The sequence below is a fragment of the Onychomys torridus genome, chromosome 4 (genome assembly GCF_903995425.1).
Source record: "Onychomys torridus chromosome 4, mOncTor1.1, whole genome shotgun sequence".
NCBI lineage: Eukaryota > Metazoa > Chordata > Mammalia > Rodentia > Cricetidae > Onychomys > Onychomys torridus.
Window position 1 is genome coordinate 77,908,932 of NC_050446.1, and position 72,089 is coordinate 77,981,020.

The 72,089-nt window shown below is 43.6% G+C and overlaps 1 protein-coding gene across 1 annotated transcript; it reads right to left on the minus strand.

Moving 5' to 3' along the window:
* Positions 1-15,986: 15,986 nt before the first annotated feature.
* Ehf (ETS homologous factor) lies at positions 15,987-43,439 on the minus strand. Its single transcript, XM_036185438.1, has 9 exons — positions 43,384-43,439; positions 35,204-35,303; positions 30,256-30,501; positions 27,536-27,598; positions 25,175-25,243; positions 24,992-25,060; positions 18,933-18,995; positions 17,566-17,761; positions 15,987-17,466 (listed from the first exon to the last, which is right to left on the minus strand). Exons 2-9 carry the CDS (start codon positions 35,298-35,300, stop codon positions 17,367-17,369), a joined length of 903 nt encoding a protein of 300 aa, XP_036041331.1. The 5' UTR covers positions 35,301-35,303; positions 43,384-43,439; the 3' UTR covers positions 15,987-17,366.
* Positions 43,440-72,089: the final 28,650 nt, after the last annotated feature.

Sequence of the window (72,089 nt, forward strand, 5' to 3'; positions counted from 1 at the left end):
CTCAGCTATTGCTCTGACCTCTTGGTTTTTAACTCTGCAACTGGCTCTGTGTTTCTTATTTAACAAGACGGTTACATCTATAAATAATAGAATAAATAGCTAAAGATGAGCAGCATAGCCTGGGAGAGAGGTCATATATCCCCAAACACATGCAAGCACACATGCCCACACATATTTTCAGAATGCTTACTCTGCATGAGAGATTTATGTGGACAGATAACTTGGTTAATATTAAACAGTTTCAAGTTTTTCCCAGTCCTCTGCCTGCAAATGATTGCTTTGATTTGGGTCACTGAACTGTTTCTCAGGACTGATATTTGGAGAATTCTTCCATCATGAGAAGAATCCAACGACAGAGATAAGAATCAAAAGAAATGAGAGTAAAAAAAGGACAAGCAAAGTTAGTGGGACGAATTTTAGAAGAGAAAGGAAGGTTGATACAGTTTAAAAGCAACAGCCACAATTGTGAGGGAAATGCATAGAAAACCAAACTTTTTGAAGTTGCCATGGATGCTGACCCTTTGAGGTGAGGTGTGAGAAACACAACTTGAAAACTTTTTGTGGAGTTGAGGAGGTTGGATGCTTGCTGTACAAGCCTGAGGACCCAAGTTTGAATCCCAAGCACCTACAGAAAAAGCAAGGCATGGCTGCAAGTGCTGTAACCCCAGCACTGGGTGAGTGGGGATAGTAGAAAGAGAAAGATTCTGAGAGTTGGTGGGACCCCATCCTAGCTGAAATGGCAACTCCTTGTTCAGTGAGAGACCATCTCAAGGTAGTGAGACAGATGCTGTGGGATGTCTTTCCATACACTGTGAATATGTGTTGCTCTGATTGGTTGATAAATAAAGCCCTTTGGCCTAGGCAGGTCAGGTTATAGCTACACAGGAAATCCAAGGAGAGATAGGAAAGAGAAAGGTGCAGTCAGAAGAGATGCCAGCCGCCACCAAAGGAGCAGCAAGTTGCCAGCAGACTGATAATGCCACAGCCATGTGGCAACTTATAGATTAATAGAAATGAATTAAGCTATAAGAGCTAGTTAGCAAGAAGCCTTCCATAGGCAATACAATTGATAGTTAAAATTGAGCCTCTGAATGATTATTTTATAAGCAGCTGAGGAACCATGGGACTAGAGGAATGCAGGACTTTGGGGCCAGGCGAGACTGGAGAAACCTTCCAACTACATTTGGCTGCCCAACATGTTGGCTTGACTTTCTACCTAAAACTTGAGAGAACTTAAAAAGAAATTCTAAAATTGAGCTAAGAACAATTTTCTGCTTCATGTCTCATATGTACTGAGATATAGAGACACCAAGGTACAGAGATGCTGTAGCATGCGGACTTGAACTACAGTATGGTGGTTTCACAGTGTGGGCTTGAGTGCAGCATTGCAGATTCCTGCCACAGGACACAGAGGTGTCTCCAAGCCCTGCAGCACACTGCATGGTAGATTTAGCTTTTACTCATACAGGCAAAGAAAGGTTTATGGGCCAGCTGCATGCTCCCTGATGGCAGCATAGATCCCAGAGCTGGTGGGGTAAGCGTGACTCTCCTGGGTACCACTGCCTTGTAGAAAAACTGAGGTGGGAAGAATCAGAGCCAAGGCAGTGCAGCTTAACAGTTTAAAACCTCTCCTGGTCAGAGAAGGATTATAGATTCACACACAATGAGACAGATTCAAATGCAATAAAACTCTAAACTGTTTACAATGTGTGTAAAAATGTACATAGGCTTGGAAGAGAGAGAAAAAGAAATAGAGACAATTATATAAAGAAATATATAGTTTAAAAAAATAAAGTCTTTAAAGAGACAGTAAAAATAATCTAAAAAAAATAAATAAGCCAAATAAAGATGGAAATCACACAAGAGAGTCTGGATTATATTGTCATTGGAATTTTTAACTTCAGAAAGACATTTGACTGTAAAGGCTACTAAGTTTATATATATATATATATACACATACATACACACACCTATATATTTTTAAAGGTATCTTGATTTCAAAATTTGTGTCTAAGGATATGTTGCTTTGGAAAAGAGGTTCTGCTTTTGTTTCCACAGAAGATGAGAACCTGTGGATTGCTTCCAGGCTAATATGGTTTGGTCAGCCAAAATCCCCTGAAAGGTCTCCAAAGACACCATGGCCCAGATGATACAACATACAAAAACAGCTCCAAGACAACTGGCTTAAACAATGCAGCCTCACAGACTATTCCAGTCAGGACTTGACCATAATTCTTAATTTTCTCAGGATCCCCATAAGATTTCCAATGCCCCCATCCAGCAAACAATAATATGAAAAGCTATACATAAATTCCCAAAATATTGTTTGTAAATGTTTATTTTTATTTAAAGAAGGTTGATTATAAATACAATCTCTTTCTAAAGAAAAAAGGGATAGTATAGATATGATAGATAAAAGAATAGATTATTGAATCTACTTTTAAAGAACAACAACTTGTTTAAAATTTTTTACAGTGTTACGGATTTTAGTTTATTGATACAAATTTAAGGTTAATTTTGTTATACTATATGTATATTTCTACTCTTGTTTAATGTATGTTCATACAGCTCATTTAAAATTGTAATATATAATGAAAAATACAGATTAATAATTAGTCATCTAGGATAATCAAACTTATAGTCATATTAATTATATTTTTAGCTATACAAAGATATATTTCAATTAGGTAGATAATCTTCAAACACTTCAAAGACCTACAGAATATGGCATTTAAAATTTTTAAAAACTTAAGACTTTCTGGACAATGAGACACGTCTGCTCCTGGCAGCACCGATTTACTTAAGAGAGGAAGATTGGGCATCCAAGACACTCTATATGGTGTTTATCTTCTTCTTGACAAAAATAGCCATTTGGATGTCTTTCTATACACTGTGAATATGTGTTGCTCTGATTGGTTGATAAATAAAGCCATTTGGCCTATGACAAGTCAGGAGATAGCTAGGCAGGAAATTGAAGAGAGAGATAGGAAGAAGAAAGGAGAGGGAAGAGAGATGCCAGCAGCCACCAAGAGAAGCAAGATGTTAAAATAATGGTAAGCCATGGCATTGTGGCAACTTTTAGATTAATAGAAATGGATCAAGTTGTAAGAGCTAGCTTGCTAGTAAGAAGCCTGCCCTAGGCCATGCAATTGGTAATTCATATTTATCTTCTGAATGATTATTTTATAAGCAGCCACGGGACTGTGGGGCCTGGGCAGGACCTGAGAAACCTCCTGACTACAGACACCATTTACTAAAAAGGCTTTCTTTCTGTCAATGTATGCTTTTGATGCCTTTCTCAAAAGTCCATTGAGTGATATGTGAAATAGCTCCCTGTGAATTACTGGTCAAGGAAGCCCCAGAAGCACCAAACAACACAAGCTATTGCCTTTGCTCTTGGTTGCCAACCATGTCTAGATGGCGAGACCCTATTGCTGAAGACACTGTGGTGACAGGACATTGAGAAATCAAGCTGGAACTGACCTGAAATTTTCTTCCCTGCTAGCTAGACTTCATAGTGCCAGAAAGAGCTTTGTGGGCCTGGTGAAGAAAAGGCATCAATGGTCTTACCATTGATGGAGAACCCTGAATGCTATAATACTGAACTGCAGGCAAAATGTGCAATAATGGCATGAAAGTTATGATGTAACCAACCACTTTTTTATTGCATTTGTAGCTCACTCCACAGTAGACAGCTCATACCTGGTACTATAAACTTGGTCAAAGCCCATGGCTGGGGGCAGGGGTGGGTAGGTGGTCATATGTCCTAGACTCTAGGGCCAAGAGGGAACTTACGACTGTTGTTCTGCTAAACAGACATATTATCAGATTGCTTTCTAAATATTTACAATTATACTCATAGGTTAGTGCTACTGTCAGCTGTGGCCAGAGAAGCTTCTTAAGTGCTGGGCAGCAGTTAGGATTGCAATTCACAGCTATCAAAGTACTGAGAATAAATGACTAAATGGAACAGCTATGTCAATACTACCCCCACCCCTTTGATAGCAAATATGAAAGAGGGGATGAAAAGAACATAAGAGCTGGAAGGTGGCAAGGGATTCTATGAAATACTGGCTTTAAGATGGGGCATGGCCATTGCACTCATGAGCTCACTGCAGGTATGGTTACATGCACAAGATCAAACCAACAACATCAGTCAGCATTCCAGCAGGTAGCACTAATTGAATCCAGTGATGTACCAAAAACAAAACAAACAACAGCAAAAAGAAGATAGCATGAAGGTGGGGAAGGGATGTATTGGGGGCAGGCATACCCAAGGGGAATAGGAAGGAGGAGTTAGGAGATGATGAGATCAAGATACATCATACACATGTATGAAAATATCAAAGAGTAAACAAGACATTTTTAAATGGATTTATTTCTGGGTTCTGTATTCTGTTCCACCAGTGTTAGTGTTGACGCATATGGCAATGCTATGCTACTGCTGTTACTATAGGTTCACAGACAGTGCTGAAATCAAGGTGATGGGGTGCTCCCTCCTCTACTCTTCATGTTGAGTATCAGTTTGGCTATTTGGGGCCCTTCATGGTTCTATATGGATCTTAAAATTGTTTTCCTTTGCAAACTATTACCAAAAATGTTGAAAAGGGGGGAAATCTGTCAAACTCATTCTTATCCTACTACTGAAACAGAAAACAAAATACAAAAACAAACAAACAAACATCAGTTTCCCTCACAAACATATTTAGGAAACTTAACAAAATACAAACAGCTAGTCATGGTAGCTTATGCCTTTAATCCCAATGCTTGAGAGGCAAAGATGGGTGGAGCTTGGTGAGTTCAAGGCCAGCCTGGTACACATGGCAAGTTCAAGGAAAGCCTCAAAAATCCAAAATAAACAAATAAATAAAAAAACACAAAGCAACCCTAACCCAGCAACATATCAAAATGTTTATACACCATGATCAAGTGAAATTTATTCCTGATATTCAAGGATGGTTCAACATATGTAAGTCAAGAAACTTAACATATTACATCAAAATAATACAGAACAAAAGTTATATGCTCATCATAAGAGAGGAAAAAAAAGTGCTCTGGTTTCTCTCCATATCATGTAACTATTTCACCTCCTTCCAATAGAAACAGAAAATACTCTCCATAAGATTCAGCATTTGTTCATAATAAAACCTACAATAACTTGGATATAGAAGGACCACATTTTGCCACAATCAAGTCTACATATAGCATCCAGTCATCATCACTCTAAATCTAGAAAAGCTGAAAGCATTTCCTCTAAGATCTGATACAGGAAAAAACATGCTCATTTGGCCACATATTCAATGCAGAATTAGAAGTCTTAAACAGAGCAGTTAGACAAGAAAATGGATAAAAGGACTCCAAACACAACAGGAAGATGTAAAATTATCCCTGTGTGCAGATGGCATGATTTCATATACAGGAAATATAAAGACTACACAAAAATGCTAAGAACTAATAAAGTCAATAGAACTATAGTATACAAAATCAATGTGCAAAAATCAGTGACAGCACTTTATTCTTAAGTAGAATGCAAAGTATTAGGTTTCCTAATGGAGTTTTCAAACAAAATTGGGTTTTGGTGATTCGTGTACCCCTTTTTTCCCTATTTCTCTGGCCTCTCTCTTATACCATTTCTCTCTCTGTAGCCTCCTTTCTACTTTATGTCGCGTGTTCCTGCTGCCCTCTTCCTCTTCCTCAACACCTCTTTTCACCATCTTATGGCTTCCTTCTAGTTTTATGACCTAGCTCCACACTCACACCCACTTATATACATGCATAAAAGCATTTTCTATACCAATAATGAATTTAGTGGAAAAGAAATCAAGAAAGCAATTCCATCCACAAACACTTCAAAAAATCTAGAAAGAAATTTAATGAATGGGATGGAAGATAGCTACAACTTAAAATATGAAACACTGATTTAAAACTAAGTAAGACACACCAAAAACTGGCATACATGTTCATGAACTGAAAGAACTAATATTATTAAAATATAAATGAGCTCCAAAATTATCTATAGATTCAATGTAATCCCCACAAAAATATCAATGGCATCCTTCACAGAAACAGAAAACTCTAAAATTTAAAAAAAATACCCTGAGATAAAACCTTGTTTAAAATGTTATTTTTCTTTCTTTATGTTGATCATTTTCTGAGAGTTTTGTCATCTCGAGTCCTGTTCTTAATGCTCTCAAACTTCTCTAGTTGTTTCAATAAGGAATATTGCATCATAATTGGGAGTGCGAATCTTAGTATTGCTTAAAATCTGAGGAGTCTTGATTTCATAGAAACCCACAATTTTATTTTATTTATTTTTATGAAAGGTAAGAATGGAAAATACAGCTAAAAAGTTTGATCTTCAGGTGGTGGGAATCTTTTGAAGACCTCATCACCCAGAGATGGCATGACCACAGCTATACGTTATAAAGCTTTTATTGGCAGAATTGCCAGGCATGGAATAGATATGGGGGTGGGGGGATGCTAGCAATTATTTCCTTATTTCTTCTTTTTGTTTGAGATAGTACCCCACCCTCAGGTCCCTAGACATAGAACCTAAAAAAAAATCAGAAAAAAGTGTTCACCCTACAACTGTGTGTTTAAAGGCAGCTCCTCCTAACAGAAGTGACAACAGCTTTAAAGACAGCCAGACCTTGGTGACCCTTTACGCTCCTTGTAGGAATTTGGGAAGCTGGAAGACCACAACTTTCCTGAACTTCTTATTATTTTTTTTCCTAGAATCTTCAAAATGAGCACACTCACACCATAGCCTTACACATCATTAGTATCATAGCTGAGCCCAAACTCAAACACAAACAATCTGGCCCCAGAGCCTAGTGTTTAAATATTGCAGTACATTTTGGACTCTGTGAATCAAGATGTTGATGGAAGTCTCCAGATCAAACACATTGCCCACACAAAGCAGCCTGTGATCTCTTCTGTGTCATCCGACCATACAACTGGCCATGGCTCCTCTCAGATAAGAATCAGTGCACTGGACTCAGGACTGGCCAGAACTGGGCTGGAACTGGCCTCCCAGGAGGCTGCAGGAGAGAGGGATTTGTTCCACAGACAGTCAAAATTCTGACAAAAGCTGTCAGTCACCTTCATTAATATGATCCCAGGTTTCTCTTACTTTGGATTCTGTTTCCACTTGGCCTAGGCTTGCACAGTACCCAGCACCTTAAACCACCCTACCAGAGAATCGAATGAGCTCCATTCCTTGGCCAGGACAATCCCTCTCCCCAGATCCCTGCTCTCCCTCCAACCCCAGCTTCCTTGGTCCTTTTGCATACCTTAGCTGCCAACAAATGCTTCCAGTGATAGCCTGTGATAGACATGCCACTTTCTCACTGTCCCATGCCTCTTTTACATTGAGAAAACTATACTCCCAAAGATCAGACCACATGCTTTCAGCTTCTGGCTTCTGAAGTATGCTCCTATCACATGCTTTAGAGACTATGTTACCATAAGACCCTGACATCGTCTACTTTTATGATAATGTTAGCTAGTACTATTCATTTTGCAATCAACAGAGACCATCTAAAATAAAAATTAATAAACTATATTAATTCATAAATTTCTGCTCGGTGGCTGAAAAATCTAGTATCTTGGATAACCTTAAATGCCGGTCCAACCTGACCCGTTGCTGATGTCACCAGGCATGAAGTCCTGTAATAGCACTTGGGGGACCCATCAGTCTCAGGGAAAGGCAATGTCCTTCGTGAGTTTTGAATTTCAAATTATTATTTGTGCTTTTAAAAAATGTTTACTTTATGTGCATGAAGGTTTTTCTTGCATGTACATCTGCACACAATGTGTATGCCTGGTGCCTGTTGAAGTCAGAAGAAGGTGTCAGGTCCCCTGGGACTGGAAGTAGAGCTAGTTGTGAACTGCCATGTGGGTGCTGGGAACTGAACCCAGGTCCTCTGCAAGAACAAGTGCTCTTTGCCACTGAGCCCTCTCTCCAACCCCTATTCGGATGTTTGACAAAACTCTGCATTCAACTTTCCGATCTAAAAGGGCAGCCTCCCCTGGAAGTAGTTACACACACTCAGGGACCCAGTGTTGGCGGTATTTGCTTTCACTCCCCTCCCTCCTCTACAAGCCACACCACCACGAGAGATGACTCTGTGGTCACTTCAGCTCCACAATTCATTCTAGGATGTAGCATGAACCTTAAATGGTTTTATTGATAAAATCAAACCTGAGGCCAGTTATTGGGGTGAATGCTGGAAGATCAGAGAAGCAGATAAGCCACAGCTACCTCACCTTGACAGGTCCTCAGCTGATGCTGTTTCCTCAGGCTGGAAGCCTCTGAGTCCTCATCCAGAATGGGTCTCAGCTGAACTGTGCTGCTCCAAGCCTGAAAGCTTAACCAGCCAAATGCTTCTAGTTTCTGGTCTTCATGCCTAATAAATCTTTCTCCTTCTGCCATCACTCCCTGGGATTAAAGGTGTGAGTCACCATGCTTGGCTGTATCCTTGAACAGATGGATTTCTGCTTCTGGAATGCTAGAATTAAAGGCGTGTGCTACCACTGCCTATCCTCGTGTTTAATATTGTGGCTGTTCTGTCTCTGACCCCAGATAAGTTTATTAGGGTGCACAATATTTCAGGGAACACAATACCACCATACTAGGACAATGAACAGAAGCCATTGCAAAGTTGTTTGGCTGAATTATACACATTTAAATTAATATTGGACTGAATTCAAACGTATTTTCACAAATTCTAGCAATTTTCTACTTGAGGCAACTTCAGAGATGCTCAGATCCAACCTGTCGATTGGCAGATGGAGAATTTCAGGAACTTCCTCATGTTAGCAGCAGAGGTGTGACTAAAACCCAGGACCAGTGTTCTGACTCTCTACTTATCACTGATCACAGTATGGCTGCCCTCCCCCACCACACACACACACAGTACTCACTCCAATTCAGAACTCGCTGCTCATTCGTGAAGAACCAGAGGTTGAATGACGTAAAGTCATTTGCCCAGTTACCAAGATCACAACTGAAAATGAAAACCAGAGCTGGGATTCTTCCAACTCTAAGGCCTGTGTGTACTGTGCTGTGAACCTCTTTCCCCAGCCTGCTCATTGGACATTATTCTCCTTCTTAAAGAAAATATGGCCATCAATAGAGGCAAGGTGGTAGAGTAGCACTGGCTGTCAGGTGACCTCTGACGCTGACCTACTATATGAGGTTGGAGCAGACACTTGACCTTGTCTTTAGTGTGTGGCGCACTGTGGTAGCCCCTAGCAGTAACTGGCTCAGGGTTATCAGCAATACCTAGTTGGAAGTTGCTGAATAAATGTGATGCTTTTCCCCCCCTTATACCATGAAGCTGTGTTGTTCAGTTCTCCCTGCTTTCCCTGCACAAGAAACCTCAGTGGAGAGTCCTGAGCCCTGTAAATGCCCGCTCAGGTGAGCGGTGTCCTCAGATGCAGCTTGAGAGATGACCTCTGTTTTCACAGCTCTGGCAGGGATCACTGCCTCTATCTAGTGTGAATGCCCTGTTTGTTTTCCTTCTTCTCTTTCTGTTTGCTGTTGGAAAAGTCCATTAGTGTTGAATGACATGACTAAACAGTAGAGTGGAGAACAGTTGATGTGCTAATAACTCTTAAGTAAATACCATGTGTTATTGTCACCTCCGAGCCTTCCAGAGAGGTGGCACCATCCCTGGTCCTGGACCTACTCCTCTTTGGCTTTGTCTTTCATCAACCTGGAAAGACAGGTTTGGAGAGAGAAACAATCTTGAAAGGATCTGTGAGCAAGAGGAAGGAAGAGGACAGTGAAGAAACAGGGTCACCAAAAGAGTCGTCGCAGAAAGCAGGCGAGAGAAGGGCAGGGACATGTGTGCCTGCTCACGTACACACAGAGTGAAGCAGGGAAGAAACAGGAGCTGGTGATTAAGGGGAGCATTTCCCAGGGTTCATCCCTGAGACCTCTTCCTCAGAAGTACCGGAACTCGGCAGACATCATGCCCTAGTGGCTCTAATGTGTACCCTCTGCCTCCACGTCTGCTCTGTTCACTATTTAGGATGTGTGACCCTCCTGACTCACAGTGAGGTAGAGGAGAAGATGAGTTGGCTGTGACATAGGGAGGTTTTATGATGTCAGCATTAAAGTGGAGCATCCTTATGATGCTCTCTGTTGGAGATGGAAGAAATGTGACATGATCAAGAAGATTCACATTTGACTGGAGGGATTTATGGCTAGTTAAAAAAAAAGGGGGGGCAGATGGGCTCTTCTCCTAGCTAACAGCAAGGACCAGACAGTTCTATCAAAATAAGGTCCTTCGCTTACATGTTCAACAGACACTGATGGTGTCTGGTGCATATCTTAGGTGCATATCCTAGGTACATATCCTAGCTCTGGGAAGGTGCTGGTGTCAGGTCTCTTCTTGCTAATGACTTATGACCTAGCAATTAAAGTAAACATTTTAAATATAAAATAACAAACTGAAAACAGACTAAGCAGGTTTTATTTATATATTTAGAAATACACACACATATATGTGTATTCTATGGTTTCTATTTCTATTACAGATTCACAATGTACATCAACATAATGACTCTGAGAAGTTCTGCAGTATACAGCTCTGGAAAACATTATTTAACTTAGAAATTCTAACATATTTAATAAAAGGGTCCTTTGTGCACGTGTGTGTGTGTGTGTGTGTGTGTGTGTGTGTGTGTGTGTGTATAACATTAGCATCTTGAGAAACTAGAGAAACAGGGTAAGAGCTTGGATTTTGATAGTAAACAATGCCAGACTCATTACTTGCTCATGACATTAAGAAAGTCGGTTAAGCATTCTCGCCATTTAATTAAGTTTCTTGCCAAAACTTATTAATATATCACCAGATTGCATATATGTATGTATATATATACTTGAGGGAGAGCAAGGTGAGTGCATGGGAGAGGTTGGAGGGAGGGGCAGGGGGGGAGGGAAGGGGGAAAATAATTATAATTTTAAAAAATAAAAATTATTATAAAAAGAAAATAGAGTGGCAAATATTATATTTTCTGAAAATATGAAACGTGAACAAACTAATAGAAGGTGATGGGGGTAGGCAGGCAGCTGCAGCAAATGTATCCGAAAAGGTGACTCTGTGCCATGTGACCTCAAAGGAGCCAGTTACGTCAAGGCTGAAAGAAAAGAGCATTGCAATGGAAGGAATAGTGGACAGTGAAGCCTTCAGGCAAAACGGCATTGGCTGTGACTTTCAGCAGAGCATTGCCACTGCCTTGATATGACCAGAGAGAACCGGCTGTGACCAGCACAAATGAGATTTACTTCTGAGAAGGGACAGAGCTACATAGGCTACAAGACAGTGTCCTCCAAAGGAAGGAAGACAATGGCTTTGGCGCCATTTTTAGTGCATAGTGTGCGTACGTGGCAGCCATTCATATTTGGGGAACTTTTATTCCTGTTCCTGGAACAACCATCTCCCCTCATTGTCAGCATTTAGAACCAGAAAGCCACAGATTCAAGCTATCCATATTAATAACTGTAGGGTACTTGTGGGTTTTGGAAATAATTGAATCCTTCTACTCCATACTCCCACTGGCAACATCAAACTTGTTTGTTCTTGAAGACACTGTCCTCATTCCAGCAAAAGCAAGGACATTTAACCCGTCTTTATTTTGTTGTTCTCTACATTTCAAAGTCACCTCTGGTTCTTAAGGTTATGGGATCTTGTTTCTTGGTGGTTACCTTGGCTCACTGCTCCCTCCATCTCAGATCTAGTGTGGTAAATAGACTCTTCTCTAATGATGGCTGTTGTCTACATCCTGTCTGTCCAATGCAGGAGCCACTAGCCATCTGTGGCCATTCAGCACATGAAAGGTGGACAATGTAAGAAACTAAATGCTCAATTTATCAAATTTTAGCTAGTGTAAATAGTTTTAGATAGATAATTCCAGAGAGTTAAATGTTTTGGGTTTTGGTTTTTGGTTTCTGATTACTGAAAAAGTGCTGAAATGCATCCACACAAATAAACAATACACAGGGAAGTTAGTGAAAAATTTCTTCTGAAAAGAATGGAACATTCTTAAAGTTGGCCGAATTGGCATGCAGAAATATATCAGCATAGTTATTTGGCCAGATCATAAAAAGGCCACCTCATCCACATCTTAGAAGTCATCTCTAAAAATCATTATATCATTAAGTGTTAAAAAGCAAATGATGAGGTCTTCTTGGATGGAAATGGTCCATCCCAAATACGCTTGAGAAATGGCCATGCTTGCTGTTTCTCTTGTAGATCCAATGTACATCATCAACAGCACAAAGCCTCCAAGAAGTCCTACCGTATACAGCTCTGGAAAACACGATTTAACTTACAAATCCCAACATGCTAAAGAAAGGGTCTGTGCATTCATGTGCACATGAATGTGGGTGGGTGGGTGCGCGTGCACACACACTCACCAAAACTTAGCATCTCTGGAAACTAGAGAAACAGGGTGAAGGCTTGAACTTTGATAGCAAACAATGCCAGACTTGTAGTAGTTCATGAATTTGAGAAAGTCAGTTAACCTTCCTCACTATTTTGTTCAGTATAACAAATTAATGTATCGCCAGCCTACATGAGGATTAAATACAGTGAGTAAGGGCCTATCACAGTTCTTCACACCTTGTGAATTGTCCCCCAAGCAATTAGCTATTATTTTCATTACACCTGTGTGGGGTTAGGTGACTGAGTGACAGATGGTGGGTCCATGGAGAAAGGTACCATAATCAGAGCTCAGTTATTGAAAACGTTTATGAGGATTGTATTTGAAACCAGAATGAGAGAGGATCCCACTACTGTGAATGTACACCTGGCACCAAATGCCTTTCTACAGAAGTTCACTCTAGGCACAACCACCATTTGAGCCAGGAGTTGAAGTATGCTATCCTTTGAATGCCCAACCCCCATGCAAAGCAAAGAGCAGACCCTGCCTGTAGGTCCTGCCCATGCTTCTCTTGCATCATGACTAACCATGGTAAGTCTGTTTCTGCAAACGGACTTCTTCCCTGTTCATTAGGTACGACAGTAACACAGCTACCTCTGGGCCTTTGCATTTGCTGGCTGTTTGGCACAGCATACTCTTCCAGTTATCTGGGGCTCCTCCTCTTAGAACTGTCAACCCTTGCTGAGGTTCTTTCTTTCTCAGCTCTCTCTAAACCAGCAACACAACCTCACCTGCTCTCATCCCCTCCAACCTTTCTCCTTGCTCCACACATGGGATAAGCTATGTTTGATTTTCTTTGTCTGTTTCCATATGTCAGTGTGTAAGCTACAGTAGAGCTGAGCAACTCTGTCTCTGTCATCCTCCACAACATCTGGCACAGGAGAGATAAATGCCAACATCTGGGAACTGCAAAGATGGCTCAGCAGTTAAGAATGCTTGATATGTCTGTAGAGTGCCTGGGTTTGGTTCCCAGCACTCAAATCGAGCAATTACAGTCCCATGAGACCTGACACCTTTTCACACACATAGTGTACAGACAAGCAGGTACACACACATATGCACAAAATAAATAAATCCTAAAAAATAAAAAAAAAAAATTTAAAAAAAAGAGCACTGACATAACCAGAAGCCATGTTCTGTTCCTGCATTTAGTTTGCAGGACAGCTTATCCCAAAGAAGGAAACACATCTCCAGCATGGCCTCTGTGGTTTTTATTAGTGTTTTCTGGGACCCATCAAACAAACAAATAAAAACATATTTCTGAAAAATAGAATTCTTTCATTGAACAGAAACGGTTTGGATTTAACAGTTTAAGGGGGGAAAGGTTCTGATTTAAAAACAAAACAAAACAAAAACAAAAACAAAAACCAGTGGCAGTAGGGTTGCTGTCCACCAATTACCAACCCAGAAGCCAGATGGCAAGAATAAAATTTATAGCTACAGAATGATTAACCCCAATTCAGCTAAACTCGGAAGCCCATATGTTTCAAAAGTTTGTGAGACACTGTTCCAAGAAATTGGGTTTTCTTAATGGTCTCCTTATTCTAGACTCTGGGTCTTGGGCCTCACAGCTGAGGGTCACTCACCTGTGATGCAAAGATCACCATGATGGCGCTTCATTCTCATAGTCCATGTTCCTCCATAGGTCCAGCTCATGTGCCTTTTACAACCTATGTTCTCACATACACTCCTCACATATATGGTGCTCCACTACTCACAGGACACCTGCTAGGTGCTTTATTTAAACTACAGGAGAAAAATGTAATTGCTTTTCCCTCTTACTGCTCTCCCTTCTTACATTGTATACACTAAAAAAAAAAAGGACACACTTGCAAAAAACTAACAACTAACATGCATGGGTAACCTTTTCAAAATATCCCTCAGCATTTTTCAAAAAAGAAAAAAATAAAAACCAACCCCTAAATACTAAAACTGAAAACAGTTTTATGCTTAAATATCAATTAACATCATATAAACACATTTATAATCTTCATTGATTAAATAGGTCAGGGGTTCATTACTGGCATCTTGTAACCAGGTTAAGTCTCATAGTTCTGGGCAAGGCAATAGAATTCTCCTCCAACAGACACTGATGTGTGGAACCAAGCAGCCCGTTTGAACTTCTTTTCAGCACAGGTAGAAGGCAAAGGAGAGTTGTCACAGTAAGATGTTCATCATAGAGGATATGTCCTTGAAGCTTCAGTTATTGTGCTCTGTTCTGGAGAGGTGATTCACATCCCAGTTATGAATATGACTGATGTCTGTCCAGTCAGAGGAGTCTCCCAGAAGAGAGTCATCATGCATTCAGTGAATAGTTAACCTGTTGCACCCCAGCTGTGACAATAACAAAAGGGATTGGACTTGGTCCCTGCCCTCAGAGAGCTTACAATCTAAAAGACAGGAACTTCAAGGAAGGCTCTGTGTATGAAACTCATGACCTGGGTCTGCCCTGCTCAGGCAGCACACTGAAGAAACTGTGAACCTATCCCTGGGATCCAGGGCCTTGCTTAATTTCATCAAGTCATATAGGAGCCTCAGATGATCTCAAACTTTTGAAGTATTAACATTCCATTACTTGACTTAGGTTCCCATGGAAACCACTAATATGTCACTTTGGAATATTCGAGGTGACTATATTTGGTGAGCCTTTAGCCAATTAATCACAGATGAACTTATCAAGTGATGATTCCCTAAAGAAAGAGGGCTTCTCTATAGGGCTTTCTCGTTCCTTTCGAACTGTGGTGGGACGCACTCTGCTACGCCCCAAGCTGGCATAGCTTCATTACCTAGAGTTCTCCAAGTCATGAAAACAGCTAATTCAAGCCAAGAAAATAGATATGCAGAACACTTAATACTGCAGCCTATTGAAATAGGCACCAGGTGCCAAGAAACTGTCCCTCTCAGAGAACAGCACAATCTATTTATCTGCAGAACCGTTCCCACCAGTCCTCTCTAACTCCCCTACTCTCAGACAGGATAGCTCTGTGATGAAGAAGCTGTAAACAGAGCCAAAGCCAGTTACAGGAATCAGAGAAACTCACAGGCTTGAGGAAAGGGAACCCCTGAGAAAGACCTCGCCACCCTAGACCAAAGTCAGGGAAAGCCATGCAAAGAACAGCAGAGAGAAGACTGTCAAATGCCCCTAATACCATCACATCACACACACACACACACACACACACACACACACACACACACACACACACATGCACACACACACACAGGTTCTTAAGCACACATACACACATACCCATGCAGAGAGGCACACAGCACCCCCACCCCCACACACATAAGCACACAGGCATGCATGTGCACACACACTCACACACAGACACACAAAGGAACATGGCACACACACACACACACACACATAAGCACAAGGCACACACACACACACACTCACACAGAGGAACATGGCACCACCCCCCCACACACACACACACATAAGCACACAGGCACACACACACACACAGACATACACACACTCACACACAGAGGAACATGGCACCACCCCACACACACGCATAAGCACACAGGCACACACACACATACACACACTCACACACACACACAAAGAGGAACACCCACGGATCTTTCCTCAGTAGATCCTCTAGCAATAGAAGCTTCTCTCTGCATTCCCAGTGCAAACATTCCTCCTGCATGTCCCACTGTGTCACTGCGTTTATCTTATTTTGGCTGTCATGTGGCAGCCTGAAGAGAATGTCTTCCATCTACTACATCCTGTTGTCCCTAATATTAAAAAAAAAAAAACTAAAAATACATTGACTTCAAGGTCTTACTTTTTCTTTACTCTAGGGACTTAAAAGATTCTACAAATCTCTTTGTTCTGAGACTGAATGACTACCTTTATATTGACTGGTTCAATTGATGTTCTTACTCAAAGATATTTTCGTCCTCCTAGAGACATTTGACAACTTCTAGGAGCACTTCGGATTGTTACAGGTACAAAGTACTGGTGGAGGTCATAGATATTGCTACACATTCTACAATACACAGTACAACCCTCGCCACAAAGAATGAACCAACCTCAAATGTCAACTGTACCCAGGGAGAACCTTTAAACTACAGATACAAGAGCATGCTCATCAGCCATCCCCATACCACCACCTCCTTTTCCCACCTTTTTTTCAATAGTTGGGCTGAATTCTACATAGCTAGAAGTGGCCACATGAAGCAAATGACGTTTTTAACCATCCAAGTGTAAGGGGGTACAGGAGAATCATCCATGAATGAGGGTAAGTCCTTCCCCACTATCATTCTCATTTATTAAACATTCCCAGTCATGTAATCACGTGGTGATTACAGGCCACTCTGTATTATGGAAATTGTCATCTCTATTCCCTGTCTCCTAAGTCAAGTCAAATTTCCCAGCATCCTTTGGGTTGATGCCATCAATCTGAGACCCTGAACTTTGTCCTACCAATGAATCCCATTTCTCTTGAGGAGGTCACATGGATGCTTATGTGCAGAGAACACATTGCCTTTTCTCTAAATAATTTTGTCTATGAAAATATTTAATGCCCTCTCATTATCTCTTTTCCCTTCCTCTTGACAAGAAGCGCAAGGCTACAGGCCCTGTTGTTCTCAGGGTAGGAAAAGCAAAACAAAACATCACAACAGAGGCAATAGCGCAGCACAACCACATACAGCTTGATAGTTCACAGAAAACTGTGTACGTTTGCTCCCCACATAGGACATACTTCAAAGTAACAAAATAATTTTTTCATCAACTGTAGTGTTCATTCTTCCCATCAGAAGTAGATTTTTTTTTGTCCCTTCATAGTACATAAATATCACTGAAAAGCAGTCTTTGAAATATTTACGTCCAGTTCTTCATTGAGCATAACCCATTTGCTGTGTGTCTTTGGTTTGTGTCCCAAGGGTCGGCAGCCTCAGTTCTCACCTTCTCTCCACCCGCGAGCATTCTTCCCAAATTTATAGACCAGTCGTCGTCCGTCCACACGCTCCAGGATTTCCCGTTTGTAGTAATATCTGTAAGAAGGAGATGAGTAAGGGCCGCTCAGTCTCAACACTACCGCAGAGAGTGCCTGCTCTGTGGCCTTGCCATTGGAAGAACATGAAGTTTCTCACCTCATGGCCCGGCTAAGCTTCTCATAGGTCATACTACTATTGTTTTTCTTTTTCCCCCACAGCTGAGCCACAGCCTCTGACTTCAGGAACCTGAAGATGCCTTCTGAACGGTCTTCCCATTTGATCAGGCCTGGGTTCTTGTCTGGGCTCAGGAGAATGTCTCGAATGAACTCCCATAAGTGAGTCCCTCTTGGGTCTGATGAAAAGCAAGACACGATGACTTATTAATAGCTCAAATCAGAGAGCAGGAGGGAGAGAGAATGTGGGGTTACAGCTTCTCCTTTGAGATACAGAATCACGAAATAGTCATTTTAGAATGAACAACTAGTATAGTCAAGGCATGGGAAATTTCAGTGGTTTAACCAATGTGGCATAACCAACCACTGGCAAAGCCAGGACTAAAGAATTGGTGTTAACCATGTAATCCAGGCTGAGTCTCTCCTAATTATTGTTCACAAATAGACTGGGCTTCATTTCCCACATCGATCCTCAGCCATTTATCTAATACCTCCCTTGGTTACTCCAATCCTACAGCTGTGCTTCAGCCATGACGTCAGCAGAGCAGTAGAGTCTTAACACCAAGAGCATGTTGGGTAGAGGGAATTATCAAACAGGGATCAAGAGAACCAACTTAAAAGCTAGGCAGCTCCTAGAATTTGATTTTACTTCCAGCAGATGCATGTCAGAGCCCTTTCCCCATGGGACTTGGGGGACAGTATGAGTTTACCTTTATGGGATAAGCTGGTGGAACAGAGTAAAGACACCCCAAGTCTCTGTCATTTCTTGATTGTACAATCTTGACAGTTCTCTGTGCCCCCTCTAGCCTATGTCTCTGATAGTCATATATGTTCATAAGGTTTTTTGTTTTGTTTTGTTTTGTTTTTTTGAGACACGGTTCTGGAACTTACTTTGTAGACCAGGCTGGCCTCGAACTGAACTCAGATACCACCCGTCTCCTCCTCCCAAGTGCTGGGATTAAAGGCATGTGCCACTACCGCCTGGCTGTTCATAAGGTTTTATCCCTGGGGAAATCCAACTCCCAGAGAGCAGAGTTGAGTCTTCAGAATAAGCAGTCATTGCTTGGGACAAGACCTCCCCCAAAGAAAGAGTGGTGCATCTCAGACGCTCTTCTCCATCTCGTTCCTTGCCCTACCCTGTTTTCTCCTAGACAAAGGGAAGTCTCTAAGCTTCTGCCCACAAGTTCTTATCCACTTAGTGTCCTAGTTTTAGAGAAATTAAGATGAGGAAGAGATCCCCAGGAGGTCCCACTTTCAGAAACAGTCACATAAGGAGTCCCTTTGCCAGAAAACAAGCCACCTACAGAAGCAAAGGAATGGAGACAGAGGGAATAGTGCCAGGCAACTTACTGTGCTTTTTGGTGTGGGACTTTACAGGGTGGTCTTGTTCCTTTTTCATATCAGGTGACTCGGCTAAGGAGAAAAGTGAGAGCACCTCAGTTCACACACCTCATGTAAGTATCGTTCTCATCACACACTTCGTCAATGTTCACTGACCACCCACTGCATGTCAGTACTGTCTGGCTATGTGGCAGTCATAAAACAGACAATGCATGCCATGGAGAAAAACAATGCAGGGTAGAAATGGCAGTCCAAGTAGAGAAGTGGGACTTGCTGGCAACTTAATACAACAGAGTCACGGAAGAATTATGTGACACAGGAACCCATGGGATGTGGGGGAGGTGGCCACTCAGAGAATCCAGGGACAAACTTTCCATAAGTGAAGACAGCAAGCGCAAAGGGCCTCAGGTCACTGTGCATTCAGTGCTTACACAGTACAGAAAGAAGCCAGTGTGGATGTGGACAAGGGGCAGAGAGATGGGCAGAGATCATTAATGCCTTACAGAAATTTTTGAAAGGACTCTGTTCTGCTTCATTCTGAGAGAGATGGTAAACCATGGAAAGATTTAGGTCATCCAAAGGATGTTTTTATAACATAATACAAAAATGTAAATACTCATAACAAAGGAGGATAACGTTTAAGCTAGAGGAGTGCCATTTTTTGGCATGCAAAGTTACATTTTAATCACCTTGACAAAGGGGCCATTGAGTGGCCTGAGCCCAGCACAGAGGGCCACAGTGGACTATGGAAACACAGATTAGTTTAACAAATGACTCTTTATGGTAACCCTTTCACTGTCTCCATAGAGAAGACAGGGGCAGATCTATGAAGTGACAATTCTCCTAAAATACACACACACACACACACACACACACACACACACACACACACACACCTAAAACACTGATGTTCTCAGGTATATATGACAGGTTGAAAAGTTTAATCCCAGCAAAACAACAAGCTGAATGATGAAGGCTAGGGATGAAGAGGGGATGAGAGGAACAGCGGGAAACTAGATGACATGCCACAAGAGCAGTTCCCCTGCAGGAACAAGGTCAATTGTCTACCAGGCAGTAGGATGAACACATAATGCCTGCTGATTTATTACATGATTTACAAAGAACTAGAACAAAGAAGTCCCAAGGCTCCAGCACTGAGATGATGAACATTGAAGAGGAGGGGATGCTAGCTAGCTACCAAGTTTGATTTGATTATCACATATTATATGCAAGTACCAAACTGTCACAGCATGGCTCATAAATGTATTATTATTATAGATTAATTTTTTAAAAGATGAAGAGGGACCAAAGAGATGGTTCAGCAGTTGAAAGCACTTGTTGCTCTTGCAGAGGATTTGAAATGATTCCCAGCACCTACATGGTTCACAACTATCTGTAACTCTAGTGCCAGGGGATCTGGTGTCCTCTTCTGATTGCCACAGTCACCAGGCACGCCCATGGGACACATATATATGTGCAGGCAAAACACTCATGTGCATAAATTAAAATAAATACATCATTTTAAAAAAAAAACTGTTAAAGGAAAGGAAAACTAACAACTTAGTGGCCTTCCCCCAGGTGTGTGTGTCTGTCTGCCTCTATCTGTGCCTGTGTCTGTGGCTAGGTCTGTGTGTGTCTGTGTTTGTATATTTCCAAGGGTGCCTCAGGTATTGTGTGGGCCATTGGTGATCTCATCCCAAGGCCCATAATCAATAGCTAGCCAGTTTTGACACAAAATAGTCCCTAAACACAAGTCAATCCTTTAAAGAAATTAAGCAAGATGTGTCTCTTCCTGTGACGTTATAGTAGAACTTCCTAACATAAGGATCTCTGTTAAGGCCTTTGAGAGCATTCTGGATTCATCAACACTGTGTGCACAGGGAGGGGGTCCAGGCAAGCATCTGACAGAGCAGGCCACTATTCAAACAAGAGTTTATGAGCCACAAAAGTTAAAGTGACTAAACAGGCTGGGGACATGGCTCAGGGTAAGAGCACTTGTACAAGGAAGGCCCTAGGCTTGATCCCCAGCACCACCAAAAGTAAAATGGTAAGATAAAATAAAATAGTTAAGAAAAATAACTCCTATTTATTGAGTTCTTGGCATGTACCAGACACAATACTAAACATTTTCTATGGCTTATCTTATGTCATTCATAAAATAATGATATGAAGTAGGTACTATTATATAATTCATACTAAAACCCTGTAAGGCTGGGTCTGCTTCTATGGAGGATCCAAGAAAGAGCCTGATAGTAGAGCCAGGCTGTAAATATCAATAGTTGGATTCCAGAAGCTTTGCCCATAACACTTTCCTAAGGGGGAAGCTCTTGGGTCACATAACACACTTCTCAAATGTCCTTCCAAGAGCCAATCCACTTCCACAGTGTCTTCACACACACACACACACACACACACACACACACACACACACACACACACACACAATTCCTATGTACTGGTTCTATACTTCCCAGTGTGTGGGTCCACCTATGTAGCCATCCATCCATCCATGCATCCATCCACCCATCCATCCATCCATCCATTCATCCATCCATCCATCCATCCATCCATACATACATACATACATACATACATACATCTATCCCTGAGCTTCTTATGCCTCCACATTCCTAGCAGTTTTTCCAAAAGTCACTGAGATGAGAAGAGGGATTAAATAAAAGAGAAACTCCTCATTCTGAGTAAGAATTGCTCTCCTGGCATTGGTGCCAGCAGGGCCTGGCCTTATGTGGCTTTCTCTGAAATCCAAAAGGACCAATACACAGAACTGGAAAGGACACCTCTCTCAGCCCCCTGCAGTTCACAGGCCAAGGTTGCAACACCCCACCAGGACATGATGACATTGAGACAGGTCTGGCACCCACCCCGGTTTCCCAGTGATACATCACCCTGACAGGGCCACGTTGTTCTGGAGACAAAGAATGGCATTTACCCAGTAGGCCACAAGCAAAGCTCATTTTCCAATGAGATCCAGGAGGGAACAGGGCCATGATTTCAGAGCCAGGGATGGCTTCAGAAAACACAAGAGTTTCTTGGCACACTGGCCTTACTCAGTACATGGGGGCTCCAATCTGACACAGAATCCATCACTTTGGGGTTATGGTGTCTTTGAGAATTGGATGAACACCTAAATATTCTCCACTAGAAAAAGCAAGTGTGTCACACTAATGAAATTTCGTCAGTCATTTTGGGAATCCCTGGCTCACTTAGGGGGTTCATAGACTCTAGATTAAAAGACTGAATTAATTCTCTTTGAGATGTCAGCCTTTTCATCAAGCTAGACCATAAACACACACATGCGCACACACACACACACACACACACACACACACACACACACACACACGAGTCCAGATGTTCCCATCCTCACATGGGAGAATAATAAGTAATCCATGACAAAAAGATGGATGTTTCTTCCAGAAATTCTTCTCCTGCCAACATGCAGAGGAAGCTGCAAAAACCCTACCAGCCTTAACTCTAAAGCCTTTTGATCTATGAGCTCATTTAATACAACTGCCTCTCTCCTGCCTCCTTGTACTCCCCACTGCCACAAAACAAAAGCCAGACCTTTGAAGTGGGCCATATGGTCAAGTGATTCGTTTTTATAAAATAATGGCTAGCTCTACAGAGGTTGTCCAGCCTGGCTTTCTCTTGTTTCTCTCTCAGACACTTGGGGTCAAGGTATCTATGGGGTCCAGGCAGAAGCAGTCCCAAGCCCTGAGTTTCCAGTCTAAGTGGGAGACTATGCTTTTCAGCCTAGCTGCTTCGCAAAAAAAGCAGAGATTAGATGTATTTGCATATGAGTCAGCTGTGAGCCATTTCTTTACGGGATATACAAATCTTAGTGTTCTAATAGACTGTGCCACCCTAGCTTGAGGCTCAACAAGTCAGTAGATAAACACATCAAGCCTGAGTTGGCAGGACTGGCTTCGGGACTATCAAGCAGATCAGAACACTGGTGGCAGCCATTTTATGGAATGGGCAGACGAAAAAAAATCAAAACAAAGCCGGCTTCCCCACCTGCACTATCGAGGAGACCATCAGTTGACACAGAGCCTCTCCTTAGCTCAGCCTGAACTTGCATAAAAACATAGATAGATGTTTAACTGCACCCTATTTTAAAGGAGCTTGAAATAGCAAGACCAGGACAGATGGCAAAGGTCTTTGGGGGCATTCTGGCCCCATTCAGTAGAGACTAAACTATTCTGGAAGGAACTGACTCATACACGGTTGCAATTACTGCCCTACCAGACCTAAAATCCAAAGAATTCACCAACTATAGACACTAAGTTGTTGTTTTGTTTTATTTTTTTTGTTTTTAAGATAGAAGGATTGAATTACTCACCTCATTTTCTAGCTATTCCAACATCAGGATGACAATGGAGAACAGGAGACTGGAGATAGGGGTACAGGTAAGGGGGACAGATTCCTACAGCTCATTTTAAGGAAGGGTCATCTAAAACCACCACAAATAGGTGGATGCAGGAGACAGCAGCTTCCTGTTGTTAGAACATGCAGGTATAAGCTGCTGCCTTGACCCCCTGCTGTTCTGAGATGCTAGAAGATCTAAGGCACAAAAAGTGCAAGGCAGACCGACAGGGATGTGAGTTAACAGGGCTGTGACTTCCTGGGAGTTTGTGAGAAGCAGTTGGTTCAATTTTATCCTTAGTTGAAATCTTTTGCCGCATTAAAAACCCAACAGGAAAGTCACAGCAGGTGATGCCACAGGAAGATGGAGTGGAAACTAGTAGGTGACTTGGGTGCTTTATTCAGCACTGAAGCTGGGAGTCTTCTCTAGGTGGCAAGAATTGCCACGGAAAATTACTCAGATGGACATCATGATCTTCCATAGTGGCAGATACACTACCTCTTTTCTGACATTGGCTTTGCTTCCTGATCACGTCACAAATCACTTCAAGGGACACACACTAAAGGCTTGGGGGGCAGGGCTGCCTTCAGATCTCAACTACAATTCCAAAAGTGCTTAAACTGTCTCCCAGCCCCCTCACTCAAGGGGCTTGACAGAAACAAAACTTCAAACTAAAAGCTCTCAATAGTTCAGTTCACACAACCATACATTCAACCAAAGCAAAAGAAGAGGGGGTGTTATTGTTCAAGCCCATGCTGTCATTCACACAGACCTTGTTCATTTCCAATTTTGTCACTGACCCCAAGGTCAGTTCCTGAAGAACACTTCTCAAGTAAATGATGTCTCAGCTTCACAGACCCAAAGAGGCCCAGAAATAACCAGGTCAAGGAACAACAAAAAAATCTTTTGTCTAGCTAATTCCTATAGGACACATATAAATGTATCTGTTGTTTGAAAGCCCCTTCCCAGACCTAGCCTCCAATGTGCTAACATTGCTATAACCTTTGACAAAGCATTGCGGATAGTTCCAAGTTGTATTGAACCATGACCAATGCAACTGATGAGAACATCACTGACACAGGACAGACGCTCTGATTGCAGAGTGCTGATGAGCCATCAAGGTTAGGCTTCAAAACAGGCTGGGCTCAGGGGAGGGGGGCTTTGGGGAGTGGGGATGTGAGTGCAGGGCTGCTGTCCAAACTTCCAAATCACTCTAACTGCAGACCATGCCCTCCGGTCCACAGGTGTTTAGAGTTCATTGTTCTCTAAGGCCAAACATCTTTCAAAATGTATGTTTGGGATGCAACTGAAAATGAAATCTCATCTTCTCTCCAATAAATACAAATACTTTTACCAAGTTTATCTCCAAAGCAAGTTTGTATTAAAAAAAAAAAAAAAAAGAGGAAAATGCAAGGAACTTTCATTGTCTCAAGAGAGTGACTAGTTACACAGACTGGCTGGCACAAAAGAATACTTCTAGATGGGTGTGAGCTGACAATCTTTGGTGTATACAGACTGGCTGGGAAGCACAGCTACTCATTCAGATGGCAATTCAGTTCATTCCCTAGCTTTTTAATGAGAAAGACTCCAGCCAGGTAGAAATGTAGGGTGGTGGTAAGTTTTATTGATAATTAGTAAACACAGCCAAGAGGCAAACCCAGTCCATGTCTGGACAACTTACCAACTGGAAGGTGACTGGAGGTTGTCATGGAGATCTGAGCCCGGCAGAAAGTTTTACTGTCCAACAGATCTGCAGGGAACAAAAAAAAAAGGAGAGAAAGGACATTGAGAGACCCTCCTGACAACACAACACTGGAGCAGAGCAAGCATGCAAAAGGGCCTTCAGAGTCAGGGAGTTAGTTACCTACTGTGCTACCATAGCTGGGGTCATAGAGATAGTTTTCTTCTTTCCATGTGTTCATAATGGAAGGATCTGCAAGGAATGGAGAAGGTCAGCAATTGTTATCTCTGGGTTGAAGAATTCCCAATCTAAGTGTCTGCTCATCCAAGAGGCGAGAGGGAAGGAAGAGGCGGCCAGGAGGAGTAAGGCTCTACTTCAGCTCGGTGCTACAGTCTAATCATGTCAGCCCATCTTTCTCCTAGCATCATATGCATTGCTTTGCAATGCTTCTAACCTTGTTATATATACTCATTACATTTTCAAGCTACACAATCTTACCCTAGACCAACACTCCCTTCTTCTAAAAATGCTCCAGCCTTGCTTGACCTCACTCCTACCACATAATTGCCAAGATAATTTTACTCTGGAGTGGAGGGAAAGCTTTGTTGGGGATGAATAAATGTATAATAAGGGGTTAAAGAGCATTCTTCTTTCTGGTGGTGGTAGGGAACTGATGGTGTTTCTTTCAGGGAAAAAAAAAATGGCCAGCTTCCTCACAATTTCTTCACTGTTGAAATTCAAAGGGTAGTTAACCCTTAAAATGAGTGACAGCCACTGTTGTCTAATTTTTCTCCAAGTAGCTTAAGAGGTGATATAAGATTCTCAAAACTCAGGAGAAGGGGGAAAATGTTATCAAATCACCCAAAAAGTTTTTTTATGAGTGGGCCTTTTGCATCTATGGGAGAAGCAGAAATGGCTCCCTTCCCCCCGTTTCTTATCGTGTATGCTATGTCTCAAGAGTTAGTTAGAGTGAGACACACTCTTCAGACTGCGGATTAGAAGGAAACTCCCTTCCACCTGCCCCCAAGTAAGCCCAATTCCCACATGATCACCAGATCCAGGCCAGCTTCCAACACAAGAATTCTCTCTGCAGGCTGGCCAAGAGCTTGATGCTCTCACTTTGTTCTTGGCATTGAGCTCTTGGTCCCCAAATCTGGGCTACATTGGCTTCACTCATACCCAGGTTCTACATGTGAAGGCCAGGATGGCAAGCCACTGGCTGAGCTCTGTTTTGTTTTTATAGCATAAATGGTATAAAGCCTGACTCACTGGTTAAATCCTTCTGTTTACAACATGAGGATTTAGCTGGTATTTGAACTCACAGCTACGTGTTTGGACACCCTAAGCCCAGTCTCTTGGGGTTACACCCTTTGTCCTTGTTGGGTCACCTTGTACATCTGTTGTTGTCTCTAAAAACAATCTCCAAAGAGGTTTGGGGGTGGCCCCTCTGTGAGCCTCCTCTCCCCTCTTCCTAGGGTGGACCTTCTCCACCCTTGAGCTCAGCTTTTCTGAACCAGCAACACAAGAATGTCCGGATGGTCAAGGAGGATTATCATCTTCTTTGGAGCCTCTCCAATATCACCCTGGCCCTTGCAGTGGGGCTATAGGTAAGGCTAAGGCCATTCTGTAAGCCAAATCCTGATCTGCCTATAGAGCTGGGGCAGGTCTATGAAACATGGACCATCCAAGCTACAGGACAGGTCTAGGAAAGCTTAATTAACATGTTTGGCAGCTGGTTTTTTTTTTTTTTCTTTATTAATGGTAGACCAGGGCCCTTATAAAATATTAAATAACTGCATGGGCTAATTTTGGTGCCAAGTGACTCAAAAACCACCCCCAGGTCAAATTCTGTCCTTGGTGACTAGCACGCAACCCTCTGGGAGATCTCTGGCCTATAATCTACCTGATGTGGACATGGAGTGACTCAGGACCAGTGGCACCTGTATAGTTTTTTGTGCCCATGAAGTTTGGGGGACAGAGAAAAGAGAACAAAAATGAATGTAGACATTATGAAACCACAGACTTTGTTCAGATCTCAGGATAGGATCTTTCAAGTAAAAATATCCTCATGAGGATTGTGCTCTACAGCCACCTTCAACATCCCTGTGGATGCTCAGTAGGGTCCAGAGACTATGCTCCCTGCAGCATCAAGATGGTGGCTCCCTCCTTGTGAAGCTTACTCTGGTGGAAGGTGGAGAACAAATACTTCTTCCTTTCCCCTTGCTTTTCTGAACCCAGCCTCACTCTTCCTGAGAAGAAAGCCCACCTTATGGTCTGTATTTACCCAGTAGCTGGCCTTGGATCTGGATGGTGCTGTGACTGGTGAAGGATGGCTTACCACCCATCTGCACATTAGACATAATTGGTGGTCATTGGTCCCAAGAGCAAGGAAGAGGCTTATGGCAGGGTAGGCCTTGGAGGCAGGGGAGTGACCTCCATGGATTCCCTGCCAGCTTTTCTCTCATGGTCTTCTGTTCTCCCTCCTCTTTTTCTCCCCAGGGCTTGGCCTGGCCAATTTGGCTCCTTCTGCCTCTCCCCACGCACCTGTTTGTTCAGTCTTGACAATGACATTGTGTGTGGACTGGAAAAGGTCACTGCTGCACTGGCCTGTGAAGGACAGATGGAAAAGTCAGGGAGCCCAGACCGAGTCAAAACCTGACACTTCAATAAGAACATAAGGCTCCCTTGAAGAGCATCTGCTATCCTGATGTCTTCCCTAGTTGGCCGGTGGGAGTCTCCCTAGCCAGCCTCGGCATACCCAAGCCTGGGACTATCTCTGGCCCCAGAGAACTGGTAGTCCAAGGCATCTGTACAAGTGGGATTAATTGGTGTTAGAAGTAAGGAATGACATAAACCAGAAGGTTACCTTCTCCAATACTAGTTGCTGCAAAACATTTGCTACTCTAGTCTCCGTCTCCTCCTGTGTAAATTCAGGGGACTAAACTGCCTAGAGTTACTCACATGGTTTCTATGATACTCTCTCACACTAAGATATCATATGAAATAAAAGTGAAAATGCCCAGAAAGACATTTTAACTTCACTAGCACTTAAGACTTTGATCTTAAACTCTATCAACCCCACCTTTACTAGATTCATCTATGAGTCACATCTGGATAAAATACCATGAGCTTTCTTTCCTTTACCTATGCCTTCAGCATTCACAGATGTAGTGCATGCCATATAGCCTCCTCTTAACTTTAATGTATAAAAGCACACATATGAATGAGTATACAGCGATTTTCCTCCCTGCAGAGATTATCAGTAGTTCCTAATTCTGACCTTCAGTTTTCCCATCTTTAAAATGGGTACATATTTTACCATAAGTTTATTTGATATATCAATTCACAGTATAAACATATTCATAACAAATGTAAACTAATAGAATATGTATAGAAATTGAAACAACAAGCCCACAGTGGAAACTCCTACCATTTGGCACTTTGAGGCAAGAACAGTAAGACCAAACAATTCATGGAAGGTCAAAGGTTACCACACCTCCCAAGCCTCCCTGCCTTAGGCATCAGTCAGAGCAAAGCTTTACAGGAGTGGGCATAATAAGAGGTGGTACTTTTAATTCTTCAACTATAAGTCTGCTCTTTGTAAAGATTTCTGAGGGTTATTAAATAATAGAGCCTTGTTTTGTTTGATTCTAGTAAGAAAAAAAAAATGAGTAACCACCGCCATGAGGTGAGTGGAAAGAAGGGAATGCCAGGATGCCAGATGAGGACATCCAAAATGATACCATGGCTGCCAGCATCATTGCCACACCCCCTGCTGATGGCAGCTATCCACATGGCTCTGGAGCTCACATTTACTGAGCCCTACTTACTTGGCAAACACAGGCTTTGCTGTGATATAAATGCACTTTTTAATGGGTCAGTTCTCTCTCTCTCTCTCTCTCTCTCTCTCTCTCTCTCTCTCTCTCACACACACACACACACACACACACACACACACACACACTCTCTCTCTCTCTCTCTCTCTCTCATTTGTAAACTCTCACCATGGACCTGAGGGGAGAAACTTGAGGTTTTAGAACTATTCCAGAAATCACTGTAGAAATAGCCCATATGTTTTCAGGCCATTCATTCTGTTTTCAGAAGTATTTTAATTATAGATCTATTTTTAAATATTTATTTTTTTATTATTTTTAATTGTTTATGTCCTCATGTGTGTGCCTCTGTGTGTAGGTATGTGCACATGAGTACAGGTGTAGCATGGATTGGCATAGGTGTTGGATCCCCTGAAACAGGGGTTACAGGGAATTGTAAGCACCTGATGTGGGTGCTAGGAACCAACACAGGCCCTCTGCAAGAGCAGTGCATGCTGAGCCACCTTCCCAGCCCTAGTTACATACTTTTAAGAAAATGAAAAGGGGTAGGGTTAGCCTTCTCCATGCCAGATACATGGGTCGAGTTTTGCTTGCCTTCTTAAATACACTGGACTCCCATTTTAAGAACTTGGGTCTGGTTGGGTGTACTGGTGCATTCCTGTAATCCTAGAACATGGATGGCTAAGTAAAGAGGATTTTGAATTCAAGGTCAACCTGAGTGACATAGAGAGTTCATGGCCAGCTATACAACCACATAGTTTAACCTAATCTCAAGATAACCAGACCAAAATTTTTTAAATTAAAATTTAAAAAATACTGGGTCAATAAGTTTTTTTTTTAAAAAAAATATTGATGATCTTTAACAAGCAAATTAATGACTAATAATTCAGTTACTAGACTGTTTAAAAAATGTAAAGGAGGGCTGGAGAGATGGCTCTGCACCTAAGGGCACTCACTACTCTTGCAGAGGAGCCAGGTTCAGTCACCAGCATCCACGTGGTGGCTCATAACCATCCATAACTCCAGTTACACAGGATTCAGCACCCTCTTCTGACCTCTCCATGGGCACCAGGCATGCATGTGGTACAGATACATACACACACAGGCAAAACACTCCAATAAATAATCAAAATAAAAAACATAGGATATTTTTTTTTATGTGAAGGAAAAAATCCTGTCTTACTATGACAAGTATTCTGTGGATATTTGGCCAGTTCTGTCTCCCTGGAAATTAAGGCAGCCACAAGATTTCATCAATGTTTCTAATGGATTAGACACATCATACCCTAGAATTTGCACTATCCTTTCCACTCTCTGCTACCTTCCTGTCCTGGGAAACGGTAGTCACAGTGTCACATCTGACAGGGAACCTGGCCAGCTGTGGAGCCCTCAGACAGCTGTGGAGCCCCTGTACTTCCCAGCACCACTCACCATTCCACTTCAGATGCTGCAAGTTGCTGTAGAGCAGCTGCCCAGCAGAGCCTGCTGCCCTCGTGAACTCCTGCAGAGTCATGCTGCACAGGTGTTCTCCACTGATGTCAAACTCCTGGAAAGGGATGCAGCTGGCATCCAGCTGGTTGGTGTCCAGGAGGTGCTGCAGCCATTCCCACACTTGATATTTGGTCCAGTACTGAGGGTGGATTTCATGCCACTGGCCTCCAAAAAAACCACTGGAAACTGCAAAAATAGGACATGGCCCTGTGAGCGGCCCCTGCTTATTCCTGGGCAGTCTCAGACACAAGAGGCATGGCTGTAGATAATATAATGGGGACCATAACCACAGTCCCCATCCTGTGAGCATCACCATGGAGCTGAGTACAGAATGTGCTATGGATAGCAGGCTCCTGGCTCACAGGGGGGCAGAGGGGGATTGGGGGGGTTACGCAGTAGTGGCAGGGCATCATCATGTTCTTCCTAACGTGAATGTCCATCTCTGAAAACTAGATAATATGTGATACCTGAAGTGCTCTGAGTTCACTCCCACCCCACTCACAAAGAAGTACCAAAGTGAGGCTGGCTGTAGTTTCATCTATTTTCCAGCTGACAGTACATATGCAAATATGTCCACCTTGCCAGAACACCTCATGAAAACCAAAATCCCTTTCATAATGTCATATTTGCATATAACCTACACATTTTCTCTTTATTTTTAATTATTTCTAGATTAACTACAATCCCCACAACAATGTAAATGCTATGTAAATAGTTAGTGCTAGGTTGTTTGGAAAATGATGACAAGAAAAAGTTTTGTATTTGCTCAGTACAGATGGATTCTGTATGTGTGTGTGTGTGTGTGTGTGTGTGTGTGTGTGTGTGTGTGTGTACATGTTTATGTATATGCAAGTGCATGCACATGTGTGTTGAGTGGGTGCATGAAGACTAGGAGCCAATGTCTGGGGTTTAGTATTGCTCTCCATTCATTTTTGGAAACAAGGACTCTTCACTGAACCAGGAGCTCACCGATTTGGCTAGACTGGTTAGCCAGAGAGATCCAGGGATCCACCTGTCTTTGCCTTTCCACTGTAACTCCAGTGGAGTTACAGATGCAATCCACCACACCTGCCTACCTCTCACAAATGTACTGGGGTGGAGGGGGGCAGGTCTGAACTCAGATCCTTATGCTTGCCTAGCAAACGCTTTAGCCATGGGCCCATCTCTCTAGCCTAAGAGGCATTTTTTTTTTTAAATTAGGAGTTGGTTGAGTCTGTAGGTGTGGAACACTGGGATGCAGAGGGCTAACCATAATTCTTTTCTTTTACACACACAGAAAGATAGAGACCAAGATTCAGAGACAAAAGCTGAGACTCATCAAACACAGACCAATTTCAACCAAAAATGAGGCCTTAAATTAAGTTTCCCTTTCTCTGCCGGCTTTACTCTTCCCTGAAGTGACACATCTCCTCGCCCCTGACTGGTGATAACTGCTCCAACACCCCTTCTCCACTCAGCTCCCATCAAAAGCTTCCTACTGCACACTGAAGTAAAATAGAAAGCTGCTGCTGCGCCAGGCCCTGAAGCACTCTGCCAACTGCTTTTGAAGCGGCTAGGGTCCTCTGCGTTTTTTCTGTGTGGTCCCAGGCCCCTTTCTCCCTCACCCTTTGCTGCTGTTTGGCTCTCCTCCTTCTGAATTCAGAGTCACAGTTTCCCCAACTTCTTTGAGAACTGAACTTCCAGGAATCATGCTCAGGATTTCTCTCAATGGCACCTCTTACATTCTGCTTATCTTTATAGGCCTCTAAGTTCTGGCTTATTGTTCTTTGCAAACTGTATGTTCAAGGTCAAGGACCTTCTTCTGTCTTATTCATCTTCATGTATCCATAAAAACTCCTTTGGAGCCATAGTAGGAGCTCATTACCTAGTCAATATGATTTGATTCCAGCTGAATTCTCGACTAATGCAGGAAGATAGTTGTACTATGAGGTAATTTGGATGAAGATGTAAAGTACATTCTAGTGGGTAAGTTGCTAAACATGTTACATGTTAATGGTTTACGTACATGACTGCCTTGTGCTTGCTTAAGAGAACTTCACAGAATTAGCCCAAGAGCATGTGCACTCCAGGAGGGAGTACCAGCCTCTAGGGCTATGTTTCAAGGCTGAGGTACCTCAAGGTCTTCTGAAAACACAGGTAAAGATGAGGAGCCTTCTTCCAAGAAAGGTAAGCAGCAAAGCCAAGAGGCAGACACCTTGTACCCCAGCAAGCCCAAGCTGGGCAAATGTAACTGAACTTGACACAAACTCAAGATCTGGACCATCGCTGCATGGCTTTTCCTGGGAAGATGTAAACTAGTGTCTGCTCACCCAAGATAGGACCCCAACAACAGACCCAAGAATCAATACCAAAGGCTAGCTCGGTGAGCTGTTGAGTTTAATTTGGTGTTACTTATAGGAGCATAGGTGAGAGGTTCTTTCAGGTGGCTCTAAACAGCTGTCCCTCCAAAGGAGTCTTCTCCAGCCTACCCGCCAATTGTTAACTGCTTCTGTATCTTTAGAGAGGGACAGAGCCTTGCATAGTGCATTAGTTTTCCTGTCACAAAGTAATGTTAGAGGATCCCATCGTATGTGGGTCTCCTGTGAGAGGTCACAGCTATTCCAATTTCTAGAAGCCACAGTCAAGCCATGATCAGGGATAGCATTTAATGAGGAAAATTTATTTGCAAGAAAAATACCCCAACTGTCCCTTCAAAATCATGCTGGCTGCGTACTTAAAAGTTCAGTGCAACTGCAGTCCCCAGGGATTGCTGCCCAAATGCAGATCCCAGCCCAGGAGGTATGGGCTAAGGCTTGAATTTCTGCATTCCTTGCAAGCTTTGCCATGCTGCTGCTGCTGGGCTGTGGAGTGACAGGGATTCGGGACTCTATTCTCATAACGTCCTGGGGCTAGCCCTCTATCCTATCAGCTGGCGGGGAGGAAGGGGTGAAGGTCACCTCACTTTTTCTCCCCCTTCCATATCCAGCCTTTGCTTCCAGACCTCAAAAGCAATAAGAGCAAGAAGGCAAGATCAATCAGGACATCAGGGTGCCTGCCATTGCTACCTGCTGCTCACAGGGTGAGCATCTTTGCTCCCACCTTACAGCAGAACAAATGCATCCCAGCCCCTCCTACAGGGGACAGCACCAGGGGAAGCAGAGTAGTCCAAAACTTGAGGACTACAGAAATTCTCCCCTAATACAAAGCTTATGATGGAGGTTTCTGCATCCTTATTACTATTTTTATTATCATTGTAATAATATTACATGCATGACATTGTTGAAGGATGAGAACTAGGTTTTCGTTGTTGATGATGATCTCTAGTTCTAAAATAACAAGTGAGCTGTGGGTTTGCCAACAAAAGAACAACTCTCATGAGCTCGGTGGCGGGCCTGAGACCCTCTCCTCTGGGCACTCAATGGAAACCTAGTTACAGGCAGCTTCTGATACCCTGTTTAAAGCTGGGAGACGAGAGCCGGAAACTTGCCTGAAGTTGACTGGGAGAGGAATTCTCAGGTGGAGAATCATCAGAGTCAGGAAAACTGAAAACCCAGTGGGTTCTGCTCTCTGCCATGCAGCTGACCTCCCCCTCCCTTTGGTCTTGATAAAGATCAGAGTCTTCTTGACACCCCCACAGCTAAAGAAATAAAAGTGACATCTGAATTCTACTCCCTGATAAGTCCACTGCACCAGTTTTCTCCAAATCAAACAGGAGAGATGGCGCCTGGGGCATGCCAAGACTTTCTGCTCTCTTCGGAAGATTATCTTTCTCTAGGCCCCCACAGCAAGTTCGAGGCCTGCCACGGAATATGTAACTGTCCAGAAAGGGCAGCTGTTTTAGGAGACAAATGACCTAAACCAGGAAGGCCACCTGTTCAAGCTTCCTGCCATGCTTGGCTGGGATTCCAAATGAAAAGAAGAGTGCCACGTGGACCTGCCACTCAGCAGAGAATGTCACCCGACCATACCCTCACTCCTGCTTCTCAGACACACAGGATACATCTGTGTGTCAAGGTAAACAAGAGCAGCAGCATGGGGGAGGGGTGGTAATTAGCAACAGGTGGGGGTGCACTGAGTCCCTAAGCCAGCACTGTTGGACACTTAGCAGCCTGGCTGTGCTGAATGCCGACTTCACAGTGAAGCCCAGAGCCCCTGTATCAGCTTTCACTGGGAGCCACAGACTGGATCACCAAACATTACATACAAGGCTTGTCATGAGGTCCCCCACTTTTGAGTCTGTATGTTCCAGAGTAAAGCACTGGAAGACAGCACCCGGTTCCCCGACAAATCTCTCTTCCTTAAACTGAGAAGTGATGGTAAATAAGTTAGAAAGTTTAAAATATTATAATCCTTTTTTCTTTAACGTGTGTGTGTGTGTGTGTGTGTGTGTGTGTTAAATGAATGTGTGTACTCCTGTACACACTCACCTCCATGATCCTATCTTGATATCCCAATGAAACACTATTGAAAACTTCAACAAGACATCTCCTTTCCCGTGGGACATCTCATCTACCACTTCTATTTCCAACCCGAATCTTTGCATTTTGGTGGTAGTCTATCTCAAATGGGCTTTGGCAGAGAGCCCTGGAGGCCTACAGAGTAAACAGCGTTAAAAGTTTCCTCATATAAGAAAGTGTGGATCAGTGGTATAGTCTGTGATTAGCAAAACACTGAGTTCAATTTCCAGCAGAGAAGGAGGGAAGAAAGGAGAAAGGGAGGGAGAGGGAGGGAGAGGGAGGGAGGGAGGGAAGAGAGAGAGAGAGAGAGAGAGAGAGAGAGAGAGAGAGAGAGAATGTGTCCCTAGCCTCCATGTCATCACTGAATACAACCAGGCAGCAAGTTGGAAAAGCAGTCAGACCAGGAGAGGAGGGGGCATGGGCAGTGCCACCAACAGCCACAGGGCCCTTACCATTGCATGCGGGGTAGCTGTCTGTCCAGGCTGGCTGCTGGTGGAGGAGGTTGTTGGCTGGGTTGAGATTCATTACACCACTTCCTTCCAGAATCATGATCTGCAAGGAATCAAATAATCACTCAATCAGAGCCTCTTATACAAATAGCACTGGAGAGTACCGATCATGGAGTTCATTTAAGAAGAAAAGGAAAGACAACAAGTAAGAAGGGGAGGGAGGAGCATGTCCTTCCACCCATTGCCACAGCCCTTTCAGTAAAAGCAAAACTCATGGCGATTAAAACTTTCCAGGTTCAATTTTCATATGCATGAGGCAAGTTTTTATAGCCACCCATTCATAAATGAATAATCTCTGATCAGAAACGAGGCCGGGAAGAAAATGGAATACCTGCTAGCAGGGTAAGCCTGGCCAGCATCCAAGTGCTTCACAAAAGTGAAAATACCAGAGAGATTTTATTTGAAGTGGAATTTTGATCAGTGAAATCTCAGCCCCAGCCCCTGTGTGAGACAACATCATGAGTCCCCACGTAAGTGCCCCCCACACTTGAGGACACAGGAAGGCTTCCTCCATGCACAGTCCTCCTTGAGATGAATGGTTGTCTGAGGCCCTCCATCAGATCTTAGTGGAGTTTTTTTTTTAAGCCTTTCAGCTTTGGGCTAAGATAGGAATCCTTTGATTTCTGTGACAGACACGTAATCTTTCTGGTACAGAAAACTAAGATTTTATGTTTTGCTAAAAAGTTCTGGGTAGCTTTTCTTCTGATAGTGACCTGGAAAATTCAACAGGTTTTGAAGCCATCCTCAAAGTGACTTCCTCAGTTCTCGATTGTGGGTCCCGGGAGAAGTTTTCATTCATAGCCCATCTGGAACGTTGGAGCGATACAAAACCGCTACATCTCAGAGGCACTGATGATGTGCCTACCCCCAAACCGGACACCCTACACACTACGGATTGGAGCCTTGGAGCGTGTGGAATCATGAAAGGGAAGGCAGGCTTTTTTCCGTAAAAAGACTTTCTGTAAAAGTCTCTCGTTCACATTTGATCTTAGCCAAAAGGCCGAGAAGTGATGCCCCTGTTCTTTATAAAATGTGGAGGTGTGGATAGCCACAAATCATGGCTTTTTTTTTTTTTTTTTTTTTTTTTTTTTTTGTCCTATTTGGAGAAAATTTTGCATCCTCAGGTGTCACCCATGTCAACATATTGGAATGGTCCCCTCAGAGTAAACACACACACACACACACACACACACACACACACACACACACACCCTTAACTGAGTTTCAGCTCCTCTGGTTGGTTCTATGTAGAACCTCAGAGAAAAGATAAATAGCCTTGAGAAAGCATATAACACATCCATGCATTCATGTATTCAGCAAATATTTATTGCCCCGATGAAGAGCTAGGAACCATCTCTAGGAGCAGGGCCTGGGGTTAAGCTGGGCTACACATGACTTGTAATTGTTGACTTCATCATCACTGTTGCTTGGTGAGCATGCAGGCTCACACCTAGCATGAGAGGAAAGTGAAGAAAGACAGGCAGAGTCGAAATGACAGACAATTCAGTTAGTGAAGGGAGGCTTGGGAGGGCACCCAGGAGAGCTTGAGCCTCCATCCCGGTACCTATATGAGAGCTTCGAAGCCAGAAGAACTGGGGTTCCTGCAAGCTCTCCCACTTGCTAGCTATAGCGAATGCTAGCTCACAGGGATGACTCGACATCTCTTCACCCTCAGTCGTACCCACCACCCCCCCCCCACCACCCCACCCCCACCCCCGTGTGAAAATACAGATGATCACATCTAGCCCGGACATAGGTTACGGGGCAAACACATTTCTATACTTGCAGAACTTAGCACAAAGTTTAACAATTAAATGAAACCACTGAGGGAAAGCGACTACTTCTGTGGATAAATTGGACTCAAAACAACCCCAGGCCGCCATTTCTCAATCTGAAAAGGTAAAACTGATTCTTAAGCCCCCTTCAAGAAAGGTTTCTTTTTGTTCTCACCAGGTCAAACCTTCCTTTCACACAGTCATGGAGACATTTTCCCATCGGGCTTTTCCGAACAATCCACCTCAGCTAAGTCATCCATCGGGGGACTTGGCGGCCGGGGAGGGACAGGGCCCAGCCCTGGCTCATGTTTGCTCAAGGCTGGGTTTCTTCCTTGGCAGCATTTGCTCACCCACAAGCAGTGGAAAGGTTACTGTTTAACCCCAAGAGGGCTGAAGCTCAGAGCCCAGCCCTGCTGCGGGGAGCAGCCCTGCAGACTCAAAGAACAGGCAGAGAGAGGTAGGCCTCCCACCACCTTCCCAAGGACTTGCCTGCAGGGCCGTTTCAAAGTGGAGATGTTGGTGGGGACAAGACCTGCTGTATCCAGCAGGAGCCTCCCTTTTAGCCAGCTTAGGGCTTTGTTCTCCACTTCCTGATAGAAGGGAGGTGGAATGGGGCAGGTGGTATGGGGCAGGTGGAATGGGGCAGGTGGTATGGGGTTGGTCCCACTCTTCTGAGTTGAGAAGGGAACTGAAACTCTAGTTCCTCTGCTCACTGTAGATGATGCTAAGTTCTGTATCTGTCTGGCTCAAAACTTCCTGAGTCTCACTTTCTCCAACTGCAAAATGGGTGTATCATTAAACAAGAAGAATCACCTGACGCTATCTATGTCAAGGTCTTAGAAGGTCATAATAAGAGCTGGGGCTTAAAGAGGTGGCTCCGTCGAGGAGAATACTTGTTGCTTTTGCCAAGGACTTGGGTTCAGTTCCCAGCACCCACATGGTAGATGGTAACCACCCCCAACTCCAGTTCCAGGGAATCTGATGTCCTCACTTCTTCAGGCACCAGGTACACACAAGGTGCACATACCTACATGCAGAAGACTCATACACATAAAACAAACAAACAAAAATCGAAAACAACAACATTTAATAATAAAAAGGATAAGGACATTTAAAAACGAATTTGGAAAGTGTCTCAGGCCAGTTCTCATTGGGCTCCTTTCCTTGGGGCAGACATCATTTCTCAACACAACCTCCTGGAAACTTCCATAACTATTCCCAACTCACAGAGAAGCCTTTAGGACGTCAAGGTCTCAGCTGCTTTATCACCTCCCACTCTGTACCCTCTCCCAAGCCCTCCTCCCTGCCAGCACCCCCTTTTCAGGGGAAAGCAGGCAGTGTGGTGAGGGGCCCTTTTTATAGGGCCTATTAAATGGTTACCACTCATAAAAGAGTTTATGTGGCTTAACCCCTAGTGAGTCAGAGTTCATGGGAGCTCCCAACGATTGTAAGTAGAGACGGTCCTGGACCCTGACAGCAGCCACAGGGAGATGAAGGAGGCACCTTGGGTGGACTGGCTGGCCAAGGCCTTTGGACAAGCCTACTCCCTTCCAGGCCCAGCTTTTCAAATATAAAATGTAGACATTTGTCCTCCAACAGACTCTCAGGACGGTTGAAGAGATCAAATGAGATAATGGATAATAAATGTGCCTTGAGAACTATAAAAAAGCCCTATTATGACCAACGTACCCACACCCCCATATACTAATATAGACTTTCCATGTTGTATGCTGTTTGCTTTATGGGGTATAAAGAGCTACCCTTTTAATTAAAAGGAGGAGCAAGAAATATTTAGGACTTGTTTTCAGCTCCCTACTTATCCTTCAGCATGGTTTTCCTTAAAAACAAGTAGTAAGTCCAGCCTGGCTAGAGTCTATGGGACCCCAGTTTGGTCCCATGCCCCATTTCCTAGCTCTGTGACTTTGAATCTGTTCCTCATTCCAAGCCTGGGATGACAGGGATGAGAAGTGAGTTACTCTGATTTTACTAAGCATAAAAAGGAGCTATTCTAAAGGATAATGCAGTGGTTTCAGAAGTGTCCAGTCCAGTGTGTGGTGTGCATACACCCCCATTTAAAACTAACCTTTTCTTTCTTTTCTTTAAACAGCAGAAGTCAAGGTATTGCTATAAGACATTTCACCTCTGCTGGGACTGGGTCTATACATCAGAGGCTGAGAGAGGTGTTCTATGCTATGTGTAAGAAGCAAGCTGGAGAAAGGACTCGCTTTTCTCCATCCTCAGCTTAAGGGATACTGATGATACTATCGGGGGTGGGGTGGAGGTACAAAGGACCAGATCTTCATCATGCCAGACAATGGCTAATCACAGCATTTTTTTTAGCATCTCCACAACCAAAATTGGGGGCTAGGTAATTCTTTCTTGAAATTTCTAATTAAGGCCTAATACTTATGCATGTTTTGGAGGATGCAGTATGGCAATTCATACGTGTATATAATATATAATTAGTATTTCCTCCTTTCCAACATGTCATTTGCTTGCATTTAGAATACTTCTCTCCCAGTTGTTTTGAAATATATGTTGAATGATTGTAGACTGTGATTACACTATCGCTCTGAAAATACTAGAACTAATTCTTCTTCCTCTAATTGCATTTTTGCTACCTATTAACTTTTTTCTGTACCCCCCTTTCTCCCCACCTTTCCAGCCTCTAATGTCCACTGTTCTCTCTTCTTCTATGAGATAATCATTGAACCTGCCACCAAGGAATAGGAGTAAGCATGCGGTGTTTGTCTTTCTATATTTGGTTTATCATTCACCATGATGCCTGCTAGTTCCATCCCCATTGTCACAAATAACAAGATTTCACTCATTTCATGGCTGAAGATTAGTCTATTGCATATATGTACCTCATTTTCTTTGCCCACTCATCTGTCAATGGACCATATCCTGGCCACTATCAATCCTGCTCTAAGAAACATGAGAATGCAGCTAAAGCTGGGAAATTCTTTGGTGTGGAAGTTGTCACACACAGGTAGCGAATCCAGCAGCACCCCCCGCTTCTACCCACTAGATCTCACATGCCAACAGCGATAGATAGATAGATAGGTAGATAGATAGATAGATAGATAGATAGATAGATAGATAGAGTTATAGCCATCTATCCCTATTTGTCCCCTGGAGCAAAGTCACTCCTGGTAGAGAACTATGGTTCAAACTAAAGCCTGTGGAGGCGACAGCTAGGGTTCTGCTCTCACTGGTATAGCAAACTTGGGCTGGACCTTGGCTTTTTCTTTTCTTTTCTTTTTTTTTTTTTTTTTTTTGTCCTTTGGTTTTTCAAGACAAGGTTTCTCTGTGTAATTTTGGTGCCTGTCCTGGATCTCACTCTGTAGACCAGGCTGGCCTCGAACTCACAGAGATCCACCTAGCTCTGCCTCCTGAGTGCTGGGATTAAAGGCGTGTACCACCGCACCGGGCCTGACCTTGGCCTTTCTAAATTGCTCTCTCCTCTCCTGAGAAGCAGATCATATCTGTCCTGGCTGCATGAGCTCGCTGAAGATTAAACACAAAAGGGACTGGTGAGCCTACCAAACTATGCCTGGCACACAAAGCCATTGATAATCAGTGGTTAAGGAGAAGTACCAGGTACCCTAGGCACATCCTGGTCCTAGATTGCATTTAACTGGAGATAAAATATGAATTATGACTTGGTCTATTGAAAACTATACTATAACAAGGCAAATTTTATTTTATACCCAAAGAGTGAAATAAAATATAAATTATACAGGGAATTTTTTTAAATGTTCAGTCTCTTATCCCTTCTTCATGGGTAGGAATAATCAGAGAGAAAAGTATTTGGTTCTGTGTCCTTATTGCTAATCTAGATTTTTTTTCCCTTTATCCAAAATTACACCCCTGTGTGCAGAAGTTCATAAGCATGAAAGTTTAGGGGACAAAAGTCAGTACTTTATCTAAAGAAGAGGGGCCAGGTATGGTACCCAACAGAGCAAAACCCAGATAACCACCTCATGCTAGTTGAGCAATCAGCAACAAATTTCCTACAAGTAACGAGCTGTCATGGGCCACTAAAGATTGGCCAACCCAGAACTAAATTCTACAGAGGGAAAGAGCTATGGTGGATTGGGTCATCATAGTCCTATCCTTATAGGAGAGATTGACCCCTGTGTCCATTGCCGTCTTAAGGGGTGGTTAACCCTCTAAAATACTCACAGAGGCTGTTTCTGAGCTCCCATAATACCCTGAAAGCACTCTTCTTCTAGGCCTTCATTAAAGGCTCCCTTCTCTTCCAGAGGAGGACAGCTCAGCCACCATACACAGACTGAACCACTTGGGAGAAATACATAGAGGAAAAAAATGGAACACTTGACCTGACTCTAAAATTTAAATTTTAGATTTTTGGGGCAGTCAGTGGGGGATTTTCACATGGGAAAAGGCAAGGCTTAGCCACAGAGACTGACTCACCCTAGAGCTGAGCTTGGAGAACATGTTCAATAGTATCAGAAAATTCCAACTTGGCTCAATTTGCCTGGTCTCCAGGATAGTTCTTAAATGCAAAGGATCATGGCACATACCACAAGGATTGAGATTTTGGTGGCCATGTTGATCATGGGGCAGTACTCTCTTATTTACAACCTCACTTTCCCCCTATGACAAAAGTAAATAAGAATGCTTAGAAAGGACTCAAGTATTATACATATGGCCACTGTCCAACCCTCATTAGCTCTTAAGACAGGATTGACCCATAAATCTCTCTTTAAGGTGGAAATTAGCAGGTTTGGGGGATATTCTTGGGGTATGGACAGACTCCTCAGAAGCAAAGAGTGTCTGAGTCTGAGAGCCATCGGCTATGGTGTCTGGTGGACATGTACCTGAAGGCCTGACTTTGCCAGATTATCACCAGGGCAAATTTATACAAGTCTATAACTTCTCCAGGCCTCGATTTCCTCATTTGTGACATAAGGATATTCTAAAAAGGATTTTTGAGTGAAAAAAAAATGTAGTGACAATTAATACATAGTTTTATACACTTAATAAATACTTTATAAACATCAGTTGACTTTTTCAATGATAATATTAATATCAGTCATCATCCTCATCATTTTTGGACCTCCAAGGAGAAAACTAAGAGCCAAATTCATTTCAAGCAAAGCCTCAGATCTCTATCACCTGCACAATTCTCCAATTCCAGCTGCTGGAACAGCCAAGCCTTAAGCTTGTTCTCCAGGTTCCTGTGCTGTCTTGCACCTGGAGCTGCCCAGTGGACACACTATTGCTCCACAGCTGAGTAGTCAACAGCTAGACTGTTCACAGAATTCCTGTTATTCCCCTATGGGCACTATTCTTGTCTGGGGGACTGAAAACCATCACTCCACCCCACCAGTTCCCTCCTCTTACCAACCACATTGTGCCTGAGGCTGCCAAGCCCAGTGGAAGGGCATCCATTCCCAAGCTCTGTGTGACCACAGGCTTTGCATTGCCCACAGCCCATGGCTACTGTGCTGGGGCAGTAATCGATGAGGAGAGCAGCATGGCTGTAACAGAGCATGGCCATAGGCTTCTCTGCCCTGTAGGATCCCTTAATACAGGAACAGTCAATGGCTCCAAGGATGGGCTTTGAAACTTGGGGTACAGGGACAGAAAAAGAAAGGAAGGAAACAGCTTTGGGATTCTGACAGGGTAATGAAGCCCTGTTTCATACAGGAAGTTCTGCCCAGCCTCCAGACTCCTGACAAGACCAAACACTGCTCCACTGGCCTCTCTCCTAGAACACGCAGAGAACTTCCTAGAAAAGACAAACAAGGCCATCGTGGACTTGCTCAACTAGAAGCAGGTCTTTCTTTTGCTCAGTGGTAGGACTCCCAGCAAGGACCAAATGCTGGAAAATTCATCATTTTTATTATATTATAGTGACCAAAAATTTGAGCATATTTTAAATGTGCCAGATACATGCTAAAAGCCTTGTAAACATTATCTCAATGGATGATAATGCTTACCACAACTCCATGAGGCATTATATCATCTAACAGGTGGCCTACTGAGGCTCAGAGCAGTTCGGCAACTTGTTCAAGATCATGGGACTCAGCAAGATTGGAAGTAACTAAAAATTCAAAGTCAGTCTAACAATAACACTCAGAAGAGTCTAGAGCTCCCCTCAACTTATTTGCACCCACAGTCCCATTCCATATGTGGCCACAGCATTTCCCACACCACTGAACTGCTTCACAATATATATGCACAATAAATAGCTACATATATACACATGCATACATACCTAGATGCTATAACTGCACCCCCCCCTGATAATGCCATGGAATTATTTTCAACTTAGTATTTAAGAAATAAGTTGGCCCATAATTATTGGTGCTTTACCTTAATTAGATCCCAGGCCCAAGGGTACAGTTTATCCCTATCACAGATGGGAAGTGTACTGAGAACAGTCAGCACTATGGAGCAGATTTTCTTCAGGGTCTGTGTTTGTATTCCCTGTCCTCAGCCCAGGAACTGCAAGTAAACGTCACAATGTGTCTCCTTCCCAGCTCCCTTCTTCATTCAACCACACACTCTTCACATTGTCACAGAACTGGTTGCCATGGGACACATTTATTTCTCAAGCCAGGCAAGGAATTAAGCCTTTTAAATAATTACTTGTTCTGTGACAGCAACAGCCAGACCATTCTCCAACTTTACTCAAAATTGCCAGCAGGTGAATTCACAGCATTTGTGCTAAAGATGTTGCAACAACAGCTTCCTGACTTCCTGTTTCAATTTGACTGTTCTTTCAAAGGACTACTCCCAAGCAAGAGAAAAGAAAATTCGTGTTCCTGTGAAATGTAGTTGAATAGAATACAGGCTATAATTTGTACTCTTATAAATGAATCAAAATGAGACTCAAGCTTGGAGAATGTAGCTGACCCTCTTTGAGTTACAACATAGCCAACTTCATCTCTTCCTAGTATGTTTTGAGACAGGCATTTCTTGTTTCCAGGGGCAACATCTGAAGTATATCTCTGGGATACTGAGTGTTTTCATGACCAATAATGCAATATGGGGAGGGTAAGGTTAGCTCTATGGTAGATACACCTTATTGGCTGTAGGCCACTGGGAAATAGACATATCATGCTGATCTCTATCAGCCTTGGTGCCAGACTCAGACAAGATGGCACCTAGTGACAGTGGCAGGCACCAAAACTGATCAAAACAAGATTACCTAGAACAACCCACAGGGCCTCTGTCGATTTCATTCAGATATGATAAACTATATTGAATCTCAAAAGATCACAGAGCCTCAATAGAAGTCATTGCTCTCTCCTTCTACCAAAAATGTGCATATGCTTCTGCTTCAACACTTCTGTCCTATGAGCCACAGTCTCTCTAAGGATCAGCTGTTGACATCAAAAGATCTATTGACGTATTTAAAGTTACCATGGATAACATTATAGTTAGTATAGAACATATAGTAAATCTCTGTGCCCATGTAAGATTAGAATTTTAAGAACACTTTATGATAGACACAGGTTAGCAAAGCTAAGTATGGTACAGTCTCTGAAAAAGGTTTTGCGAGATTTCAGCCCTGTTCTCTTCATACCTGGCGTGGGTACTGCCTTGGAGAATTCAAGGCCCAATCTTTCTGTGGAGAACCTACTGGTATATTGTTTGTCAAAACGACACAGGCTAGCCTCTGATGCTCAGGACCTCCAAACTGCCACATTCAACAGGGTCTAGTTACTTATAAGTAAAGACTAAACAGATACCCTGACCTCAGGACCCAGCACTTCCAGGTGGCCCTTATGGTTTTTATTTGTTGTTGTGTTGCTTCAAAAGAATCTTATGACTGGCTGGATGACCCTTGACCTGACCTAGCCCCACCTCCACTTTTAAAAGATTATTTAACCACCAAGGTGTTAAGCCTTACGCCCTTCAAAACTGATGAATCAGCCTTCTGAGGAGAGAAACCATCTCTGAGAAATGCTTATTCAACTATTACAAATGTGTACTGGTCCCATCCAATTAACATCTATACTAGATGCACTGCATCCTGCTAGGTGCTGGGGGAAAAAATAGTGAAAAAACACAGATACTGCCCTGCACTAATACATTATCAGCCAAGACACACTTCCAAAACAGTAACAGATCTTTCCAAAGTCCTCTCAGCTCATTCATCTCCTTGGTAATGGAATGGGAGCAAGAGCAGAGAATGCCAGGCAACCCTCTCTGGTAGGGAGAAGTAGCCACAGAAAGAATTTCAACAAATTTAAAAAGCAAGTCAGAGCCTCTTCTCTCCAGCAATCCCAGCCCCTTGCCCTCAGAGAAAACCCTCGCTAAGACATGGACTTGGCACAGGATAATGCCTCTGAGTTTCACAAAGCAGCCTCAGCCAAAACCAATCTCCACTTGGGGCAGGATAAAGCAGCTGGTTGTCTGCATGACTGAAACTCTCTTCCCAAGACAATGGTGTGCTTATATGTCAGAGGGTTAGGAGTGGGTTGTTAACACAGAACCCACCGGCCACAGAGCTGTTAATTCAGTTGCTGGCAGGGGCTTCTGTTATCTTCTGAATGCCTCCAGAGGGGATAAGCCCTACCTCCTCATTTGAGTTGGCAGCAAGATTATTTTTTTGCACCTGTTGCTCTACTCCGATAACATTGCAGTTAAGCATTGATTTGTTAGAAAATAAACAGAAAAAAAGCAAAGAAAGGCTTCTGCCCAGACAGCCTGGGCTGGTTCGCCTCAGCACTGTGCCAATTTGTTTTTCTGATAAAAACAAGAGAAGACCCTGTACTTTCAGTTTTGAGGCTATCCTCCCGCTCCCTTGGAAGAAAAGGAGGTATCAAACAGGCCAGTGGGAGCTTGCAGGGCCCAAGAGCCAGAAGACTTTGTACTTTTCCATTGGCTGGTTTGCAAGGGCACTGAGGGGTGTCCAAGGTCTGCAGAATGATATGGCCAGCCTCCAGACAGCCTGGGTTCTGATCAGAAATGAGATGAACAAGGGTGAAGAAGGGCCTATTGGGTGACTTTTGCAAGGCGGGGCATTTGGGGAGGAGGTAGAGACTTATCATGCACATCCTCAGTCTCACTCAGTTCAGCCTCTCCCACAGATGCCCAACATCTAGTCTGGACGAAAAGCCCTGGGTCCTAGACCATGACTTTCCCATCTCAGAAATGAGTCTAGCCATACCTATATAAAAACCAGGTTGGAAAAACTCACTCATCCTCTGCCAAAGGCTTTAAGATCCCAGAAGGAAAAGGACCTGAGAACTTTGAGGTGTGATTTCTCCTCTAATCCAAACAACATGGTGCTCTCATTTCTCATTAGTTTGTCAATAACACATGATGAGCCTAAGCCCCAAAAGGGCCACAAAGTACTAAAGATCACTCAAACAAAGATGACGAACATCAATTAGCCAGTGGCTTCTTGGCTTCATCACCCAGCTTTCAGTACAGTCAGAGGAAGTGTCTTCATATTTCTTTTCAAACATAGTCACAGGCAATATATGTCACTCCCCCAAAAAAACACCTTTCCCCCAGCCTTCTCTGGACCATAGTCCCATTACCACCAGGGGCTCAAAGGGTCAGAGAGCAGTGGGGAGAGACTGTGGAACAGGCAGGGCTTGTGCCTTCTCTTCTGAGTGTTAAGGACAGGGTGATCCAGTAGGGGTGGGACATGGTTGGCTGAGCACTCCCAGGCATTCTTGTCATGAGTGGGGCAGGGAGTGGAGTTCCTCACATCAAATCAGGCAGCAGAAAAAGAAGAGGTTTAACAACACCCTTAGTTGACTGAAAAATAAATAAGACCAACTGCCCAGGAATGTGGGAAGGGTGGAGGGAGGTAAGGGGTGGGGACTGGAGGCAGGGAGGGGTTGGGATGGCCTAGGACAATGGATTTGACCAATTCAAGAGTCAAGTTTCCTCCAAGGAAAACACCAAAATGTCAAGCCAACAGCCACCTATCTGAAATCTCACAAATTGTAGAATCACAAAACAACAAAAACTAAGATGGGAAGGCAGTTCATATTTATCAAGTGTTTACTATGTAGTCTGAATGACAAATCATACACAGATTATCTCCTGGAATCCTCCTGAGAACTCTAAACATAGCTAATAATATCTCCATTTTACAAAAGAAAAGGCACAGTGAAATTAAAAAAAACTTACCCACTGATCTGGTAAACAGACAGGGGGTATTATAAGTGTATTGGAAAGAGTTGGGGAAAGCAATATAGTCTTCATAGCTTTGAAAATGGGTCCTTCTGTCACTAAGGAACAGAGAGACATCTCCTAGCATCTCAGGATGGGTCCTTGAATTTACCCCCTAAATGTGAGAAGGAGATGTGCTGACCATCCTGTGCTCTAGAAGAAAGGGTATCCTTGAGCAAACAAGTCTAGATCTTACAAGGGTGCTGACTCATGGCCCCCAAAACACATTCATGAAAACTTAAGTCTGGGTGGAGGAGACGCTGATACAGCACAGTGAGGGCCCTTTGGTTCAATCCTCAACACCAAACCCAACCAAAACCCTGCAGTCTGGCCTCTTGTTGAAAGGCCCAGATTGACTCAGGGGTTGAAGTGGCTGCCTGAAGCCACCTCAGCCTTAATAAAAAGAGCACTAATAATAGCAGGAAACATTGATGGAAATTACAGAGAACTTATAGCCTCTTAGGAGGTCACCAGAAGTCTGAGGGAGATATACTAGTGCCAGGAACACCATAGCACCAAAAGAGACCGGGTGTGCCATTTGGGAGCCTAATTTCTACCAAAAGAGATCCAGCAAAGCCTCCCCCTCCCCCCTGCCCCATCTTCTACCACCACAGAGCCAAACCTAGGTCTCCAAACTAAGCCCAGAAACCCCAGAGAACCTTGGGAGACCCTATCATTGTCTTTGCGGTTTCAGAAACACATAACATCTAGATTTCCTTGCAAATTTAAAGATGACTTCTGAAGAAAATGTGGCTTTCTCTTTGTTCAGATAACCATTCAATTAGAGGTAAGACACTCAAGGTCCTTTGTAGATTCCTTCTACAAGAACCTGGCCCCTCAGCACTCTGGGTCTCATTTCCCTCCAGAACACGTCTCTCCTGCTCCTAGTTCAATGGTCTATGCAACAAGCTCTTTAGAAATTCAAGAATGAAAACCCATCATGAAGGCAAGCACCTCAATCCCACAAAGAATTTCCTGAGAATTAAATCCCACCACACCAATAATGACTTGGCCCGCGCCATGGTTGTTTTGGAGGAAACTTTCAGTGTACAAAGAAAACAAGAACTCACCTCCATCTTCCCCTTTTCTGACCCAAGCCTCAGCTTTATACCAGGGTTAGTTTATGAATAAGATGAACATGTGCAGAAGTCCTCCAAAACAACTTCCCAGATGGGCAGGCCTCCAAAATTGTCACATATTTCAAAAATTTCACCATGATGAAAGGCAGTATAAGCTTCAGAATGTAGGACTCAATGTAAATGGAGAAAGCAGAGCCCTTGTTCAAACCTTGTTAAGAATGTTAAGCTAGGTGTGATGGCACATGTTTGTAATAGTAGCACTTGAGATACAGACACAAGAGGATAAGGAGTTTGGACTAGCCTGGACTACATAGTGAACTCCAGGCCAGCCCTAGCTACATAGTAGAGAGAAGGAGGGGAGGGGGGAAGGAAAAGAAAGAGAGAAAGGAGAGAGAGAGAGAGAGAGAGAGAGAGAGAGAGAGAGAGAGAGAGAGAATATGCAGGTCAATAGCATAGCAACAGGGCATTAAACCAGTCTTCCTAAGCGCAGATCCTATGTAACACGGATCCTACCTATATAACCACGTAAGTCTCCTCTGATGCTGGCCCTCTCCAAGACATCAGACCCACCTTTGCCTTTACCCCATCAAGACTCTGTCACCACTGAGGGTGGAGTGATCTTTCCTGCCCCTGAATGCCCCCAAGATCTTGCCTTCTCAGATGGATTAGAGAAGAAAACAAAATATAACACTGAACATAGCTTCCCCCCCCCCACCCCGGTCCTACAGTGTACACTCAGCAAACAGCACTTACTGACAGCATTATTGTTACTGTCTTCACTATGCCCAAGGATGTCCACAACTCCAAGTCCATAAGCAGAAAAACATTCTCCTGTCATGGTGAAGAATGTGGACCAGCTGACCTACTCAGCAGTCATTTCCTGTGCACGAGAATGCTGTACCCTAGTTCCTCACATCCTTTCTTTCCCCATGGACCCTTTGTGCAGTCTGCTGAAGCTTGTGAGCCTCTTCTCAATTATGCTGAACATGTGATATTAAAATGTGTGCTTCATTACACACTGAAGTAGAACATCTGCCACACATCTAATCACCTCTAAGATATCAGATGTCAATACTTTGATACATTTGTAACAAGTACAATGTGATATAAAATACTAATGATTTGGGGGGAATAATTACAGTGGTAGCTAATACTAATAAGGAGTTTTGCCTACATTCATATTGAGAGATATATTAAATTACTGAAAATAATAATGTCCTAGGTCCCCTGAATTCTCTCCTCTAGACACTAGGTTAGAACTCTGAATGTTTTACTAACAGCAAGGACTATTCAACTTTGTCTTTAGAAATGACTTGCACCTGTCCACAATATCTCAACAATTTAGCAGGAGGCAGATCCACAAGATCTTAGCAAAATAAATAAGTACACACACACACACACACACACACACACACACACACACACACAAAGCCTCTAGATGCTAAGGTCAATACTTTCTACAGCAGTGATCAGGAGATGCTGAGGAAACTCTTAAGAACTGTAGGAGTGGGCACCCTTTCAACAGCGGTATTAACTGGTGAACAACCTGTAGAGACGTTTCTTCCAGGGCCTCCTGTGTGCCAGGCATCAAGGCATAGGGTATAAATGTGCTATGAGCCCACCCCTATGTGTGCTGTGTCCTGAGGCCAGCTAAATATCAGGCTGAATTTAGAAGTTTCCCATTAACGTGGACCATCCCATTTCCTGATACACTCCATCTCCAGTAAAAATTAAGTATCCTGTTTCTTCCCCAGAGTCAAAGTTTAGAATCCAAGCTGGTTATTATAGGAAAAGAAATAATAATTTAAAAAAAAAAAAACAGAATTTAATACTCATCTGCTCCAACAGAGTGGAGATGGAGAGAAAATGCCCAGACTGAATACTTCTCCTTGACTTCCAGCCTGCAAATTACTACTACACATTACTCACAAGCATTGTCTGGGTGCTTTCACATTCTTAATTTAAATTGCTTCATTTAGTCCCTTATTAGCCCTGCATGGTAGATGCTATTACCCCATTTTCCAGATGAAGAAACTTAGATGCTAACGTTTACAGAATTCCGCCGAAAAGCATTCAACTATCCAGCGGTGGTGTCCAATTTAAATCCAGGTGTTCTGATTCTACATCCAGTTTTCACCTTGCCACACCCCTGCAAACCCCGCCACCCCAGCCATGACAGCTCAGTGCTGCCCCCTTCAGACACAGCACTCAAAAGCTGCTCCTTTTTCATGATCTTCCACACAGCCTCTGGCCAGCGGAGGGAAGCAGCATGGCAACTAGCTGCTCTTTCATTTCTTAAAAAGAACAAAGTTAGGCCTAGACTAAATTTCAGGCCAAATCTACAGCCCACACAAAGCCCAAACAAATCTGTTCAGCAGTCTCATGGAAGACAGAGCTGATAAGAGCCCTCCCCTCGCCTTTTCCTCAAGACTGTACCACTAGCCCTACTGTGGGAAGCTTGCTAAAGAGCTCCTAAGAGTTTCTGGGACAAACTCTGTACGACGGCCATGTTCACCAGACTCTGTCATCATAACAAGAACCTCCTCATTATTCAGAGAGAGGCTCGTCAGAGTTAAGCTGGTATCAGGTGGGGGAAGGATTAACAGGGACTAAAGTTTCTCAGATCCATACCTGGCCTACGGTCCTAACCCCAAAGGCTGTTTATCGTTGAGTCTGTGATACATGGAGAACAAGAAGCAGAAGCAGCAGAAAGGCCACCTTAACATCACTGCGGTTACATCAAAGAAAGTGCGCATCTAGACAAGGTTATTTAAGATAAGTTTTCATAGTGAAAGAATAGGGTTAATCGGGTGTTCCGTTCCCTTAACAGGCACACAATTATCTGTTTGGCTCTTTGCCCCTTTTTACTTTAGGCTTGTGTCATCAGAAATCATGTTTTGGGTGCACCTATATACATCATAATTTAAATAAGTGCTCAAAAACCCTTAACAAGGATTATAATGCTGAGAAATACTTGAGAGATGGGAGAAGGGATACAAGTGAGGTCAGTGGCCAGGCGATAAGGAGCCCAGCCCCACACAGCAAGCCAAAGACACACACTGTGGTTAGGTGCTAGTGAAATCATTTTCAAAGGAGCCTTTTATGGGATGTCTCTTTTAAAACCAAGTCAATTAATACTCTAGGAGCCTCTTTAAGTGGGACACCGTGCTTGACCCTGTCGTAAGCTCTGTCTGCTGCAGCTACAGAGCTGAGCCATCTGGAGACGGCACAGGCTCCAGGTTGGCCCAACCAGCCCTGCGGCCCACATGATTGCCTCTCATACAGGGTCCACATCTTTCTCATCTGCCTGCTCACCCACAGCTGCAAGGCAGCTCAGGCAGAGTGGACACCAGTGTGTGAAGAGTCTCCCCTTCAGCTGGTCTGGAGGTAGCTATGGTGCTTCTCAAGTACTATTCATGCGTCCCCTACTCCCTATTATTCCAAGCTGCCCAGTTCTGCCATCTCACCAGCTCTGAACCAAAGGATTAAGATGGGATACCATGTGCGATTTGCTCCTGAGACCCCACCCCCTACCCCAATGAAGGCTGCCAGTTTCACCCCTCAACAGTCTATTCTTAGTCAACGTTCTGAAGACCATAAAGAAGACACTTAAGGGCCCCCCCAGTGGTCGTCCTGTCCCGGGGGCATCTGTCACCCCTCTTTCTGTTCTCATAGACTATGAGAACTATGCCTGCTGATCCTCGGCATAGTTGTTCCAGGTACCCTTGGCCATCATAGCCGGCAGAATCCGTGAGTTCAAATACATCTTAAAGATAATCAGAATGTATAAAAGAGGAAATTAAACCCCAGAGAGGTGCAGTGTACTGCTCTGGGCCACTCAGCCTTGCCAGGTCTCCTGATCGACCACTGTGCTGAGAGCATTCACTGTCATACCAACTGCCTTCCCTGTACTGTGTTCTGATCACTCACTCTGAAGACAGCGCCAGCCAGCCTTCAGGGACAACCCTTAAGAAATAATCTGTGTTCCCATCTGAAAGGCAGTAAAGTTTTCATCAACTAACTCCAAAGGACTGATAGAAATGTCTACTCGGGAGCATCTTGTCTTCCTCACCATGATGCCATTTGGCTAGAAAATATGTGCCATCCTAAGAAACACGGTCATAAGCAGCCATTCTCCCTATGGTATGGCTGATTGCCTACATATCTTCATACCTTTAAAATTCTTCATCCTTCAAAATTCTGACCGGTATGGAAAAAAATTCACAAATTTTAATAAGAGCAAAAATGTCTGCTCCTTAGAAGAAATCTTATCACTAAAAATCATTTTAAACAGATATGAAAATGTCAAGTAAAGTGAATTACCCCCTCCCTCATCAGCTGTTGGGAATCGAAAAGTTGGCAGCCTCCTGCCTCACTGATCTGAGGAAGACCCCACTACAGATTTAGCTCACCCATGCTGAAAGTCACTGCTCTATGCTCGGTTAAACAGTAACTAAGGCAGGGTCAGGGTGTGTGGTCTTGAAACATCAAGCCAATGCTCCCAACCGGGACCCCACCCACAACAGAAAAGTCTGTTGCTTTGCCTCCATGGAAGAGGAGAGCCAGCTGAACAGGAGAAATGGTTTGAAACACCAGCAAAGTGGTGGTACCGAAATTTTGGTTTTGAGTTTATATTTGGTTCCTTCCAACCGTAGCGCTGTGTGTTGGCAGGCTCTGTTTCCGTGTTTTGGCACCCTCCCCGCCCCCCCCACTTCCCCCCCGAAGTCTTCAGAGGTCATATCTGTTTGAAAAGCCCTAGGGATGCCTCCATCCAAAGGGAGAGGAGACTGAGTGAGTTCTCATGTAAGCCTGCACAGCTGTGTGTGACGGTGCACTACAAAATAAGATTCTCCTACTTAGGTTAAAAATGCAAGACAGTCCAATGAACATAGCCCCAGTTTTCAAATCCCCAGAGAGTGGAGACAATAAGAAGGAAATAAAACCTAGTAAGATCTCAGAAAGCGCAATCCCACTTCCTTAGAGGGGAATATAGCCTGAAAGCGCTCACCTTCTGACCTGGTAATACCAGCTAGCTAACAGATTGCCACTGAGAACACAGCTGAACTCTCGGTCTCCATTTTTGTCTCAGGCCTACAAAGAAGTCAAAACAGTATTGAAAGATGATTGGGATAAAGCCAGCCAATGAATGGAAGACCCTTACGGTACCCACAAATATGGAATTATGAGTGTGACTGGAGCTTGTCACAGGTCTAGAAAGGCCCAAGGCACTCGCATGAGATATCGCGGTATAATGATATAATAAGAAAAACATAAGGAAGCTTGTGTGGATATAGGTAATAAAATTTTTTAGCACACACACCAAAAAAAAAAATGTTATCAACTCTGAGACCTTTTGCATAAATGAGGCCTGGGTCCAACACACTTCCGCACCTACAACTACTGTAAAAAGTACTAAATAAGGATGTCTTGAGTGGTAATATAACTTCTAATAGTAGCTTCCTCAAGATTGTTCTCTTTCAGAATGTCTGCTGAACAGTCTGGAAACATGGAAGACGGTGTTTGTGATATTTGGTAGTGTTTAAATGTGGTTACAAACTTCCAAATAACTCTCATCTCTTCCCTCACAGTTTTTAAATACCACAGGCCATGGCTCCATATTCTAATCACATTCTTAGCCATGAAATTCTTCTCATAACACATCTGTATCTCTTCTGTTAGAACTTGACTCTTCTCTGGACCTCAGGGGAAATAGCACACCATCACTTCTGATCCCTAACTTCCCCTATACATTGAATGATACTGTCATGATACATCTTCACACCAAGGCCCACAGAACCAACTACGGCTTCCACCAGAAATCCCAGACTCCAAACTCCCCCATCCTCCCTGAAGTCAACATGGAGAAACGGCAGAGACATCTGAGGACTCAAACTGAAAGAATCTTACACTTCATCTCAAAAATGCATCACCCCACAGTTACACTCAGAGTACCCCAAAGTAGACATTAAAAAAAAAAAAGTGACTTTGCCACCTTAGTGTTCTTGGGAACCAGCAAGATTCATTGCCCCTCCTCCCTCTGCTCAGTCCACATTGGGACCAACACTTGTACATGGTGCACAAACAAAATCAAAAGAGTCCCTATATCGAAGGTATTTGTTGGTGAGTCATGTCTGCCTGTCTGGTCACAGTATCCCATTGTGGAAAAACAAAGGGTTGGTCTGTCCCCTTGAGATATGGTAAAGTCATTCACCTAATTTGAATCTTCTTTTTGTACAGAATAGTTTTTGAGGGTACAGTCTGCCTACCTTGGCCACCTGACCCCTGTTCCCTTTGTGGATATAGGTTATTTTGCCTATAAAGACCGGTTTCCCAAACTGGAATATACTGAAGGTGAACTGACTTTTCCTTAGTGCTTGTTAAGTCAGAAAAAAAATATCAGCAAAGACACCTCTAGACCGTGAGACCATGCGCTCTAATCCCTACCTCATCACTGACTGAGCAACATCGGAGTCACCTGTCTCCATCTGCTTTTTGTTTCAGAAAAATCTAACCCAGGGAAATGGCTTTGCCATATCTCATGGACAGAGAAACCAGGGGACTCTTACTCTTGCTGATTAGAAGTCCAAACAATGTAGGAACTTCACAGATAACACTCACAGTAGCCCAGGTGCTCTCACTCAAATAAACTGAAACAAGACTCAGTAGGTGAACCCAGGTAACACAAGCTTTACTTCCTGCCAGCTGCCTCCCGGAGCCTCTGGTTTATTTTCAGCTGTCTGAGTCAAGACAGGCTTCTCTTTCCATGAAGGTGTTTGAATTCCAAGTTAAAAAAAAAAAATTTAAAAAAAAAAAAAAAGATTTAAAAGTAAGGACTTACCTCATTTACCTAAAGATTCTGGGTGTGCACTCCTATAGCTCTGTCGGTGGAGGAGAAGGCAGACAGCTACCACACTAGCTCCTACCAGGATAGGGAGCCACGGCCTTATCACGTCTGAGCTCTCATCAGAGTGAAGATAAATGCATATGACAATAATTTAAAATCATTTTGTTGGATGTTAAGCAATAAGCCACCAACCGGGAATTCCCTAAGTCACTTCCCCCTCCTCTGATTGGCTGCCCGGCCCTTTAAAAAAATAAAATAAAGGATTACAAACATTGGCTCATTTGCATTTGGCCAACTCACACGTTAGTGTTCAAACAAAACAGGTCTAACCAGGTTATGCCTGTGTCTCAAGAACAGAGACAACCTGTTAATGGATGAGGAATTGATTTGGTGGTGACTGTGCTTTGCAGCTTAGAGGCAGTTTCAGATGAAAAGCACCTCATTTCCCAAAGACGTCCCAGGAAGGGGAGTTGGGTATAAAAACCCAAGTCCCGGTAGGACAGATGAAGGAAGAGGGCTGTGGAGGTGCTCTTGAACATCTGTCTCATTTTTTTCTAACCTGTATTTAGTCCTCTCTGCTTTGGCATCAAGACCTTTGCCCCGGCTGTGCAGGTACCAATTGTGGAAGGAGCTTCTAGCCCCTTCTGTCTCTGGGCACCATGACTGGCTCTTTGTAGTGACACTTGACAATTTAGGAGGACTTTGAACAGGCTTTTCCCCAGCCCCAGGTAAGCACCTTGGAGGAAGGTCAAAAGGGGATGGTCCTGGAAGGGCCCACTCTGAGATATCTAAGGGCAACAACGATCCCGGTTAATAAGATCATCCTCATGTCCCTTCCACACGTTCCAGATGCTTTTTCACTATTTATCAACCCTCCCTGTAGGATCCAAAAAAGAGAAAATCAAAATACCAACAGAGTCTGAGCAAGACATGGACTGCTGAAGAGCTCTCCGGATTTCACAAATCCCCATCCCCCTGAGCCAAGGGTGAGCAGGGAGTTTCCTATTCTTGCTTCACTGGGTCCCAAATGTTTCTCCACCTGCACAGGTGAGCAAGTGCCCTGGCCAGGAAAAATACAATTCCCTAACCATTAACTTTCCCCTTGGGTCTTGCTGGACACCAGCCTTCCATGAGCAAAGCATGCAGGCAGGTTTCCTGAACTCTGGAAGCCTCCTCCCTCTTTGTTGGGAGACAGGAGGGAGTTTGGCAAAGATATAAAGATTGTGTGATCACAACCCAGAAGTTCCTTCTGTGGAAAAGAACTATAGAAGCAAAGGCTTGTGGAAGGAACAGACACCAAACGGTTGTTGTACAGCTAACGAGGATGGGGAGCCAGCCAGCTGCAGTATTCTCTTATACATTTGCTTGGTTTAAGCAACATGAATGCAGAGACTTGTCAATTGCAAAAAACAGTGGAGAGGCAGGGATGGATTCAGAGGGTTCTTGGAAGAAGGTGAGTTTTTGAAGGAGGTATTGGTATTGGGGTACATTTTGCGGTAGGTCTGTAAAGCCCATCTGCTTCAACCTCCAGCAAAGAAACCCACCTCCCCTCCAGTTCAACCAAGCCTACCTGCCAAAGGCCCTATTAATATGCAAATGTATGCCCTGGGCCTGATAAAAACAGTAATTGTCATCATTGCCCATTATCACATTAGCCCCAATTAGTTTATCAGCTCTAGATCTGAGAGAGAGGCCCCAGGGAACAACCGGCTGGAGTTTTGTTGGAGAGATGAATCAGGAGCAGCCCAAGCTTCTCTAACTCCACCCACCACAGGGTGTTTGCAGGGGGAAGAAGCTGTGGGGAGGGGAGGGCTGTAGGAAAAGCAACCTTAGCCTACTCCACACTTTGTCAGACTTTGACCTGAAACAACAACGGGAGTAGTAGGGTTGTAGGAGGTGTACAGTCCTGAGGTACGAACATAGTTATAGGCCCTCTAACTTCAAGATGAGGCTGTCCATCTCTATCTCTCTACTGTCTTTCGCTTTTATTCTAACCAGCTAGATGGACACTCCTGAGAAGAGTCAATCTGGGCCATTGGTGGAGGCGGGAGGGGACAAAATATGTCACCTTATAGCCACAGCCACTGTGGAGGTTTATATATATGAAGTACCTAACAGAGCGTCTGATAATTAGCAGGTCCTATTTAAGTATTGATTGTTTTCTTTACTTGGGGCTGAGCTGACCCTCCTAGAAGAAAAACAACAGACTAAATAGTACCCCTCTCAGGAGAGGGGGAGAGAGAGAGGGAGAGAGGGGGTGGAGAGAGAGAGAGAGAGAGAGAGAGAGAGAGAGAGAGAGAGAGAGAGAGAAGAAGAAGAAGAAGGAGGAGGAGGAGGAGGAGGAGGAGGAGGAGGAGGAGGATTGATTCTTAGGCATGCATTTATGGAGAAATTCCTCCAAATGAGATCATTTGCTTGATAGTCAACTTCAATAAGATAGTGTTGATAGGTAGGTAGATAGATAAATGGTAGATGTTAGATAGATGACAGATAGATAGATAGATAGATAGATAGATAGATAGATAGATAGAGTAAACCCCATAATAAGTTTTAAATGGTAACTATGGAAACATCAGAGAAGATATTTTACACAGATACAGAGTATGCCCCTGAAAGGGAAGCAGAAAGAGTGTCATTAACATCAGACTTCTACCATTCATTCTGTTTCTAAGACTCTCCACGAGACAGATAAGAAAGAAATAGAGTAATGAGGTGAGGTAAAAATCAAAATGATACCAGGAACTGGAATAAAGTCTAGAAACACAAATCCTCTGAATAGAAATCTGCCTTGTCTTCTGCATAGTCAAGGTTCTGTCCTGGCCTCAGGCTTGTGCAGACATGGAAACTCTGAGTCAAGTCCTAAGGGGAGATGTCTCAGTTAGTAATGGGCCTGCTGTACAAGCTTGAGAACCTTAGTGTGGATCCCCAACACCCAGGTAAGAAGCCAGGCATGGCAGAATGCAGCTGCAACCCTAGCACTAGGGATGTGGTGACGAGAAGTTCCCTGGAGCTTGCTGGCCAACTGGTCTTACTGAATCAGTGTAAGTCCCTGTCTCCAAACAAGGTTCTGAAGAGTGACTGAAGAGAATATCAACCTCTGTCCTCTATGTGCCCATGTGTACAGGCACTCAAGTGTATATACACATCCATAACCCCCCCCACACACACACACACACACATAAATGACAATGGTGTGGGCAGAGCAGACAGAGCTATTGGCAGTGGTGTGGTGTGGAGTTCCTGAGTGAGTTGGTTTGTTTACTAAATGATCCATTTCACAAAATCAAGGAAGCTAAAGGACCTAACTGCTAAACCAAGGGTAAGACAAAGAGTCTCTCTGAGATTATCAAGCCCTAAGGGGTCCAAGTCCCAGACAAAGTCCTGATGTCATTACAGGCCAATGACAGTAATGTCCTTGCTTTGCACAAAGGCAGATGCTCACTTGCTATACACACCAGTTCCTAACTAGAAGCCTGTATTTATCTTGTTTGTGTATATTTCTGTCTCTCATTCTCTCCTGATGATATAGATCTACCTCAGGGCAGAATGGGACAAATATGTAATAAGAAACACAACAAAAATATTAATACAAGCTGAACAGGAACAAGAAACTCTCTCTCTCTCTCTCTCTCTCTCTCTCTCTCTCTCTCTCTCTCTCTCTCTCGTCCTGTAAAACTCACAGGGGAGAGAAAGTCAATCATTTATTATCCTAGCTATAATTAAATAAGAAACTAGGGTTCATACACACCTTGCCTTTTACCATCTTTCTTAAATTTTGAATGTTAATGATTAGATTCCAGAGTATCTTCCTGTACTCTGAGATTGCTCATGGGCCCTGAAGGTGGCATTTCAGTTTCTTTGGGAGGTCACAGGTTGACAGTTGTCCTCATGTTTGCATGGGGCACTCTGTAGCTATTGTCATCACAGCTGGGCACCCACAGGCTGAGCAAACCCTCTGAACTGCCAAGGAGAGAAACAGCCTCACTGTGGAGTAGAGGAAGAACCCAGTGATTCTGAACAGAGTTCAGTGTGGTGAGAGAGAGAGAGAAAGAGAGAGAGAGAGAGAGAGAGAGAGAGAGAGAGAGAGAGAGAGAGAGAAACTTTCTCCATCATTTGAATATGTCCCCAGCCGTACTTAAGCACCAAAGAAAAACACACACACCCCTAAAATATTACTCAGGGCTGCCCTTTTGCCTAGCATCGTGTGCCCCGCCTCTTCTCTAGCACAGTCCTCGTAAGGAGTTTCACACACTGTCTCAACCTAGTGAAAACTTCACTGCTTGGACAGGAAGGCTGACTCTTGAAGCAAACTACTTTGAGCCTCTCAGGTTCAATTCTCAGTCTCAGGAAAGGCCAGAAAAAGTTGGCCTCTGCCAGACAAATTTCCTGTGGCCAGTATTTTCTTTTCTGTATAGGGAAAAGCTTTTCATATTATAGCAGGCTTTTCCCACCTTCTCTGTTGCTCTTTTTATGATTGAAAAATTAAAATTATATAATATATATCTAAGCTTTACAACATGAAGTTCGGATACACGTATATCTCATGAGATGAATAAATCAAACTCATTAGCATATGCATTATTGCACATACTTGGCATTTTTGGACAGTGAGAACACTTGGAATCTGTTCTCAGCAGTTTTCAAACATACATTACATTGTTTTTCAACTGCAGTCACCAGGTTGTACAATTAGCAGTTGTTTTCACATGTTATGTTTTGCATACGATCCATACGATCGCCCTTCCAACTACCATGGAACCCTAAATATAAAACCAATTAAGGGATGGCCACAGCATATGGGCTGAATTCCAGCCCAGTCCAGGCTACATAGTGAGACCTTGTCTCAAAACAGTAAAAATAAATGAACAGAAGAGCAAAATGAAAGTGGGAAGCCAAAATGAAAAGGCCTAAAATGTGAAGCCAGGCCTGGGTCTTCCAGGCCAGTCTTCAGCCCCATAGTTCAATAACAAACGCTGGAAAGCTAAATGCTCAGAATGAAAATTGAGGGGAAACCCATTGCAAAAGCAGTGATTTTTGTCTTTTGACACAAAGGTCACCCTGCTGGTCACCAGGCTTGGTGGCACTGGACAGGCTAACTGCCAAGTGAGACTCTGGATCCAGAACTGAGGAACAGCATGGTGATGGTGGGAGCAATAAGGACTGAGAGCAGCAAGGAAGCCCCACTGGGAAAAGTGGGTCGCTGTCCAGCGGCCATCACTCTTCACAAGTGGTTTAGGGCGACTCAGAGTGACCGCTCAGACAGCCATCCCTGAAAGTGTCTTCTAGGTAAAGCTAGGACTGTCCATGCCCTTGAACCAAACACATCTCGAAACCTCCTGAAAGTGATATCAGAGAGTAGACACGGACAGCTACAGGGACTATGCAAAATGCTCATTTGCATAAATAAGTTATCCATTCAGGCCATTCAAAACTTTTGCACCTGTGCTCTGGTAGGATGTCAGGAAAGAAGCCTCTGGAATTATTTCTGAATAACTTCATATTTGGGGGAAATCCAGATGAAATCTCCCTGCCAGTCTTGGGACATGTCCGTGATTTTTCTCGCCGCTCCCCACCCCAACTCTCAATAACCACATGTTAGTTCAGGGTTTGAAATTAGTCAGTCTCCTGTTCAGGACAGACTATATGCCAAATAGTCCTATTTTGAGAGTTAACTTCTTTCATGACATTGACCCAGGGAAGTTTGATAAGAGTCCTGATTTAAGGTTGGAGGCAAATAGCTCTGAAATTCTGAAAACCAAATATATATACATACACATATTGTGTAGGTGGATGTTCAGTAAAACCGAAATAAGGAACTTGGCTACAAACAGAACCAGATCTGCATAGTCAGTGCATTTGAAAACTTCTGTTGGGAGCACAACCCTGCTTGCTGCAAGGAAGACCAGTCATAGTCTGCACAAATACCCTCACAGTGAAAATCATGAAGGCCACTGAGCTCTGGTATTCTGAACAGAATGGCATAAGGTGGGCTGGAGAGATGGCCCAGTCAGTAACACACCTGCCCACAAACATGAGGACTTTGGTTCAGAGTCCCACTTAAAAGTCAGGCATGGTTGTATGTGCCTATAACCCTAGGTAATGTCCAGGTCCAGTGAGAGACTCTGTGTCAAAATAATCAGGTGCAGAATCAGAGGAAGACTCTTGAAATTGACCTCTGACCTCCATGTGAACTTTACATGGACACATATATGATTTAAAATTAAGAAAAAGAAAAAGAATCATGGAGAAATGGAGAGGAAGGAGCCACTCAAATAAGGTGAGTGCTAGAGAAAGGTAAGATCCACTGGCTGTGGACGCTTGTTCCATCAACAGTGAAATCCAATGTCAATGGACTTTTCCTATCAACACTAAAAAACTTTAAAACCTTCATGGCCCTCAGCCTTGTTCATCTGTGGCTCTTCAGAAGTTTCTAGAACCACCAGGGCAGAAAACCTTAGATCTCACAATTGTGTGGTCATGGTAAGGAAGGGTGCAGTCATGGTGAGGGAAGGGGTGGGGTCATGGTGAGGGAGGGGTGTGGTCATGGTGTGGGAGAGGTGCAGTCATGGTGAGTGAGAGGTGCAGTCATGGTAAAGGAGTGGTGTGGTCATGGTAAAGGAGGGGTGTGGTCATGGTAAGGGAAAGGTGCAGTCATGGTGAGAGAGGGGTGCCCCTGACAAATACCCGACTTTTGACAATCCACTTTTTTCCAGCTTGCTAGGAGGAGGGATAAAGCTCTTTGAACTTGAGCCTTGGCTGGGGGTAGCATTCTTTTTAGAATAAAGTAAGGTGAGCCTAGAAAGCCATGAAACCACACCAGTGAAGGTATAACTGCCCACATCCAGAGCTCTGCAGGTCACTATGGGGTCTGCAGTCTCACTCAAAGGAGACTTGAGCATTTCCTGTCTTCCTCAGGCCCTCCACCATGCACAGCGCAGAGGGCAGACCTACTAGAAAAGATGGTGACCCAGAGAGAGGGGAGCTTGGGGGCTTATAATTGACCCCAATGACTGCAGCATCAACTTGGTCACAGTTCTACCTGAATATCTCTCTCTCTCTCTCTCTCTCTCTCTCTCTCTCTCTCTCTCTCTCTCTCTCTCTCTCTCTCTGTCTCTGTCTTTCTGTCTCTGTCCTCTGTCTCTGTCTCTCCCCCCCCCCCGAACATGTTCCTCAGAGGGAAGTACACCCATCTCAGGTGACATGTAAGATGATTTCAAGGGCAAATCATCATTCTTAAGTTACATGATTTTGATGTGAAAAAATAATAAGTAAAAGTGACTCAACTGAGGAAAAATTCTTAAGTTCTGTAATCCCAATGAGAATGGAAACCGCACAAACAGTAGCAAGGAGACAAGAGTTGTTAAAAGGGGAGGGGAAAATGGCTTAAAGATGGGTACTCCAGTGTTTCCAGTACCAATACAGATAGCAAGCTCTTGGTACTGCGCAAGGGAAAGACACTTACTCTTTCTTCCGCGGTATAGTGTACACCTAAATTCCTAGTTTGAAGTCTGTAAGTGTCCAACCTCACCCCAGAGGGTACATCCTGACACCAGTATGTGTCTTCTATAGAAGCAACCTGTGCCTCCCCGCTCCCCTTGTCCCACCACCAAGACAGGACCAAGACGTGGAAAACGGCATTCCCAGTGCCATCTTCCGATTCAGCCCTGCCCATCTACTTTCATTCAGAATTCAAATTTCCTGGAATCCTTTGTCCTTGGAAAGAGTCAAAATTCAACAATTAACAAATGTTCTGGACCTCCTGCCTCATGCCTTGGATGTACTAGGCAGTGGTGCCTCAGTCACAGGAAATATACATACATACATACATACATACATACATACACACACACACACACACACACACACACACACACACACACATACACACACACATATATATGTCTACTGTGGCAGATACAGACTGTAATGAAGTGGCAATCTGTTTCTGATTCTGCTCCACAGGGCTGGCTGCTTTGGATTACTGCTTTTCTTTGCCAGCCTGACAAATTGGGCCGAGTCTTCTTTATGGTCCTATCTCAGAAAGCCCTGATATCAGCCCCTGTCACAGAGCATCCAAACCTACTTGTTGAATCAAATCAGATGGCACCAGCTCCAGTGTTGAACCCCCAGGCCTAGGATGATTAATGTCCACTGAAGATCCTGTGCCTTGCCCATCATTTAGAAGTGGTTTCCTCTTTACATCCATTAAATCCCCCCACAGTGTCCCTTCAGTGTATAACATAGACTCTGTTGAGTCTGGCGACTTTTGGGGGGTTCATACAGTTCTTAATCAGCAGGCAGAAGCTGAGGACAAGAGCTCTCTTCAAGCTGCAGACTGAGGCTAGAAAATAACTCCACTCCCTATGGTGAGCCAAGCCCATGGAGGTGTTTAGCACCCTGCAGTGACTACAGGAAAAGAGTGGGCACTGAGAACTTCAGGACTGGGGAAAGGCCAGAATCTTCGAAAAGACAGTGCAGGGCTGACCCTTCTGCCTTCACTCTGCATCCACTCTTTTCTCTCTCTTCCCCACCCTCCTCCAGAACCCCTGGCAAGCAGAGCAGGGAGGATGCATTAGGGTAGTCTACTCAGTCTAGATGTTCCCCCATTTTAACACAGAATGTCCAAGGAAACCCCAGTCAAACTAGAAAAGTTGGCCATCCGGGCGCGTTCACACAGACATTCTCCAATCTGATCTTCTCTAACAGCCTGCATTCTTAGACAAGGGACCTTCTCTAAGCCTCTGTTTTCCCATCTGCATTTGGACTTGATAACTCTCCTCACTCCCAGCACTGCTGCTGGGCACAGAGAGAGAGAGAGAGTAAGTGATGGGGTTCAGCATCCACCATGAATGCCTGCATGGCTGAGTACCTGTGGGTGATATACTGAGAGCTGTATGGAGAATCAAAACTGTTTGCTGGTTAATACTGGCTAAGCAACCATCTCTCTTTGGGTGGCCAACATGTGGCAGGGGAGAAGAGCCATACTTTCAACATACTGGCCACCAAACCCTCACTTTACCCAGTTGTATTTTTTTTTTAAACTGAGGATCGAACCCAGAGCCTTGTGCTTGCTAGACAAGCACTCTACCACTGAGCTAAATCCCCACCCTCCCCCCAGTTGTATTATTTTGATCAAGTACTTACTATGTACTGGATCGGATACTGTTTTATTAACATGCAGCTTATCAGCCAATCCTCAAAAGGGCTCCAGAAAGTACCATTATAATCCCATGTTTTAAGAATGAGAACACTGAAGCTGAGAAAACTTAGGTGACTTTCCCAAGGTCACACTGCTGGGAAGGACAGATGGGAACCAGCTTAGGCTCATCTCGGGGGGCCCCTCTCCTAACCATGCACAGGGAATGTGCTCTCTTCTAGCCTCAACAGGAGCAGACAGCTGCTCTCTCCTCCAAACAGAAGGAAATTGGCATTTGCCTAAACACTGGGCAACCTGATCAGTCTTAGAAGGCTGGAGAATTAGCAGGCAAGCCTTTGCTTGCTGGGAGATGGCTTACCCTGAAACCCTGTTGGTTTTCCCAGAACCCTGAGCTAATATTTACATAATCATATTACGCCGCTATCCAGCTTCATACTAAGAAGAAAACCCAAGAACCCACTTGGGTGTTATTACCACTGTAGTAGAGACAGCTTGTTTGTCAGCCCACAACAAACACAGACTGATTACACAGGGAGAGGTTCCTGCCTTGGAAACACTGGTGTTCTTATCTGACTCCACTATTTACTAGTGATGTTACTTTGGACAACTTGAGACTCAATTCAACCATCTTTAAAGTAAATATAAGTTGTTCCCACCATATTGCGTCATCAGCACTTCTGCTACTACTTAAATGCACAAAATTCCTTTAATGCAGTGGTCATATTTTTCAGTGTGTGTGTGTGTGTGTGTGTGTGTGTGTGTGTGTGTGTGTGTGTACAGACCCAGACACAGAAGTCAGAGGACAACCTCTAGCGTTCATCCCCAAGTACCTCTCACCTATTTGTTTGAGGCAGTGTCTCTTGCTGGCCCAGAACTCCACCATCATATGCAGGGAAAGCTGGCCCATGAGCTTTCCAGAATCTTTCTGTCTCCATCTTCCAACACTGAAATTACAGGCATGTGCCATCATACTCAGATGTTTACAGTCTAGATGTTTACAGTTCCAGGGATTCAGACTCAGGTCCTCACACTTCTGAGGCAAGTGCCATACTGAGTGAGATGACCCTGACACACTGTGGTTACCTTATCTCTATTTTATACTTTAGAAAACCCAGACACAGAAAAGTGGGAAATTGGGTCAAGGCTGCATGTGGTAAAGCAAAGGCTAGAACACAGACCCTCTAACCTGAAAGCTTTGCCCATCATCAGTGTGTCCTCTCTCATCGGCAAAGCTCTCAAGAAGGCTGCCCACATTGGCAAGCCTAGCCCCCATCCTCTGCTGCACAGTCCTCAAGCCCCTGCTTTTCAAGAGTGTGTTAAAAGAGAGGGGGCTATCCTGAGGAGCACCTCTCCTCCTCCCTGACCCACACTGCCCGCCCCCCAAGTGATGACGAGTGAGTCACCAGTCTGAATGTGCACACTGGAGCTTGAGAATGACTCGGGAACACACAGGGACTAAGGAAGGAGTAGCTAACTGCAGAACAAAGCCAGGCAGCCACTTGTGGCCAAGATAATTACAAGCTGGAGCAGCGACATGAAGGCCAAGGGAGGTCTAGTTTACAAGGTCATAAATCACAACCTCAAAGACTTCTAGGAGGTCCAGAGTTTCCACCAGCTACTGTGGACCCAAGTAAAGTTTTAAAAACAAACAAACAACAGCCAAAAAAAAAAAAAAAGTCACTCTATTACCTTGCAAGGTCTCCTTGTTATTCTTCCAGAGTCATCCTGCTAAGTCCCTATAGCTGGCCCTCACTTGCCCAGTATTCTCCAAACAGTGGGGAGAATGTGAGGTTAGGGGGATGATAGACTTGTCAAATATGCACAAATCTACATCGCTGGGTAAGCCATGGAAGTTCTGACTTGTCCCACTGTTCTGTGATAGGTTGAAAATGGCTCACTTTTTTCATCAAGACAAAAAAAAAAAATGAAACACTTGCATTCTTGTGTATCCAGCCATTATGGCAGCAACCTCTATGTCCAGGCCAAACTCTGTCATGCTCTAGGCAGTGCTTTGGTTTAGAATAAGATAGGCATCTTTGCATTCCAGATTGGTCATTTGTGACAGTATGACATTGGCCAGATGACCCAGTTGGATTCACTGAGTTTTTGCTTCTTTGTAAATGTATTTCTGTTTATCATTGATGATAGTTTTTTGTTCATTTGTTGTTTTTCAGACAAGGTCTCCTATAGCCCAGGCAGGACTTAAGCTCTCTATATAGCCAAGAATGACCTTGAATTTCTGATCATCCTACCTCTACCTTCTGAGTGCTGGAATTACAGGCTTATGCAACCATGCCCAATTTATTTGAGGCTGGAGATTAAATTCAGGGCATGCTAGGCCAGCACTCTCCTAAGTGAGCTACATCCTCATCTCCTAAAACTTTTTTTTTTCTAACTGAAGATCTTAGCACTGCTACATTGATAGAGTTACTAAACAGACAAAACTGAATGACATAAGGGGAAAGGGTGCTCCGGTCAGTTGTTTTATTTACTATTGCTGTGTGGCTGAATTATAAATCCTCTTTCTGAAGCTCCTGGTCATCGTCCTACACAATTTCCATGGATATCTATGCAAATTTGACTGCTGACCTTGCTTCTGGGAGATAGATAGATGATAGACAGACAGACAGACAGGCAGGCAGGCAGACAGACATATAGAGGACAGATGGATAGACAGATAAAAGATACATGGATGGATAGATAGATAATAGATAGATAGATAATAGGTAGATAGATAGATAGATAGATAGATAGATAGATAGATGATAGATTAAATATATAGATGATAGATTTAGAGTTATGTTGTTATTTATACAAATAAATAACATTTGGGTCTAATAATTAGCACATATACATGAATGCATGTATGTGCTTGTGTGTATAGATGCTGATGGAGTCCAGAAGAAGACATCAGATCCACTGGAGCTGGAGTTATGGGCAGTTGTGAGCAGCCTGATGTGTGTGCTGGGAACCAAACTGGCCCTCTGTAACAGCTGCAAGCACTCTGAGCCATCTCTCCACCCCTATAAAACTTTAAAGATTTATTTTATTTTAAATGTTCATGTGTGGAGAGTCCAGAAGGAGGAATCTGATCCCCTTGAACTGGTGTTCCAGTTGGATGTAAGCTGCTCAGTGTGGGAGATGGGAAAGGAACTCAGATCCTCTGCAAGAGCAGTATGTGCTTTTAACTGCTGAGCTACCACTCCAGTCCATCTTGAGCATTTTTTTTTCAATGAAGCCAGTGGGATTTAGAACCAACTCCCAACTGGGTCCTTAATTCTTAATCTAGAGAAGGGGTGGCAGCTGTACAGCTGTAGTATCAATCACTGTGATACAGAATTATTGTGGTTAGTGGATGTTTTGTTTGGGTGTTTTATATTATTTTGTTTTGTTTTTTAACAACCAAGTCAGAGACATATGAGAAGAGGGAACTTCAACTGAGAAAAGACCTCCATCATACTGACCTGTAGACAAGTCTGTGGGGAATTTTCTTGATTAATGATTGATGTGGTAGAGCCTTTGCCCCTAAGCAAGTGGTCCTGGGTTGTACAAGAAAGCAGGCTGAGCAAGCCAGGAGGAGCAAGCCAGTAAGCAGCACTCCTGCATGGCCTCTGCATCAGCTCCTGCCTCCAGGTCTCTGCCTTGAGTTCCTGCCCTGATTCCCCTCCATGGTTGACTGTAAGCAGTAAGGTAAAATAAACTCTTTTCTCAGCAAATTGCTTTTGTTCAGTGTTTTATCACAGCAATAGAAACTCTAACCAAGGTGACAATTCTCTGACAGCCTCTTGAAGGTTCCAGCAGCTGCAGAGTCCTCTCCCTCCTCTCTCCATTCCAAGAGTTCACCCTCTCACCAGCACAGAGCTCCAGCCATGAACTCTTTCCATGGAAATGCTATTTGGTTACCAGATCCTTTGCATCTAGCAACACAAAAGGGGTGTGACGCCTGGTCATGTGATTAGGATATGAGCCTAGCCACAGTTTGACAGTGAGAGAGACACATTCTATCACTTCAACTTCCTCATGCTATAGCACGAACCTTAAAGGGTCTTATTAATAAAATCAAACCTGATGTAAGGTACTGTGGTCAACACTGGAAGATCAGAGAAGCAGAACAAGCCACAGCCACCTCACCTTGCCAGTTACTCAGCTGATCCTGTTTCCTCAGACTAGATGCCTCTCAGCTGAACTGTGCTGCTCAAAAACCTAAAAGCTTAACCAGCACTAGTTCCTGGTCCTCATGCCTTATATACCTTTCTGCTTTCTGACATCATTTCCTGGGATTAAAGGCTTACTTCCTGGGATTAAAGGCGTGAGTCACCATGCCTGGCTATTTCCAGTGTGGCTTTAAACTCACAGAGATCCGGATGGATCTCTGCCTTCCAAGTGATAGGATTAAAGGTGTGTATGCCACCATTTTCTGGTCTCTATGTCTATCTAGTGGCTGTTCTGTTCTCTGACCCCAGATAAGTTTATTAGAGTGCACAATATTTTGGGGAATACAATACCACCACATCCTGTCTTCTCCTAAGTGCTACCTTTCCAAACACAAACTCCCTATAATAACAAAATCAGAAAATATACTTAATGTTTAGGACACAATGCTGTGTGCCTAAAGTTCATTGCCTGCTACTTCTAAACTGGAGCTTTGGAATTGTGAAGACTGTTTAATCCTCAAAGTCAAGTCTTCTCTACATCTCACGACCTGATTCCCTCCATTTCATTGGGAAGCCATTCTTCAAATGGCCTAACCTCCTGACGTCATGAAGAACTAGCTACAAAAGACAGAAAGCAGTGAAGTGTAGCTGGCCAGTGTCCCATGGCCACTCAAGGAAGGAACTTTTGAAATCCCTAACAGAACTAGTAGTATACATGTCAGTTCAGGCATGGGCAGATATTATTGTACAGTCTTCATGGAAAGACATTTAGTAGCTTCTACCTCAATTTTAGATACTTGTATGCCTTAGCTCAGCAATTCCAGTTCTTAGAATTTCTCCAGTGGGTATATGTACAAGGGCTATACAAATGTGTAATAGAAAAACTAAAAGTAAGTTCAGTGTTATCCAATAGGAGACTGCTTCAATAAACTATGGACCATTTATGAAATAATGAAGCTATATTTAAAAGGTAGATCTGGGGCTGGGAATGCAGCTCACTGGTAGAATGCTTGCCTGACCTGGTGCCGTGTTCTGAGTTTCATCTTCATACAGAAGGAGGAGGAGAGGTGAGGAAGAATGTGGCAAGGGAGGAAGAGAAGATGGTAGTGTGGTGGTTCCAATACCAAGACAATAAAAAATATCCATATAAACTGAAAAAAGTTCTGAATAATAAGGCTTGTAATTACATTTTAAAATTACATATATATTCATACACACACATATTCCTTGTGGATATGTCTGGAAGGGTATATACCGGCTAGTTATTGATTGTTTCTAGGGAGTGAGAAAGGGGAAGGGCATGTTCTTCTTTTTAATTTTGCCACAAATGAAAATTTGTTTTATATATAGAACCAAAATATCCCAATACAAGAGATCTGTCCACTCCCATCCCAACTATCTCTCTAGTTGAATCCAGTAAAGCAATGTATAATCCCAAATGAACGTGTATTCAGAGCTCTGCAGTTTATGGAGCAATTTCATAAGCAAAACCTCACTTAAGTACCACCCTACTATCCTTGTGAGATTTTCTCCATGATATGTCCCTATTTTAGAGACAAGGAAAGAGAATGTCTGGGAGAAAAAGATGTTTTCCCATAACCAGTGGCTGGTAGCTAGTGGGGCCAGGTCTGGACGCCCAGGCTATCAGTCTCCATCACCAGGCACCGTTCTAGCCCTCTCAGCAAATATCTGTGGTATTCTTCTCTGATCAGAATCAGCACTTCTCTGGGATATGGGAAACTCAGAATACCAAAGACTAGGTAGGAAAGCTGAGACGGAAGAGGAGATCAGAGAGACCAGAAGTGAAGGACATGGTAGAGAAGGGATGATAAAAAAGGGCTGAGAAAGCAAAAGGCTTAACATCTCAACTTCTAATTAAATGTGGAAGCCATCAGCAAACCAGGAAAGCAAGATCCCAACAGATGCCTCCTTTCCTCTGCTAACTGAGCACGGGTTATTTAATGTCACCCTGCTCTAAGCTCTTTGTGAGCTGAGCCTAAACTCCAGTATGGCAGCAGGATCACCCTTGCCATAGTAGGTCATATGAATGCCTGCCAGAGAACCTTAAGGAAGAGCACCAGGTAGGAATCGAGGGAAGCTTGGAGCTGTTCTTAAAATGTGAATCTGCTTGTTCAATACTCATCAGTGGTATCCTTGCCTCTTGGAATAAAAACTAGCCTCTAGGGCACAATTCAGAGGGCCTTTGGCATCTAGTTACTTTCTAGTCTTTTCTCTGAGTGTTTCTCACCTTGCATGGTGCCTCCTTTTAGTACCTGGGTACTAATAATATAGACTCAGTTTGCCCTACAATACTCTCATAACACACATTACTTCTGTGATGAAATTCATGTGAGACTTTCTCCACATTCCAAGCAAGCAATGCCACAGAGGACACAGGCTGGGTGTCCTCTAATCACCTAGAATCAGTATCAGACCTACAGGCTAAGCATCTAGTTCCACCAAACCTCTGTGGATTATAAGCTCCAGGACATTTGGACATTCAGACAGCCATACTTTGGGGTTCCCAAACACCTGATGCTTGGGTTATAGTTAATTTTCTGGAGCAGCTTACCGGCCTCAACTGGACACTTACACTCACCAGTTTATTATAATAGATATTTTAAATGATGCAGATGGACAGTGAAATGAAGAGTTGTAGAGGGCAAGGTCTAGAAGGGTCTCCAGCACACAGACTTCCATTCCCCTGTGGATTGGGGTATACCATCTGCAGCATATGGATATCTTCTTGTTCAGCTTCCTGGAAACCCCCAGCTCAGATCCTGTTGGGTTTTTCTGGAAGCTTCATTAGCTCAGCATGATTGGCTAAATCATTAGCCATTGTTGATTAATTCAACTCCCAGCCCCTGTCTCAGCCTCAGAGGTACAGAATGGGGCTGAACTACAACTCTCTAACCACATGGTTAGATTTTTTTTTCTTCCTTATTCTGTTTGTTTGTTTGTAGGAAGGGTTGTGTGCATGCCTCTGCATATGTGTAAAAGTCAGAGGACAACTCACATGAGTCACTTCTCTCCTTCCATCATATGGGTCTCAGGGATCCAACTCAGGTCACCAGGCTTGACAGCAATCCCATTTACTCACTGAGCCATCTCACCAGCCCCTGGGTTTTCTATTGTCTGTTTCGTACCTTAAAGGAACCCAGGAATGGCTGTCATTAGTCAACATGGTATCATAAATACCATTTCAGACTTTGGAGATTATGACATATAAAGAGCTGAATGCCAACAAACTTGAAACCTTAATCTACATCTCATAATAATGCAGTCCCATGAATGGGCAGGCTGTTCTCCCCTAAATTATAACATACACTTTTTCAAAGCCCAGAATATGTCCATTAGTCCATCTTCTTCCTCATTCTCATGGCTACTCATCATTTAGATCACAGCCTGATCACAGCCCAAACACAGCTTCCTCTGAGAGCCTTTCCCAATTGACTATTTTACTAACACACACACACACACACACACACACACACACACACACACACACACTGGTTTGTTGAATTCTCCTTGACTCTTCATCTTTTAAACTCTTAGAACTTTTCATTACAATTTATTTGCCTCTCTCTTGGGATGGAGAAACAGAGTGGCTGGTGCATCCTAAGAATCTGTAAACATGTACTTAATGA

Bases quoted from the DNA above. Each gene is read 5' to 3' on its own strand.
- Ehf (XM_036185438.1), bottom strand. From the start codon at position 35,300: ATGATTCTGGAAGGAAGTGGTGTAATGAATCTCAACCCAGCCAACAAC. The intron at 30,502-35,203 runs GTAAGGGCCCTG...CTATTTTTGCAG, and splicing joins CAGCTACCCCGCATGCAATG to TTTCCAGTGGTTTTTTTGGA. The intron at 18,996-24,991 runs GTAAGTTGTCCA...TTTTCTCCTTAG, and splicing joins CTCCAGTCACCTTCCAGTTG to CCGAGTCACCTGATATGAAA.